At 36.3% G+C, this 72,089-nt stretch overlaps 1 pseudogene; it reads right to left on the bottom strand.

The window, feature by feature from the left end:
* Positions 1-39,806: 39,806 nt before the first annotated feature.
* On the bottom strand, positions 39,807-44,941 carry LOC121308963 (annotated as a pseudogene).
* Between the last annotated feature and the right edge of the window lie 27,148 nt (positions 44,942-72,089).

Raw genomic sequence — 72,089 nt, forward strand, 5'->3', positions numbered from 1 at the left:
GGCTGTGATTTATAGAATTATGGAACTTAATCATCGCAGACGCTGCTCGTGCAGTACATTAGTAAGAATTAATGCCAACATAAGAACAAACTTAAACCCGTTAGATATACTTAGTGACAGAGGAATCAGTAGACGATACTGGCTTTCACTGCATGCAATTCTACCTTTACTGGATTTACTCACATTGGATTTGAGGAGGAGCACTGAGCGCAATTACGCACTAACTCCAGCTGTGCAATTGCTGTGTTCATTACAGCACTATGCCATAGGAAGCTTTCTCCAAACTGCAGGAGATGGGCTGGGACTTAGCAAAATGTCTGTATCACGATGCGTCCAAGCAGTAACGACAATGCTTGTTATGCACCTGAGTACATTATGTTCCCGAGAACACAGGCAGAATTGTGTGACACTCAGTGGATTTCATTCAATTGCAAACATCCCTGAAGTTATAGGGGCAATTGATGGTACACTAATTCCAATAATCATCTGCAGAAAAGGCTACTCAGCGACAAATGTCTAAGTTATATGCAATCTTGAGGCTGTGTAGCAAAGTGGCTGCTGATTGTGTACAGGTGATGGTTGATGTAGTGCAGGAATGATCACAGTCAGACAATTTTAATCCAGTTAGAAAGACTTTACTTTGTAATTCCCGGTCTGGTGACCAAAACAATAAACCTCCTGCAATACACACATATGCGTAAAGCACGCAGGGTATCTACACAAACGGTTCTGCACAACCAAAATAATAACATGGTATTTATCCGCCCCACAATAATAGAAGACAGGCTCACCAGTCCGGGTGCGTGCTGTAGTGCTTGTGGTGGGTGATAATTTATTAAAGACAGTGAGTGAAAAGTGCAGTGATGATCCGGTTTAGTGTTGGCCCAAGGCGAGGGCTTCTGATTCGTGCTTCGCTGTCTGGTGTTTACAAAAAGACACAGACAGTTACTAAACACACAAACAAACAAAATACTCACAAACTATTTTCTTATTTCAAGGGACAATCTCTCGGTCCTTCCTGTTCCTCGTATTTTAAACCAAGCGAAGGAAGAGATTAGTGTTTCTCTGGTCACTTTTATGCTATCCCGCATAACCCCTTGGTAAACGATTATCGCTGCATTTATTGCTTGTAGCTGCTACCTCATTTACCTACCAAGTCAATACATTCCTGCAACAGAGTCTCGCTTCCTTCTAGGACTGCAACGATAAAATTGAAAATCGATAATAAAACTGGATCATCGATAATGGCAAAGTTTATTAAAGTTCGGGAATTTATAAATTAAATGTTGCACCAAACATGCTATCTTGGTATTTAAATTACAGGATGCCACCAAGATGGCTATTTTAAATACCCAACACTAATACCTGGCACTAAGGTTCAAATTTATCTCCTCAAGTGCAGTGCAAAACTGATTTATTTTCTTCTGGTTCATTTTCATAATTGAAATATGTCTGACAAAAGTGATAACACGCGGGTAGAAGTGCTCCTGAGTGGACAATTGTTATATCACCCAGTATGAAAAGCAAATACTGGCATCATTTTGGATTTTGGATGATTGGAGGACAGATTGAAAATAATAATATAAAAAAAAAATGTTGTATGTAAATTATGCAAATGTGAACTCCCCTACAATTCAAATACAATGAACATTAAAAACACAACCCCCTTGAGTGCAGCAAAATACACGGTAAGGAGGAGGGATTAGAAACGGCCTCAACAGGAAACATTGTAAATAAAAAGCGAGCAGACCTGGATCCACAGCAAGTCGACAGGCTTGTGCTCCTTGCAAACAACATTTAAAAAGGAGTTATGGAGGATGAATCTCTTGGTGAAATCTGGTGTGACAAGATTGGGGGCCTGGCAAAGTCTACACTTAATAGTATCAAACGCCCCCTGACAATGACCACTTAATTAAATTTGGAGCACTCTTTTTGGTGAGGTCAACTAACGAGTTAACCATTGTGGCGTACTCAGGGATGAAGCGGCTGCGTCAACCAAAGCCTGGATTTTGGTGACTATGGGTCTCACCCTTCCATTTCCCATTAAAAATCCCAAATATTGAGTTTCTATTTTGGCAAACATACATGTCCTCAAGTTAGCTGTCAGCCGGGCTGCCCTTAGAGACTGAAGGATGACTGCAATCCAAGCCAAATGCTCTCGCCAGGTGTTGTTGATCTCCACTTCATTGACAAGTATTTACTCCTCTGATTTAGCGATATGTGTCTTCTTTTTTTGGTGTCCTTGACCATCATTAAATGTAACTTATTGTTTTTCCCTTATTCTTTGTCTGCTGCAATAAAAGGTGGCGTTTACTAGGGTAATTTATAGGTGTGTTCAATTCTTACATTATTGGGGTGAGAATAAATCAATTATGCAGACAAATGTGGTTGTCACAAACACACATGTCTAAGATGATTCAATTCAGTTTCTATCTATTCTTTTACTCAGTAGTACAATATAAACTCTCGATTCCACTCAAAGCAAGTTTTAAATGTAGGCCTATTCTTGTTAAAATCACAGAGAAAATATTCTTTTTTGATTGATGCCCCATCTTTTTCAGCACCTTTGCTGGGACAGCACCTTCTACGATGCACTTTAAACCTGCGATCCTATGTCAGACCAGGTCCAGCATCATCAAAAAAATGTAAAGCACAGGTCTAGAGGCATTATTTCTCCGGAAAAAGCAGAGAAAACCTTTCAATGGCTGGGTGAGACCGTTAGGAGCCGAATGAAGCCTAAAAAGTGGGGCATGGGGCGTATCTGATAGCCCAATGCACCAGAGAGATAATACGGACATAAACAAAGGAGACATCTGCTTCTGCATCCAGCTTTTTAAGATGTTATAGTAATAAAATAATGACTTGGATCGCATTATTGAGGAGTTTGGTGATGAAATGAGTGATCAGGAGAAGATTTATCAACATGCACGTCTATAAGGAGGTATGTGAAAAATACAGCGAACAAGGGGTGGGGCTTGGCTGGCGATGTAGTACTGTGTGTACTTTTGCGATTCAATGCCTTTTAAACCTCCTTTAGTCTTTTAAACAGCAAATGTAAAATAAATTGGACTTGACGTGCCTAACAAGCGTTGAATAAGTGGACCACTAAGGGTTCAAGTCGTTCTTAAGATGTAGTTTCATGGGCTCCCGAGTGGCACTTCCAAGAAAGGCTCGCCATGCTCCCAATAGCCTGGAGATTGCAAGTTCAAATGCAGGCTATGTCATTGCCGTTCATGGCCGGAGGTTTCTAGGGGGGCAGCGCACAATTGGCCAAGCGCCGTCCGGGTAGGGAGTGATTAGGTCGGCAGGGCACCAGCGACCCCTGTGGCTGATAGGGTGCCTGCTGGGCTGCAGTGGAGCCATTCAGATCTATGTTGTTCTCCGGCACTATAGGTCTGGTGGCTTTGCTGTGGATCCGCAGTGCAAAAAATCATGGCTTGGCAGGAACAAGTTTCAGAGGACCCGTGTTTCAGGCTCCGTTTCCCGAGTCAACGGCAGGTTGCAGCAGTGAACCGGAATAAAAATAATAATTGGGCATTCCAAATTGGGGATTAAACCAGGGTAAAAAAAAAAAAAAAACATTGGCCATGACTAAGTTCAAAAAGAAAAAAAGAAGATGCAGTTTGGAGAAACATACATAAGGATTGATCTGCGGTCAATAGTGAGAATTATCTTGAAAAGTACTACTGTTATCGGGAAACTTGGGGTTTTGAATGGTACCCTGGTTGTAGCATTTTCACATTTTGCCATATCACATTGTTGTGGACCAATACACACGGATGATGTAGTCCACACATTATTAAGTGAATTAAGTGCAATATTGGTTCCAATACATTGAGTTCCAGTGGTTGCTGTGGTTGTTGTTCTAATAGCAATGTATTCATTTCGATTGGGTCATACACTTATAATGGTATCCCAAAGGTATTTTCCTTTTCTGAAAATGAAGGCTGTGAGGCTATTGTTAATCATTTTTTGTCTTCATGTTGTGGTATTGGGTGTCACCCAATCTAGTGTTTGTCCAAGCAAAAAATGTCATATCATGATGGTTGACTGCTGACGGTCATTATAAAGTTTACTTGATAGATATGGCATTCTCTGGGATATAGCAGATTTGGTTTTGCACACATACCATGTTAATTAAGCTTCAATCCTAACAGTCAAGTTTACATTTTTACACATCTTCCCCTTGAGCCCCATTGCGTTTAAAAGCAAGTAATTGTTCCCTTCAAGATATCAAAAATTAGATAATGAGTTTTTGTGGGTCATATTAGGTTTTATGACACCAAAGGTGGCAGGTTCAATTTAAATGCACCCCTCTCCCCCTGTCTATAACTATCCCATAGGGATCTTTATTTTACAAACCACTCTTTCTCTTTCTACAAGCCTGAGAACCAAACCATTAAGAAATCCTTTCCAACTAATCAGGCCGCTCTCAACAACTTCCGCTGCCTGATTACTGAGGAAATCATTAGAAGGAGAAAGCGCCTGGATCTTTCATCGTCCCCAGATTGACTCAGGGGAGGTCAGAAGGGGGTGTGTTTGATAGGCCATTTAGTCTTCCTGGACCTATTATTTCAGCATTTCCTTTATCTTGCTTGTTGTCTGCTTGCCTAATCACTTCCATACTGGTGTCTTTAGCACGGGTTGAAATCTCCTGCAGGCTTTATAGCAGCCTAATGTGGAGACTTCAGACCTGTATTGTGGCTGCACGTAGTGAATTCGAACCCTATTTTTCTATTTTACAGAGACAGTCTACCCCCTGTCTCTCTGTCTTTCCCTGTTCGTTTACCCATGGTCTTATGGGTATAGTCACAGATGGCACTAATGACATATAAATCAGTAGCTGCTACACAAGACTGGTGACATATGCTTGGTCATAGTGCAACTGCTAGTATGTGTAACTGAGGTCCAGAGCCTATAATAGAGAACCAAGACACATTAAAACAAACAGCCACTCTTTCTCAGTTGATTCAGTGCACATCATATATTGCCATGGCAGTTTTCCAAGTGAGCGTTCAGGATGATTGACCCTGGGTTCGGCGTTAAAGCTGCCAGAGGTCTTTGGGGACTACTCATGGTAAATTGTGTATAGTATAGGATGACAAAACAAGTTATATCCCTGGATGCCACAAATTTTTGGATAACCCAAATGTTTTACGTTTGGTATGACACACTGCACCAGCATATTAGGATGCTAAATGTCTTCTTACATTATGATATTATTGATAGCCTATGATATCAATAGAAAATGTCTGTTTTTATATATATAAAACAACTGTCAGCATACACAGACAATGTATAGCTTTACTGTGACCAACCTGGACTGAAAACCAAATACTTGGATATTTGAAGTTTATAATTCTGCTAAATTAATAACCACTGGTAAATGACAGGTGCAGAGTAGACTAACCTTTAGAAACACACTAAACGTATTGTGACGTAATAGGTTAATGCAGATAGGCGCATCATACAGGGCGAGGCAATCCACACACAGGTGGAGGACAGGCATGAACCCAGGACCTCTCACACTAAAGCATTACGCCGATACCGCTGTACAAAAGAGCCGGCTCCTTTGCAAGGAGCATATATCTTATGTCCCTGTAATAAAAGCCATATGTTCTTCTCAAGGTTACCACTCCTGGCAGGTGATGTTATTAAGTGCTTACTGCCTATTGGCTTTAATTAAATGATCATGCACATATACAAGATTGCTTGATTAAACATTTAAATATTGTTGATTTTTTTTAAATTTATTTATTGTTTATTATACACTGCAACATTATTCTGTAACACAAGGATGTCTACAGATTTCAAATCTTCTCTGAAGAATCAACAAAAAGCAAAAAAATATTGTATATCAAATTAAACATGTATGTTAATCTTACATGTAATGCAAGCACAGACATGTCTATTATCAAATCTGTCAGTGATTTTGTACATACAATATACATACTGCATCCATGGCCGTGTTTCCGTGCTGTCAAAACATGGTACAACCTAAAAGGGTGTGTAAATCGTCCTCTCATGTTAAAAAGCTGGGCAAACTGACCAACAACTATGTCTTTTTTGCATACCTTATTTTCACGAGACTTACAGCAGTGAAGATCCTGTTGTGATGTTACCTTGTGCAACGTTCTACTATAACTAACGGCGCCTTTGTCGACCAGTGGACTCTAGGGGGCGTGCTCTGTACCACCTCCCCAATTTTGTTTGAACATTTAGTTTACAGTCTTTTTACTGTTTTTTTTTGTTAAAATTAGTTAACGCCAATCTTTGTCAGCACCCCCTTTTTGTATAAGGGGTGCTGAACTGAATGTTTGTCCGCCTGCCATTGGGCAGCCGGGTCACCTGATTGCCACTGGGTGGGCGGTGTAGTACCCCTATTGGTGTTAAATAGGACTATAACTAATGGCCATACCAAGCAATTCTTAACTGATATCTGGAAGTAGCCCAGGTAAGCTTCTTTGATCAAATAGGAAAACATAAGCTGACAGTATAAAGGGTTTAGAGACCTCTTCATTCAGTATTTTTTTTATGTGACATCAATTGTTCAACATTTCAAATTATTGCCTTTGACTCATAAAATTCTAATGCTTTATCGTTTAGTTATTTTAAAAGCAATGTTATAAAAAATACTCAAACTTCTACAACGAAAAAACATGTAGCACTATGCAATAAATGCATAAATAAATAACAAAGCCCTCTTTTTCATCTTTTACACTTTTGTCATCTTCGTGTTTGGTCATTGTATAGCTGATTGCTTTAAGCCTAGAATTGTCTGTCCCTTAGCAATATGATGCAATGTATTGCAAACTTGCCTTAAGTAGCATCTATTGTGGATACCTAGTACCAAGGACAAAAAACTAATTTTTACCCCAAAATGTATTAAATTAGCATAGCTGGGAATTTGTGCTAGTGGTCTCATATATTATTGCTGTGGGTTAGCCTGTAGCACCAGACTTGAGCAACCACCTATAGAGCTGAAGTAAAATCTATTAAACCTAATTCACTGAGCAAGGTTTGTTTTAGAAGAACGTTAACATGAAAAAGAAACTGAGAAAAGAAACTGCAACGATGCGACAAAATGAATAGAACTTTTGATAAGTACCTTTCACACAACAGGCGTTGCAGTGGTGCCACTGGAACAACGCGAAATCGCGAAATGCAATTTGTCTTATGACAAAGATCTTTGCAATTATAATGAAACAGATTTGAAAGGTAATATATGGGACTCACTGGATAAGTCTGGCATGTATGATTTATTGCCATATATGTTTACATACTGTCAGAGAAGGCACTCATAATTACTACATCATGTTGACGAATATGTACCAGTCTTGATGATAGTTTTGTCAATAGCAATTTTTTTATAGTTTTATTGATCGGGCAGTTTTCCAATCTGTCCTATCTCCTATCTCGCTTCTGGTGTGTGTTGTCATGTCGTTGCGAAAGTATCTTGTATCCAAATGAAAACTCACATTGCATCTGGTATGTGGCGGCCTTTAGAACAAGTTACAAAAATGCCTGGGTGGATTAGCCACTACTAAGAAATTTGGTGAACTCATATGGACTACTGGGAAACTGGATCCCAATAACAAAAAAATAAATAAATAAATATATTAATAACATTCTACTGGCTAGAGGCTTGCACTGTCCCTGATGAATTCAGATTCAGGTATACATTATTATTATTATTATTATTATTATTATTATTATTATTATTATTATTATAGTCGTAGTAGTTGTAGTATATTTTGTAGTAGCAAATGTGGGTGAGTAGGGTAGTCTATTATAGATTTACTACCAGTATTTTGAAAATGTACTGTTCTTGACGAGATAGTTTTTTTTATATCATTAACCTAAAGTGATGGATTTTAGCTCCATTTGTAGATGAGCAAAAGGATCGGAATTGCTGAAGCTACAGTTCTGTAGGAAAACTTGTATATATTACGTATGTACGTGTATAATAAATGTATAATAAATATATATGTGTAGTCACATTTTTTTTAGCAAATAATAAATGGAAAGTACACTCAATGTCTAGTTTGTTTTGTTTCCCTTGCTTTTTTATTAACTTATTTGTATTTTTCCATGGAAACCCTGCCTATGTTTACAGTTAAAATAGAGGTAGCACACTACAATAGTAGTGCTATCATTTCTATCATTTAATTTTAAAAAACTGTGTCTTTTTAATTATGACATGGTTTACAACAAACTTGACTATGCTGCACCAAATAGTAATTAAGGAGAGGCTATGTTAATATTTTGGATGCCACAAATCATAATTAAACACACATTTTATATTTTAGAATAAACAGTCCAATTTATTTACCTAGTTGTGGCCACTGAAATTTACAGCAAATGTAACTAGAGCTTTCTACTTGTCATCTTTTTTTTTCCCCTGTGGTGGTTAAATATAATTATTTGTTAATTGTTTTCTTTAAAATTATCTTGCATCACACATATGCTGTGCTAAAGATGTTCCAGTACTGCTAATTTTGTTGTAGTTTATTTTCTAACTACATAAAAAATAATTCAAAAATTTGGATATGTGTTTTGTTTTATGGCCTCCTGACTCAGCTAATGCGAACATTAATATCGTTGCTTTACTGTAATATGATCTTAAATTTAAAACAAAATGTGTCTGGTTAAAGATGTACGAGTCTTAACTCCAAATCAATACCATTTAAAAAAGTATTTCCACCATCCGAATTCAATGCTGCAGTATGAGCCACAAGACAACAAGTAATGACCTGTACTGATTGAGCTACACAGAGAGTTTGTCTTCCTGATGAGAATTAAATGTTTTTATCAGTGACATATTTCAACCTTATACTGCACTTGTCATTTATGTTTTTAAAATACACATATTCAATGTTTTGAGTTTACTCAGGAAGGTCTATTTTGAAATGAATGTGATATCGACAGTTTGAAGCACTCATGCAGTTCTCTTTGTCATTTTTGTCGGTTTTTAATTGTCCCTTGCGTTATTTGTTCTGATGTTCTGTGCTAGCATTTCTTAACAAAATATTTGCCTCAGGATTACATAAGATTAGAAAGTGTATTGTTCTCCTAGTAAAATTGTTATTCTTCACTTTGTCCCTGGAATTTGACAAATGTTGACCTTTCTGGTTTCTAAGGTATTGGTTTACATTTTATTTAAATTGTTGTTTGCAATAGTCCTGACATTAGTCATAATATTATGAAGGAAATGCCATAGTCTTTACGTGGTCTGGTATTAAATTGGCATTAAAAATGTCCCTGTACACCAGCATGAATTGTTTGTTTCAAGAAAGCCTAAAATCTTGTTTTGAGCAAGGTCTTGCTTTTACTACTTTAAATTACAACTAGTGTGTGTTGACACACAAAGCAGTGGGCCAAGTTTCCTCAGGGCTACATGGTGAGTCAGTTGCTGGTTCAAAACCAGACTTTTCTGTCTCCAAATGCACAGCTGTAAGCAGTAGGCCACACAGCTTCCCTGGTTAGCATGCACTTATACACGAATTGCAATAATTAAACAAATTAAAATGCATATCTTAGGGTTCTTGTTTGTACTTTGCTGTATTTCACTGTAGTTATACAACATCTTAGCGTTCACATGAGGACAGACATTAAAGGAAACGTTCGCATTTGAAAGTCTTTATTAAATATTTTATAACTTTTTTACACTTCTGTAAAACAAACAAGTGGGGTCATGCATTTTAAATTTAAGGTGCAACATGAAAATAAAGTTGGTACTCAATTAACATTTGTAGATTAAGGTTACTACATGTAACAGAAAACATTTTAGTAGGGTAGGGTGGGGCAAGACGCCCAGTTGAGGTAAAAAGCCCATGGCAAAAAAAAATCCCTACACATGCGTATAGTGTTTAGTAACAAACTGTACTAGCAGACACCATCGTGTGGAGTTCTGTGATCGCATGCTTGCGGCAACAGAGGCAAAAGTAAGTTTTCAGTAAAGCTTCTTTTATTTTACCCCATAATTACTAATTCTGCGACATTCTTTTTCTGCAACAGTTTTTTGACCTATATAAAGAAGTTCTGGAAACACTTACCTTCTTACCTGCCCTTGTTTGGAACATGGATGAAACTGGAATTACGAAAAAACTGTTGCTTCTAAGGGTGTACGCCAGGTAGGAAAAATGACCAGTGGTGAATGGGGAACTACAATCACAGTGATCTGTGCGATGAGTGCTGCAGACGTCTACCTGCCCCCAATGTTTATTTTCCCCTGCAAGTGGATGACAGAAGCACTAATGCATGGAGCACCACCCCAGTCAGTTGGTTATTCAATCCCCAGTGGATGGACTGACACAGAATTGTTTTTGAAGTGGTTGCAACACTTTGTAAATTTCACAAATGCATCCACAGAAAGTCCACACATTTTTGTCTTGGATGGTCGTCATAGCCACAAGACACTGGCTGCAGTAAACTATGCTCGTGAACATGGCATTCATCTACTTAGATTGCCACCTCACAGCACACACAAAATGCAACCACTGGATCGCACATACTTCAAGTATTTGAAGAGTGCATGCAATGCAGCTACTGACAACTGGATGGTGTCAAATCCAGGGAGACGTATCACCCTTTATAATGTAGCTGCCATATTTTCCAAGGCTTTCCTACGATCAGCCGCACCAGAAAAAGCAGTTAACGGTTTTCAGGCCTGTGGGTTGTGCCCATATGATGCAAGCATTTTCACTGATGAAGATTTTGTACCAGCATCTGTCACAGAGGAGGGTCAACCCGATGAAGATCCACACCAAACTACTGAAGTTCTACTTGCTCCAGACTCCCCTGCTGTCAACCCACCCATCATGGACATACCTAGCCAGAACACTCCTGTTGAAGTGTGTACTCAAGCTCCACCTGCTGTGATCTCTCAACCTGTAGGCCCATTCAGAAACACCCCTTGTTGAAGTCCCATCTGCTGAAGTGTCACCTCATAGAGAGTCTCATGCTCAGGATCCAGCTGCTATTAATTCACTTGCAGCAGACCAATCAAGCCAGAACCCATCTAGTAAGAACCTCGTTGCTGTGCCATCTGGAAGCAGTGCTAAGCTTGATGAACCTGATTCAGCTAAGGATCTTATCAGGTCTCTTTCCCCAATCCCCAAACTGTCTGCTGCAAGGGCAAGAAAAAGAAAATCAGAGTCTGCATCCCTGTTGACGTCTTCACCATACAAACAAATACGACAACAGAAAGAAACTGTCAAGAAAGGAAAAAAAGGAAGCAATTGGCGAGTGCTCAAAACAAAGAAAACAAACAAACCAAAGGTAAAACAGCTTTCCACGAAAAAAAAATCAAAGGGCCAAAAAGGGTGAAAACAACCTAAGAGGCAAGGCAAGACAAAGAAAGTAGCACAAGCTAAGAAAATTTGAAGAGCAGAAGTGGCCTTGCCTAATATGTGGAGAACCCTTTGCGAACAGTAAGTCATGGGTAGTTTGGTTACAGTGCCAAAAGTGCCAGAAATGGGCACATGAGAAGTGTACCTCAGGCATGCCTTATTTTTGTTGTCCAGAATGCAAGACAGATTTGACTTCAGTTCTTTCTATATTGTTTGCTTATTGCTCTTGTTCTTGTTATTGTACTTGGAAGTGTTTTAGCACTCAATAAAAAAGTTGATTTCATATCAGTTTATCTGTATGTGTGTGTTAATGTGTGTGAATACAAAACTTAATCTTAAAGTAAAGACTGGGGCAAAACACCTACACATGGGCCATTTGCTCCATAATCGAGGCAAAAAGCCCATTTGTGAAAAAAAAAGTTTTTGCCATTTGCATCAAAAGACAAACACCTGACAACTAAAATGTTATGCATTCAGATAGACCATTATTCCCACTATTACTGTGACGTCTTGTATTTCTGTTGTACATAACTAACACATTGCCCCACCCTACCCTACACTACAATTAATAACATATACCAGACCAGATTAAACTGGGATGGTTTGGAAGTATTGTGAATAACTTTCAACTTCCACACTACTGGGAAACTCTAGGGTTTTTACTTTCACTTTGGCAATGTTTGATATCATATTGAAAATGAGTGCAGAGACTCATATTCAGAGTGGAATCTTTTACGTTAATTTTTTTTTTTTTTCAGTGAATACATTATCTTTTTGTCTTTGTAATTACTTTTCTACATAACAAGTATATTTATTACATTACACAGTAGCAATTCAATGATATCAAATTCCGATATATGAAATCATTGTGAACTGCAATGCTTGATATTAATGCAGTTCTGACCAGTATAAGGTAATTACATATCGTGGAAGTAGAGTCTCTACGGCAATGTAAAAGTTCAAAATTCTTTCAGCCAAACTTTCAGTTTAGCTGGCTTACCAAAATAATTTCCGTAGAGACATTCATGGTCGCACTCTCGTTATTTTGCTTCAAAAGGATCAATTGTATAACTCCTGCTTGTTTATTTAGTTAAAAAAAATTCTTTATTAGTTTAAAACATGACTATAGAAACAAACAAACAAACAAACAGCACGTTTCGACACTACTGTGTCTTCATCAGGTTCACCTTAACTGTGAATTGAAAGTAGGCATTACATTTATACCAATTAAATTAATTAGTTACATACCTTATGTCTGTCTCAATTAATTAATTTGAATAATCATTGCTTCTAAAACAATTTAAATCTAAAACATCAATCAACAATTTAAACGTTAACAAATTAATTGTACTTGAACCATCGAACAACAAGTTATCTCTGATCATTTAAGTAATTACAAATTCTACAAATAGACAAGCAAACTTATGTGTATTTTAATTTCATGAAACAATTAAATAACCCATATAAAAAATGTGTGTAATATTAACAGGCTATTTATCCTAAACTTCAAAGAGATAACTTGTCATTTGTATAGTCCATTAAAATAGCCTACAACCATCAATATGAATGGAATAATGCCAATAACAACAGGTTATCAAATACATGAACAGTTCACATTATCAGAAATCGTACACACCAGAATCTTTATTTATATATTAATCAATTACAGATAAGTAACAAATATACCTTGAACATCATCAGCTATATTTACTTGATCATTAATCCAATTCAATTCTTAATTAATAATGACAGAGTATGCAGTATCTATTAGAGATAAAAACTGAGATCCAGGATTTCATTTAACCCTTGTGGTTCCATTGTCTTCAAAGTGAAAATCCAATAAGACTCTCTTCTGAAAAGATGTTTGATTATATTACCTCCTCTTTCAGGGATTGGTACTTTTTCAATCGCTATATATTTGAAGCTTGATAGCGTAATCCATATATAATATGCTTCGGTTTTTCAGATGTTTGTGTCATACGCAATAAAAACACAAATTACATCCTACTGTTTCTCTTTTCGTTATACTATTTACAGTGTCTGGAATACAGCCGTCAGAAAGACTGCTGCAGGGCTTCTATGTATAAGTATATCTCTGGTCCTCCTAGTGTTAAAGTAGCTGGCTTCTGGTCTCGCTTTTCCATTTGTGGTTACCACACAGACTTGCAGACCCAATCTAAAAAAAAAAACCTTTGTTTTCAATTGGTTTAAAATGACTACTCAACCGAGGCAGCTTTTGTTTTCATCTGACTTTCAAAGAAATCCGCCCATCCTGTTTCTCCTCCATCTGACAATGCTGCTGCTTAAACCTCCGTTTAACCAGCTGTGCTCACTCCGTTGCTGTAAACGCATCAAACTTCAGGATGATTCTCCAGTGCAACTTTTATACAAGGATTGGCCCATCGACAAAATTGTAAAAGCTTAAAAAAAAAAAAGAATGAAGCAGGGAGCAATTGGGCTGCTTTATTTGTTTCATATTGCAATTCCAAAAATCTCATCAGTTTCTCCTGTTCATTCTTTAGCTCTGTCTGCTTTTTCAAAAAGCAAAGATTAGCCCTATAGCTTGGACCGTGGACAGGATTTCCCAGGGGGTGGTGCACAATTGACCAAGCGCTGCCCAGGCGGGGTAGGGGTTAGGTTGTCTGGGGAGTCCTTGGCTCAACTCACACCGGCAGCCCCATGTTGCTGGCCGGGTGACTCTAGGCCAGCCTGTACGCAATTCAGAACTGCTTGATTCTCGAACACTGTAAGTTCTGGATATGGTTGCACGGCAGGCTTGCAGTGAAAAAAGTGGACATCTGACGGCACTCGTTTCAAGGACACAAGTGCTCATCTTCGTCTCTCCCGAGTTAATTTGGGGGGTGCAGCGGTGAGCCAGGTTGAATAATAATTGGACATTCCAAAAATTTGGAGAAAATTGGAAAATGAATACAAATAATTGTGAAAAAAAACAAAAACTAAAAAACAGGCAAAGATTCTCATGGAAGCCCCATCAAATATTCTGGTGGTAGACTGCAATAATTTCAATTGCTCATTCTGCAGTTCCAAAGGTTTGCCACTTTTTGCATATGTGCAGTTTGTGTGGCGATTCTCATTTATGTTCCATCTGCACTCTTTCATCTAAATGACATTCATCACTACTAATCACCTCTACCCCTATCAAAATCAATGCTCTATCAAATGCTGTTCAATATCACCTTGATCATTGTTTTGTTAATTATCTAATTTCTGGCCTTATCAATGGTTTCTCCACTGGTTTAAAATAAAACCCTGCAATCTGCTATAAAGGAACCAGAAATTGTCATCAATTCTGAGATAACAAAGGGATTCATGGAGGGCCTGTTTCCACCGCCTCCCTTCTCTCAATTCTCTTAATCAAATTGGAGTAGCTACAAGGAAAATGTCAGGCAAGAAGCACCACATCATCGACCTCTGTGCCCCTAGAGGCACTTCTATCAGCAGAATTAATTCTCTCATGCCCTTGGGTCAGTTTTCTCTTATTACATCACCATACCTGATGCTATCCATTCCATCAAAACATCTAAAACATCTAAGCAGACATTTCTGACGCCTTCAATGTCATGCCTATCCTCCCTTTTCTCTGTTATATTTTTGGTATCTGTTGGAGGGGCAATTTTACATTGCTACTAAACTAATTTTTGGACGCCGAAACAGCCCTAAGATCTTTGATTTCCTCTCTGAAGCCCTCTGCTGCATTCTACCAATACTAATCACATCCCCTTTCTGCTGCACTCATTGGATGACTTTCTCTTTATATCTCCTCCATCAGTCCCTCCAGCTGAAGCACTCTTAGAACTCAAGTCTCCCTTCTCAACAGTCGGCATTCCCATCTCAGAGGAGAAAACCATCGATCCAGTTCACACTCTTGAGTTCCTAGGAATAACTTTGGATACTATTCGATTTGAAGCCATACTGCCTCCCGATAAACGCTCTCTCATTCAGTCCTTTGAAATCAACCATTTCAATTTTGCAATTTGCATCATTCCTCAAGGTATGATCTTTATTTCTCATCTTTTTGCTCTTTACAATAGCTAAAAATCTCAAGTCTCACATTAATTACAGCTGAAGCCCGGAAAGACATTACGATGTGGTCCTCTCTCTACAGCGCGGGAACAGCCTTTCCGTGTCTTATGATGACTTCATTTCCACCCCCCATGACCTCTCACTCCATACAGATGCTTCTTTTGTTGCTTTTGGTGGAATTTTTCTTAATCGCTCAGATCGCTCAAGTCAGACATCTGGTCCCTCAGCTCAAACTTTCCCTCTACCCATTCCTCCATTAAGTGAACTGGTTTTCAACTAGTCATACATTTCCAATCTTCTGAATTTAGCTCAGTCTAAAGCTGTTCTTCCTCGCTAATTGTATTCTCCCATGCATTCTGTATAGGTGCAGCAACATCAGTAGTCAAAGTTAAAATCAACAGGTCCTTCCTCAGCGTTGGAATCTTACATTCACTCTTCTCTTCTTACTATTATTTCTGCTCCATAAAGTATTGCTAGTTTGCCTGGACTGGAGGGCATCTCTCTGGCAGAACCACCAGAGGTTTCTTCCCTAATTGTAATTAAATATTTTTTTTTTGTTCTTTGTATTGGTGGTGCAGTTGCGAAGGGGACCAGACAATTTCAAAGGTGCTGATTATCCCTCTCAGCACTGTGAAGTCCATCATTAAGTGAAAGATGCATCATACCACCCAGACACTACCCAGGTCAGGTTGCCCTCCTAAATTGAGCAGCCGAGCAGGCAAGAAACTGTTCAGAATGTCACTCTGAAGTCAACAATGACCTTGAGAGATCTGCAAAGTTCTGTGTCTGAGATGGGAGTCAGTGTTCACACATCAACAATAAGCCTGTCCCTACACAAAACTGGCCTGTATGGACGGGTGGCAAAAAAGAAGCCATTATTCAATGAGTTTACAAAAAAGCATATAGATGATACTGCTTTTTCCAGAGAAAAAATGACTATTTTAGAGAAAAAAATTCCTTTTTTCATATTTTGTGTTGTAAATTAAACAGGGCATTTCAATATGTGATTCTGTGGTACAAGAAACACCAACAATGTTGAATTAGTATCTGTATATATCCTTCATGCTAATTGTATTGGTGATTATGATATTGGCCTCTGATCTAATATGGCTGCCATATTAAGGTGTATCAGGGCATAAGCCCCACAACTGAAGTGGGTTTTTTTGTGTAAATGTGTATTTATTGTAATTAATTCATTAATTACATGACACTCCTGGTAGAGCCTGTCTGCTGTGTGTGATTGCCAGCTGCGAAATCCTAATCAGTAGATAGGTGTGTTCCAGCGGAGCATAAAAGGTCCCATTTATTCACCTCAGGACTACCGCAAAGCCAACAAACTAAACATCATCCACGTTACCCGGACAAAGAAATTCGCAGAAACCTGGCTCTTCTTGCCTTCCTCGCTCTCGGGACGGCAGTTCCTCCTTCTCTTGGGCCTTAGCTCTGGATACTCAGACAGGCAGGTAGCCACCCCTCCTCTGACTTTTGTATTTACAGTATAATCATAAATCTCGAAAAACTACTCACTTCTAAATCTTTTGCAGTCATTTTTGTATTACTTTAGTATAAATACATGTTAATTTGGATTCATATGTTGTTTTTTTCTGACTTTATGTGAACGAAAAGACACACATTTGCCCCTTTTCCCATTGGAAATAGTGATATTTTGAAATATCACTGTCCTGGTCACAAAAGCAAAGTCTGTGGGGAATAATAGCCATTTTCTATACTTTTGAGGCATAAGCAATTAGGAAATAACACTTACTACCCAGGAACAAAACTTGTGTTACATAGTGTTTTCAATACTGTTCCATTACTGGTAGTTTTCCCTGAATACTTACTGTTTCAGTAGCACATTAGTTTAACCTCTGGTTATTTTAATAAGACTAATTGCTTTCAGACATTGTTTTTACAGTTGGTACACTCATGAATTTCCATTACAGGTGGCATCCAATTAAAGTTAACCATTTTACTGCAATTTGTATATATAAATGATATAAAGCTTTTACACATACATTTTAATAAACCATTAGATTATACTTTGTTTTTTCTACTTTTAGAGTTGTGTCTCTTTAGTTTAAATTAATATGCTGCGACATCTGAATATCAACGGTATCATTCAGAATAAACTTGGTCATCCGCTGTTTATTGCTGCCAAGGATGTTTTTGACAATTTAAAACAACAAAGTTCGGTGTTTTCTCCACTTTGTCAAAATCTTCTGCTTGATTCTGGTTAGACTATCATGTCACAGAAAAGAACAAAAGATTTTGGAAGGGATTCTCCCTTCATTGTTTAATGCGTGTCCTACTGTGTCTAAAAACCATTTGCCTTATTATGAGATGTGTGGGAACTGCCTCCCAAGGAAATGATCTGTTCCTTGATCCAATTTCCAGTGTCTGCATGGTCAGTTTTTTTCCAAACCACAGCCTCTATTTATAGTCTAGGTGTCTGAACTGCACACCTGGAGAGACAGTAAAACAGTCTTATGAGCCAAGTTAATTTATGGTTGACTGACTGATGATGTAACGTCATGTGCTGGTTCAGGTCTGAGAGAGAAACAAAAAAGCATGTGTCTGTGTGTAACCTAATGTAACATTGCAGCCTAATGCTGCCAACATAAGTATTGAAAAGGGTCATAGCAAACTTGGATTCACAAAACCAACTTTGCATTCTGTTACATTCACATCAAACCTGAAATATCCTCTGTAACCTGTACCATATCCCCCTCCCCACACTTTTAAAGGTAAAATTAAGAAAAGTAATTTGCGGGCCAGGGAGGAATATTATAATGATAATATGTGAAAAAAAAGTCTTATGTGGCACTCATGTAAATCTACTTTTCTTAACGGTTCATATTTGTTTTTTACTTTATCAGTTTAATTACAATACAGTATGTACTTCCCCCCCACCATCCGTTTACGTTTTCTAGTTCCCTATAGAATATAGTCAAACCTTTGATATTTTTGTTATTTTAAGACAATCCTTACCATGCTTGTCATTTTAATATTTCTATTGCAGCATTTTACCCTTTTTTTATCTCCACATAGGGATATTTTAGGGATAAACTATTTACTCAAATTGTCATCATTACATGTTTTGTCTATAATGAAAAAAAAAAAAAAAAAAAAACACTGCTTACAGTTGTAAGACTACCAAATTGTTCATTGCCATGCCATTTTAAACAACATGCTTTATTTTTTAATGTACTACTGAATGGGGGCACAAAATACAAACTGCATAAGTAAGCATTTCTAACTACCTGTACTGAATTCTTTATCATGTAGTACATTAATATCTTAATACATAAAAAGAAAAAAGGTGAGTCTCTTCTACAATTATCATATTTTGTTGTGTTTTTAATAGATGGGTATATGTAGTGCTCAAAGATTACTAAAAATATAAAAAAACAAAACCATGTTTGAACATCACAGCAGCTACCTGACTAAGCCTATGCAAATAAAACTTTGAAACTGTTTACTCAAAAATGTTGGAAAAAAAAATCCCTTAAGTAAGCATATGTATTTGTATATTCCTTCTTTTTATGAAATATATGGTGATGACTCCCATCAGTCTCATGACTGGCACAATGAAGGAAGCACAGTGTTGATTAGCCTTTTCTTTATTGATTTTGGTGTTGTAACCTGAATGCAACAGATTTAACTTTTAGGCAGTGTTTTGTGGGATAGCTAAAAATGTTCAAATATGCACAGATATTGTTGCATTACCATAGTGTTGCACTGAAACATGCTTTATATAACGTATTAGCATGTCCTTTGGAATAAGGATAAGTAATTAAGGCAACAGCACTATATTTAAATTGAAACCACATAGTCTGACATATTCAAGTGATATCCATAAATACCCAAACCTTTTTAAATCTGTGTGCTTTTGAAGAAGCAGTGTCCTGCAGTTCTGTTCAATTTGACATTAAAAAGGTGTATATTAATTTGTAGTGCATCTAGTTAAGAGAATTGAGACACTTTTAGACTTCAGTTTGTTGTTTACATGTTCCAAACATAGTTTTAGCAGTAGGGATACAATAACCCTCCTCCCTTTTAAACCTGCTTTCCACTGCATCATTCTGTGCCAAATATGCATGCTCCTGCTATGACTTGCAGAAGAAAAAAAAGGATGGGTTTTATTCAGATTTTAAAAGAAACATCTAGCTGTTATTTGCACGATGGTTTTATAAAGCAATAACATGCTGAAATGTCAGCAAAAATAGACACATTTTAAAATGGTACAGGACCCTACAAATGGTAGGCTGCCTACAGCATGTAGCTATATCAGTAACCAGAACTGAATGTACCCCCTAAGGCCTCATTGTTAGTAAAATATCTTAAAGAAAAAGGTGTGACCCCAACTTCTTCCTATCTGATTAATGTCCTTCAATCATACAGATTTATATTGTTAAACATTCCATCTGCGCTTGCTTCATAGCCACCTGTGGTTATGTGAGCTGTTGATGCCTCATACCTCATTTGAAAGAACAAAGTACAACAGAGAGCAGTGAGCTCATCACCCACCAAACTTGTTCCAAGTGTAAATGATAGTTCCTTCCTGATCTGTTGCACAACCCTCCCTGGAACAGACGTGCCTTGAATATTGAACAAATTGTGGTTTGGTAACAGCTGGGCACACTGTCGTCTAAGTCTTGTGTTTTAGATGCTGTTTTACTGCTTTCTGAAATTGTTGTGTGTTTTTAATTACAGCCTTTACAGTACCTTGTGTTTTACCTTCCTAAAGTACCTGCTTTTCTAAAGTAAGAAGAAAATATACCTAACTGGTGTTGATTGTAGTATTTTCCATCATTACTTTCAACATTTACCTTCTGTGCCACTAACTCTTTAAAGACCAGCCCTTTTTTCATAGTGCTAAAATAAAATAATGTAGCAGACTGACTGTCACTTTTCACACTTCTTCAGTCAGGTGCATGTCTGAACTGGTGATAGTCAGAGAACACTTGACAGTCAGCAAAGATGTTTAACAAAACAAGCTTGCCCCTATACAAAGTGTTTAAGAGAAAACATAACATTTATATTTAAATACTCACTGCTACAATCAAATGCAAACCCTCAAAAACACATTCAGTGATGAATGCTGAGATCTTTACTGAGCAAGATGCACACTTGAAATGAAAGGTAGTGTATGTGTTAAAGATGTCAGACTGAATACGACATCACTGTATAATAGACTTGTGAGTAGGCCAAATATTTCTCAGTATTTTAAAATGCAGTGTTGGTATTATGCACTTTTCTGTAATCACTATAATATTTCTATGGATGTGGCACTCAATGTACATGATGCCAAACAGCAACAAGTCTAAACAGTGAATAGGAATTGCAGTAATTTGTAACTAACCTGAAATTCATATAATTCTCACTGTAGAGTGGGTCGTAATTGTATTAACTTTTTTATTTTCTTGTACATACACACTATCTTGATTGAAAAAAGACTCACAAACAAACCCCACGTACATATAGATGAAGATGCACACACTACCACAAACAAAAGATTTCTCTTAATACTATTGTCGGTATGACTTTATCTTGCAAAATTACAGGTCAGTTGGTCATTATGAAAAACACGATACATGGCAATATACCATGTCAAAAATGCAAAAAAAAAAAAAAAAATAATGGTTTAAAATTTAAGAGGTATAACCATAATGTTTATTACTCCTTTGAACCAACATGAAGGGGAAAGTAAATTATATTACACTGTGGCAGGCTGGTGAGTGGATAGAGGCCCAGAGACAGACTGCAGTTCAAAAAAAATAACTATTTTATTATAAATAAACAAAAATAAAGTGCACAAGGGCAAAATAACAGATACTCAAACACAAATAAAGCAAAAACAAAACTCACAAAAATAAAGGTTTCCAGGCTGGGCAATGCCTTGGATTTAGAAAATTCAAAAACCACAAAACAAACACCAACCTGCTTCCTCAGCTCCCTCTCTCCAAATGAGAAGCTGAGGCCTCCTTTTATATCAGGTGGCTGGGCGCTGATTGATCGTTAATCAACCTAATCAACTAATCAACCCCAGCCACCTGAACATAATAAACCCAGGCAGGCAGGGGAAGTTAACCCCATCCCTGCCAATTTAAAAGGGCAGAGCTTTGCTCTGCCACATACACTCATTTATGGAATATGGATGGCTTTAAGAAAATACACATGTAATTTCCCTTGAATTACGTTTAATTATTTAAAGTTAAAAAATTTTTAAGTAAAATTCATGTTGAAAGTCTGTAGAAGTCTCCTTGAGAGGAACTCGTTATAGTATATTTTTAAAATTTGTTTTAACATTGAACTTACATAAGCTCGAGGGAAGCACGTGTGTGAGTGAACACCTTTGACAGCTCTAAACTGAGCCGAGATATCAGTGTGTTCATACAGGACATTGTATGCAATACAACGGTAACCAAAACAATACCGACGGGAAAATTTTTGCAGCTGAAAAACAATGACATTCCGAAAAAGGAAAAACAATAAAAACGTCGACTTGCGAAACGTTAAATTAAGTGGGACGACCGCAAGTGACACACCCCACCGACAGTTGCTTTATTGTTTGTAAGCTTTTCTGTTGCTGTAAACCCATCAATGTCCAGAGAGCAGAAAAAAAAGAGCACGGGAGAGAGCCTTTTGCCTGTAGCCGATAAGAGCAGAGAGAAGCCGAAAAAAAAAGGGACAGATCTGTGCAATAACCCTAACCCTAACCACAGACCTAACACGGACTTAAAAAAAAAAGATAGCTGCTTCCGCATCCAGCGCTCAAAGACTATCACAGACATTTCCAGAACTTTTTAAGATGTTGTAGTAATAAAATAATGACTTGGATCGCATTATTGAGGAGTTTGGTGATAAAACGAGTGATCAGGAGACGATTTCTCAGTATGCACGTCTATAAAGAGGTATGTGAAAAATACAGCGCACAAGGAGTGGGGCTTGGCTGTAGATACAGTACAGTGTTTTTTTTTTTTGCGATTCAATGCCTTTTGAACCTGTTTTACTCTGAAAAAAATATTTTAAACAGCACGTGTGAAAATACATTGGACCTGACTAGCGCTGAATAAACGGACCGCAAAGGGTTAAAGTGTTCTTATGTTACAAATCGTTCCTTCCACCCTAAAAAGGCCATACCATAAATAGGACCTTGTGTTTTAGATGACTTGTCTTTTAACCTGTGAGTCCTACAGCCACAAGATGTCGATATAGCTTCCAAAGTAAGCTACGTAACGAGAAATGATTAAACAATCATCCCATTATGTTACGTTAACTATTTGAATTGCTCACTCCATTGCTACAAAGTACGTGTTAGCAGATTAATAAACAGAATGATGTAGATGGTTACTGACACTTATTTAAACCTTACATAGGATTTTAAAAGAAGGTTTTTTTGTTTTTTGGTTTTTGGTTTTTATTCTGCCATCTATGCTGTGCAACTCTGATGCCAGTGCTGCAACTTTACTATACGTTTGATGAATTCTAATATTACGGCTTTCCAAATAAGTTATACCCATCAGTGTGGCGCACACCAGGTGGATATTGCTGCGTGCAATCTCCCAAATACATGGTTTTTGAGTTTGTTGGTGCATCTCTTTGTTCTAAAGCAGCAAGACTTGAGGTAAGCTTTTTCTTTAACACTTAGCAGTCCATTTATTCAGTGCTTATCAGATTTGTCAGGTCCAATTTATTTGCACACACGCTGTTTATTTTACACGCGCTGTTTAAAGTTTAGAGTAAAACAGGTTTAAAAGGCATTGAATCGCAAAAGGACACTCAGTACTGTATTTCCAGCCAAGCCCCACCCCTTGTTCGCTGTATTTTTGACATAACTCTTTCTAGACATGCATACTGATAAATCCTCTCCTGATCACTCATTTTATCACCAAACTCCTCAATAGTGCGATCCAAGTCATTATTTTATTACTATAACATCTCAAAAAGCTCTGCAAATATCAGTGATAGTCTTTGAGCACTGGCTGCAGAAGCAGATGTCTCCTTTGTTATATCCATCTTATCTCTGTAATGCATGGGGCTATGAGATACACTCTCTTTATCGGTTTCATTCGGCTCCCATCAGTCTCACTCGGCCATTGAAAGGTTTTCTCGTCTTTTTCCGGACAAAAAACGACTAGAGACCTGTGCTTTATGTCTTCTTGATGATGTCGGACAAGGTTTGACATTGGACTGGAAAGGGAAAATTAACTGCAGCGGGTTAAACACATCAATTTCTAGAATGGCAACAATTGTCCTTCGTAATTAGGGGGTGTTTTTCTATTAGCCAGAATTTAATTGGTTGATTACTTAATTATTCTTTTGATTGGTTTAGCTGGAGTGGCTATACGGACGTCTTGAGGTTTAGGACTGAATTGTAGGTTAGTCATGTCATTCTAATTCTCCTGTGAATTTCACAGGGCCCTAATCATAACCAGTGATACATTCAGGAATAATTTATTGTCTTTTTTTGTTCACTTATGCATACGAATCACATGTTAGCACTGCTATTTTAATTCATCCACATTAATACTGAAGGGAATTCAGTGATAAAGGAGTGAACATGACTGCAAGATGAAGAGATGATAGCTTTCACCTGGGACTGACTATGTGCTGGAAATTACTCCTTTTTGACAAGGAATTTAGATTAAAAAGTACATCTGATACAAACAGATTTATTTGTGACATTCTTAAAGGTGTAGGGCTGTATGCTGTATGAGCTGCTAAATATCTATTAATCTTAGTAGAGCTAATACAGTAGTGCTAGTGCGAGCTGCTAAGGTAATATAACTACAAATAGCAATTGCAACCATTATAAGAAGAATTCCTGGATTTCAGAGTTAATTTATTTTAGGTCAATTCTTTATTCATTGATTTCAATATTTCCCTAATTCATTAGTGCAGAGCAGTGACTATAATTTTTACTTTTTGAAGTGTACAATATGCCGATAGTACAAATACTGTACATTTATATAATGACAGTGCAAATCAAATTTTACTAACTCATCTATTGTTGGCATTAATGTTGGGTTTCACATGTGTTATATATTTATATTTTAAATGTGCATACAGCTTTTTACACAGAAGTTTATTGCGTAAAGTTTATTTTATTACACTTTGTCATGTTTGTATATGTGCTCTTTTTGAAAAAAAATTAGAAAAAAGTTACATTTTCAATGTAAATACAGAGTTTGTACTGTGAAAATGTTATGTATGATGTTTATAAATAAAAATATTAAGTTGTATTCGAGTGTTTGTTTGTTTTTCATTTTCATATCGAAGCCATTTTAAAATAGAGCCGCACATTTTGCGGGTGTGGCAGTTGTATGTAGTCCGAAGTCTCGGACCATTTGCCATTTTGGTTTGTCTTGGGCTACTTGCTCCCATGTCTCTAAAACAATGCCACATTTCTTCAAGTTAGCTTTTATATTGCTTCCTTTATATTGCTTCCTTCCCTTGGCTCAATTGTGATGACAGGTGGTATATATGGCTGACCTGGGGCAAGTTGATACATCACTCCAGTCATCTTTAGGGTGATGGTCAGGCCAACATTTTTACAGGCATCTGAAAGTGGTTTGTGTTAACGTAGATCCTCTTGTATGTGAGCTGCAAAGGCACATTTATCGACAAACAACAGCTCCCGAACAAATTCTTCAAAGACTTTTGTCTTGGCTTTCAGGCGACGAAGATTGAAAAGTTTACCTTCAACTCTGAAGCGTATATAGACTCAGATGTCACAGCCTCTAAATGCATATATTTGCATGGCATCAAACAGGGTGCTGAACTGGGTGGGTGCTTGAACACAGCCTTGCTTGACACCGTTGGAAACAGGGAACGGGATGGAGAGCTCACCGTTTTCCATAACTCTGCCCATCATGCCAACGTGAAACTGGCAGACCATCTGGATGTATTTTTCTGGGCAACCTACATGGCTACATCTTCCAGAGACCACCTCTGCTGTCTGTGTCAAAAGCCTTTGTGAGGTCAACAAACAATAAATAGAGGTCCATGTTTTGCCTTGATGCCACATCTGTTGAATGAGTTCAGTCAGGGCCTGGGCTAGATAGTCGCCTCCAGCTTTGTAGATCGCAGCAGGTAGGCATTGGATCCAGGGGCTTTGCCACTTTCACAGCATCTTTCAATTTGCAACATTTAGCTTAGTTGGGGGGTTGCATCCTTTAGATATTTTAGGTGGAACAATGTGTAGGTCCAGCTTGGCTCTGATGAGATGATGGTCTGTCCAGCACTCAGCTCCTCTCATGGCCCTTGTGATCTTAACGTCCTTGACTTCTGACTGACGAACCAGAATGTAGTCAGCCAAGTACTGCAAAGCATAAGTGAGGCTTTTTTATTTTATTTTATTATTTTTTAGATTTAGATATTTGCTGTTATGTCAGTTTCAGTGTCTATAGAACAGTTTACTTTGTTCCACATTGACTACCAAATTTCAGGCTTATACTATAAAATAAATTGAAATGCATGTTTGTGATGAGTAATAATGTTGCAATTGGTTTTTAGTGGCTGTAAAGGGAGGCTATTTGAGGTATCGCTGCACTTATGGGACCAATTGCATATATTTGAAGACAATTGGACAATTATCATTTCAAGGAGTTAAGATATCTACTGAGGAAATGACTTGAGTGAGTTAAACTGTACAATAAATTCCCCAGTCATTTTGAATGAATTCTTTGTACAGTCCTCATACAGCAGATTTATAGAATAGCAGTCCTTTTACATTGATGTTTACTTTAACACAGGATTGACAATAATGCAAATCATGAAAATTGAATGTAAAAGCTCAGAATTCACAAAATGAATACAAATGTTTGGCTACCACTGGTATATTTCTTTTGAAGCTTACTGCTCACTATCTGTCCGGATGTTACTACATTAATGGTTTCCACTATAATTAAAAACACAGATTCCAAAGCATAGAGATGTTTTTGTATGTGTTTGAGCTGTTGAATACGCCGCACATTAGGCAAAAGTTGCTGCTATAGAAACAGGATGTTATTTTCTCTCTTGTATTTAATTCTGCAAAGAGAACTTTTTCAACCCATTATGGAAAGAAAACCAAGCAAAGTAAATATTTACGTTACACACTGTAAATTTAATTTCTTGTGTATTCTGAACCTAAAGAATAAAATTCAGAGGGGGCTTGTCAAGCAAAGTTTGTTATGTAATTACCTGACTTGTTTAATTATATTTATTTTTAAAGGTCAGCCATTCTAGATCATTTCTGACACAATCCTCCACATTCAGTGCATATGTGCAGTCATTATCTGTGATTGCTGATCTAAGGGTAGAAGTGGAATAAGATGACGGCATAGTGTTCAGAAAAAAAACCCAAAGGAGTCAGGCTAACAAAAGGAATGAGTCTTTCAACATGGCATATCTATATACAGGCCTAGGAAAGATAACTCCACTCTTGTAGAATAGGAAAGATACATAAAAACAGTAAACTAATAATGCATACTCTGTATATCTATGCCCATTTTTTCCACTATACTAAATCTATTTAATTATTTATCCAAACGTATTATTTTACCTAGTGCTGAAAGAGTGATATAGATTTGTTTCCTGTGTGGTATGGCTTATCCATTAAAAAATAGTAACTTATTTGAATAGCTAAGCTGTCAGATACAATGTGATGCACAGATTTAAAATCAACACCTACTGCATCTAATCCTGGAGACAAAAAGTGAAACTAGTTTAAAACAAGTGCTACACAATATAGTCTGAACAATACAAGGAATTCTATCAAATGTCCCTGCAATGTCAATTACTGTTCTCTCCAGAACAAATAAAAACCAATAACATAATAACATTGGGAATGTAATATATATTGCATTATAAAACATTGAAGAGCTGCCTTAAATGGTATCTCCACTGTATGTGTTCTGAGCACCAGCAATATTTCTTGACTTCACCTCAAGAGCATGTTTCAACTCCTGGTGCTCGGGATGACAACATACAGTAGATACCACACAATAAGGCATATTCATATTATATTAAGATAAAGTACTGATATATCACAGTAACTGTTTCTGTTTTTTCTCGTTCCTAAGAATTGGAAGGAAACAAAATCTGTTTGCTAACCCTTAAGGGCAACTCTTTGGTGGACAGAGTTTAATTCCCATAGAGTTAATGCTTTAGTTTTAAGTTCAGTGATAACATTGTACTTATGTAGTAGCTATTAGATAATTAAATTTGCATTCATATGAAGTAAAATGGATTCATGCTACATACCAGAGACACAGTATACTGTATGTATTCAACATAGCCCTATTGTTAGTTCATAATAAGCTGTGACATAAGAACCACACTTCATATGAATAAAAATACAAATAAAGGGGCAAATGTGCTAATGCATGTGTAATTACACTGTTATTATATGGTTATAAAGTGAGCAAAGTGAGCAGTCTTTCGGTTTTGCAATTAACAAGTTGGTGAAAAGTATATCTTTTTTTTTTAAAGCAGCAAACTTTAACCACTTCGATACTGAGAAGAAAGCATGGTAGAAGCACATTATGGTACGGTTGATGTCATGAACAGGGCTTGCTTGATGTGCTGTGGCATACAGCAGGTGAAAGTGGCAGTCCTCAGGAGTCTACATGTATAATGCTCTACATAGTGCAAACATACCCCAAAATATTAAAAAAACAATAAGTCTGTGCATTCAATGTGTACTTTCTACAAAGTGGGGGTAAGTGAATAGGATCTCTCTCAATCCTTTCCCAGTATCATTGGCTGGCTCTAACAAGGACAACCAGGTCGATTTACACTGGTAGAACAACATTTTTTCCTGTTTGTTGTAGTCATGGGAGTCAGAGCTTGAATATATATGACATTGAAAAACATACCTGTAGACTTGACTAATAAATAATTTTGTGCATTCAATGTGCACTTGCTACAAAGAACCAACAGTTTAACACTTTACAAAAAATGAACATTACATGAATGACCTACAATTTGTAATTTTAGAAGAAATAGTTAGATAATGTACAATACAGAAAAAAATAAAGGAAAATACATGGATACATAGACTCAATATCATGATGCTGAAGGTTTAAATAGAAAGGAATAGTAGATTGTTACATCATTAACTATGGAGTAGTTCCCCTTTAACAAAGGTATACTAAAGGGGAACTGTAATGCAAATGAATATATAACCATTTCAGTAGAAAACATGTTAACTAAAGGTTTTGATGCATTTTCAGCCTCTCCTTGAGCCTTTGAAATAATTTAACATTGAGTGTATTGGAGCTCTCTTCCGTCGCGCTTTGTGTGACGTCCTGTCGTTGACTCGCTCTATACTCACACATAGTATTCTATTGCGCATATGTCCCATTCCTATATTATGTAGCTATTGTTTTGTTGTGGCCACCTTTTGTTGGTTTAAAGGCTTAGGCACACAAAAATACTTTTTTGTTGATGATTTTCCTTTTGTTATTTTTGTACTCGAACGCTTTGCATTCTGACATAATTCACCCTGCTGGCGTTCACTGGTGTGGGTGTCTGTCAACAATATGACGTAACAGCGGCGACAGAAAGGTTCCAATATGGCGGTGGCCTACATTTCCAGCTGACCCAGAAAGCTGACAAAAAAACTGAAATACTGGTCAAACCCTTGACTTTTTAACAAAATTGGCGCAGCAAGACGCATTTGTTATGTGTACAGAGCATTTAGATAGCCTTGTTATTTTGAGTACAGTTCCCCTTTAAACATACCAAAACATTAGGAAGTTGGCTCTTTTGAGCAAAAACTTATATAAAAAAGATCATTACAATTTGCTCCAAAAATAAATTATGTGACTGAGTTCTTAAGGATTTTAGATTTTCAAAAGATCTTGGGACTGAATTCAATGTCCCTTTGCTGGATCTTTGCTAATTGTTTTATTTACAGTTACGATACAGATGACTCTTAATGGCTTCACAAAATAATAGTCAGCTGAGGAATAATCGGAACAGTCCTAAGCACACTGCAATTTTCACATTAGGCTAATCGACAAAAGGAAGGAAATAAAGACATCAGTGGATAAAATGAGTGTAATTGGAGAATAATGTAGTTAGTTTGCTCTAATCTTCTGCATAATATAAAAATGTTCTAAATGCACCCCAGCTGCAAGCAATCACAACCACTGGAGGGAATGTCTGAGGAGGCTAGGATTTCAAAGAGAGAAGCAGAGATGTAGTCTTCTAAGAAAAATAACTTAGAATCTAATTATTATTATTATTATTATTATTTATTATTATTATTATTATTATTATTGAATAGATAAATAATATATAATACTGGGTTAACTTTTATTTTCTTATAAACTTCCGAGATAATGGCCCTTATTTTGAAGGTACATTTTCACTAAAGTTTACAGCAGTACTACAATGAAGCAAGAACTTGTGACTTTGTATTTAAAGAAGTCTGCAAAACAGAAGAAAGATGGACTGCTACAGTACATCTCTTCTCTTTGGCTGCTCTTGACTGCTCTGTCAAGCTGTTGAAAAGATGTTCTTTTGTAAGCCCGCCAATGAAGTGTCAGAAATGAAAAAGAGAAAGATGAATTAATCTTTAAAAAAAGAAGTGAAATGAATTAATCCAGAAATTAGAAACGTCACACATTGGAAAACAGAAGCGTAGTCATGCTGCTTTAATAGCACAACATGATCAATTACATAGGCTTACACATGCACCCATCAATTGTTAAGAAAACTGCAAAAGAGTAAATGTCTCACTTTTAAATGTCCACATACAGTATTTTGAATATATACTAAGTTTAAGAATTATTGTTACTTTTATGGCTGTATTTATGCATCATGTGACCCACACAGTGGCTGAGGAAGAGAAAGAGTGACCTGACTTTTATGTAATACTTTTATAAACATAAAACATTTCAAGTCGTGTTCAATGTTTAACAATATTTTATTCTCAGAATGTTAGTATGTATGAAATAGAGCTATAGGGTTGCTACAATTAAATCGAAAATCGATTTTTCAATCAATTCCATTCCTCATTATGTAAATCGATATATATATATATATATATATATATATATATATATATATATATATATATATATATATATATATACACACACACACACACACACACACACAATCTCAAGCATCTGAAGAAACGTATCACTATTATAACACATTAATTTTCGGGAAAAAAATAGGGTATATAAATGATGGACATTGACAAAATGTTTTTGGTTTCTTTTTAATCACTCAATCATTCATCCTTGACCATGACACGCTTGAGTGACTATGACTGAAGCATATGCACTTAATCACCTAATTAGTGAGACAGTTAATTGGACACTGGATATGGAGTGATTTCAGCTGCTGAATTGCAAGCTTGAATAAAAGCAATAAAGAAAATCACAGAAAAAAAAAAAAAAAAACAATATGCCACGTCTGTCAACAGAGCAGCACCTTCGTGCAATCGGCATGTTGGAGGCCAGACTAGAGCAGTGTACTGTGGCTCTCCATCTTGAGTGCTCACAGCCAGCAATTTCAAACAGATCCAAGATCCAAGATCATTTTGCAGCATCTTCGTGATGTCAATTGTTAATCAGCACATTAAAAAGTCACTGCACTGCTCTTAAACAGAGTCTGTCATTTTTCAATCACATCTAGTGAATTTTATCCAAATATAAGCGACACTTTTTTGTGCTCTATATATATATAGATACACACACACACACACACACACACACACACACACACACACACACAATGGATAATCGATTAAATAATTGCATTTGTTGCACCGAACTGCCTTGCTATTTACAGTATTTCTGCCAAAGAAAAGCAGTGGAAGTGCTCTTCTTTTCCTGCTTAAGTGTTCTAACATCTGATTGGCTGGTCCCATCGTGACTACCAGCGAATCAGTTTTGAAAATGCTATGCAAGTACGCGCCCTCTGTGTATTTTCGATGTAAACAATAAGTGCGGTGCCTTGGATCCAGAGCAGGTCGACATGCTTGCAGTTGCCCTGGCTGCACGACTACTCCTTCGCCATGGACTAACAGACTTGCCATCAGTTAAAAGTTCAGCATTTACCAAAAAAAACAGCATGTGCTTTACCTGAGGATGAATCCCATAAACACCAAGGAATTCTATTTTAGTGTGCAATAAATTACTGCAGGATGCTGCGGGTTTAGGTGAATCAAAACTTAAATAAATAGAATAATATACCTATACACAGTAAAATGAGCGATTACTCTGTTCTATAAACTTTACACTGTGTGGTTTTTTTTTCCGGATCTATAATATGATCCTGGGGCCCGCTTTGTACTGTGGCTTTAACTAAAAAATTCAAAGCTCCGAAGTGCAGCAGTTTCGGCAAGTGCCATATGCCTTGACAAAACATACCAGCAGCAGCCATGAGCGCAGGGAGCTGTTTTGTCATTAGCCCCTTACACAGCAGAGGTGGAAACTCATTTAGCCCCATGCTGGACCTTCATTATGATACACTTGTATCAGATGGTACTTCTGGCCTGGCGCTGGCTTTTAGCAAAAAGGAAAAGCTGCGGCTGCTGTCTTACCACCACAGCAGGAAATTCACATTGGGCCACTTTCCTCTGGCAGATGCTGTGGCAGGTTTTATGAAAGACCACCTTGGATGCTGTTGTGTTGCCTGGTGCTGAGCTCTGACAGACCACTACCTCCTCCTCCTCTTTCTACCTCCCCCACGAAAATAGAAATGTCAAAGATTCAAATGTTTTGAAGCAAATGGCTGAACCAAATCTATCTGTGTTTGCTGACAGTCATTTTACCTCGGGACTGTAATAAAAAGTCAATGAAGCAAGAGAAGTCAATATATTCCAATAACAAAGGCACAAGAGTAATCTTTCAGCTGTTTGGCTTTCATGAAAATGTGTCTGCTGTACTATAGATGTCTGCCTTGTATGGAGAACAATGGAAATATAACAACTACAAACTATAAACCCTTTGCAGCCTAACTAAATGTTGCTTATGTAATGTAAATAGGTCACATTTTGATTCTTAAATGAATGCAAGCCAAAAAAAATATCCTATAAACAAAGACTACATTGACTCTTTGGATTGATTTGTCAAAGGAACCCATTTAATTCCAAACTGAATTAGTAATGTCAATGAATTATTATGAATTTCATAAGAGTATTAGATAACATTGTAGACATACCAGTATTGCTAGTGATTCACATATTGTACAGTATTTGCACTGAAAAAGGAGTTGTAAAATAAATTAAAAAAATATTTTTTTTTTATTTAAAGTGCATGGCTCGCTCGCTTATTTCACAATGTTATAATTCATGAATATGGTTAATTTAAAGTTAGGGCATAGTCACAGTGAGTTGTACATGTATACTGTTGGGGACAAGGATCCTTCCATAATTCACTAACCTCTATATTTTTTCATGTGTAAATCAGAAAGTGAAATTAATACATCTTTTAATGTTTTCCCATGTAGATAACGCCTTTCTCATGCAAGCTTTGCTTGAAATCTTAAGATACCCTTGACAGATAATAAGATACATCCTGTTCCCCTCCTGACCAAAAAGGTATAAAGTTCCCCTAGTCACCAAAAATTTCCATTATATATATATTATATATATATATATATATATATATATATCCTAATATATATATATATATATATATATATATATATATATATATATATATATATAATATATATATATATGCACTTTAATAACTTTTTGCGTGGTTTATCAGAATTCCCCACAGATTTGCACGTTCCATTAACTTGCAATGTTGTGAAAGCATGAAGAGTTTCGTGACGCTGCCTTTAGCGATTTCTGAGATCTGGATATCCACTTTTTGGTACTGATATCCACATGTTTTTTTGCACCAATCCGTTACGTCTGAAAATGGTCCAATGCTGTCATTGGCCGTTGCTCTTGGGCTCTGACAACAGTGCCCGGTCAAAGATGCTAATAGCCACTAATTTTGGGCTGTGTTGTTTTCTTAACATAAGTGTAGAGTTACATTAGCCAGCTATTGTCAACAAATCCCAGTGAATCTAGGACAATGGTGTGTGTAACTATGCCAAGTTGTAGCAAATGCCTCCTAACTGGATGATAAGTGTTCCACCTGCTGTCTTATTTTTATTGTTTCTCTCTGGCCCATTGTTTGGTTTTCTATTAGGAGTGTATCCCTTTAAATATGACCTTCTGGGTCATGAGTGCACTTTTTGAAATTATATATATTGGTGGAGTTGCTTGTAAAATTTGTAATCCATTGTAGTTCAGTCAGTATAGCCTTTGGAAAGATATAAAAAAAAAATCTATAAATAACAGCCAAAACATTATAACGGAGCTGTGTTATTACTGTGTATGCCTTGCCCTGCTGTGGATCCTCATTTTTCCAAAGCCCCCCCCCCCCCCCCCCCCCAGTTATTTTTTGGGATTAAAAAAAAAAAAAAAAAAAAAAATTGGGGGGACTGGGTATTTCAGGATGATTAAACAAAGACAGTATACAGCATTTAGAATTCTGGGACTTTTTTCAATCTGCTATTATCCTGTTTGTTGTTACCATTTTTACTGGTTTTGTGTTTCAAAGCATATACATGTTTGTATATGGCATCTGAGCTGTTGTTAATTTAAATCTGTATAGTTGGTTCTCTTAAATATTGAATACATGTTGTTGAATAAAGCAATGGAGTATTCTAAAATATACAGGGGTTACTTATCACCAATGCAAAAGTTCAAAATTATTTCAGCCAAACTTTCAGTTTAGATGGCTTACCAAAAGCGTTTCCGTAGAGACATTCATGGTCTTGCTCGTTTATTTTCTTCAAAAAAATCTCTTTATTAGTTTAAAACATGACTATAAAAACAAACATTATATATAATATAATGCATGGATGAAGGCTATATTTGCACCCTGAGCCATTTGAAAAAAAGGCATAATACCACAGTAGTGACAGTCAAAAGGTAGGTGAATGCTACACCACATTAAATGCTATACTGTAGCATAGGCACATGTGATACAAAATGATGATTGGCAAAAGAGTTGAAGGAATAGAAAAACAGCCTGGATAAAACAGTGAACAAAGCAAGGAGAAAGCTTTCACCATCAGCGCAAAACTTGCAAGCAGAGCTGTACTCCAGTACAATTTGGAAACACAATGACTACTATGCTAACTGTTTACAAGTACAAGCCGAGAAAGAATGTAATTATTCTCATACATCAGTTGCCATCGGGACTGTTGACAAGAAAAAAAAATGGACACTAGATTTCTACAATGACACAAAGTACAGAGTGGACATTTTAGACCAGATGGCACAGTTTTGTATGTACCTTTACCTATTTACACACTGTTTATTTTATTATAGTTTTTCATTTTTTGAAAAGTGCTTTATATGTGGGAAGTTAGAAAAAAAACCCTTTAATGTTTAATTGTTCATTTAAATAAGGTATTCAGCTGTGTACGTGTTTGATATGATGAGCTTTTGAGTTGTATCCGATAGTTTGTCTTTCATTTTAATATTGATGTTGTTTAAAATGTAACCATTATAATAACTGCGGGCAGCAGTTTTAGGTATGAGTAGAACCGCGGCGGTTCTGCTGTTAACATGTATTTGAACAGAAAAATATGCTACAAAGAACAATGGTGACACAGAGTGGTACATCTCCCAACGTGATCACTGCAGGACAAATCCTTTTTTTGGATTTCAAGCTGAGGGAATCACTAAAGTGATTTGAGGCCAGTTAGCTTTTAGCTGAAAGTAAGCGCTAAACTCACCGACGCCTTCCAAGTAAGGACAGGAGTGAGACAAGGATGTTTGCTGTCGCCTTTCCTGTTCCTGCTCACGATAGACTGGGTTATGAAATCATCAACAACCCAAAAGCGGAATGGCATCCAATGGACTCTCTGGACACAGTTGGGCGATCTTGATTTCGCAGATGATCTGGCCCTTCTCTCCCACACCCAGCAACAGATGCAGGAAAAGACCAGCACCATTGCGGAAACCTCAGCTTGCTTGGGCCTCAACATCCACAGGGGTAAGAGCAAGATCCTCAAGGTCAACACAGCAAATATCACACCCAAGGTGTGGCGCCCGAAGAGGTGGAGAGCTTCACCTACCTTGGCAGCATTATTGACAAACAGGGTGGGACAGATGCTGATGTTAGAATCCGAATTGGCAAGGCAAGGGCAGCTTTCCAACAACTGAAGAACATCTGGAGATCCACAGACCTGACAGTCAATATCAAGATCAGGATCTTTAACACCATCATGGAGCCTGTCTTACTTTACGGAGCCGAGACCTGGAGAACCACCGTCACCACCATGAAGAGAATCCACACTTTCATCAACACCTGCCTCAGAAGGATTCTGCGAATTTGCTGGCCAGACAGAATTAGTAATGAACAACTGTGGCAGCGGACAAGACAGCAGCCTGCAGAAGAAGACATCCTCCAAAGACGCTGGAGATGGATCGGCCATACACTCCACAAGCCTGCATCCAGCACCACAAGGTAACCCCTCACCTGGAACCCGCAGGGGAAAAGGAAAAAAGGTCGCCCAAGGAATACATGGCGCCGTGACCTGGAGGCAGACATGAAGAGGACAGGCTACACCTGGGGACAGCTAGAGGGATTGGCTCAGGACCGGGATGGCTGGAGAGCGTTTGTTGGCGGCCTATGTCCCAGGCGGGGCAACAGGCATAAGTAAGTAAGCGCTAAAATGTTCACTATTAAATCCGTATTTTAAAAACCATGTGCAAATAATGTGAGGGGAAATATCGCGGCTCACGTGAATAGAAGAAAATGCCTAGAAGTAGTTGCGCTGTACATTAGTGATTCATATTGCTTGCATCATCAATGACGAAGGTTCAGATGGTGGTTTCAGATCATATGATACAGACTCTGAAGTCTGGTTATTACGCTTTACTGTTGTTGTGCTACAATCCATATTTTGCATTTGTTTTGTTTTTTTAGACCCTGCAAGAGCTGGTAACAGGCTTTGTTTTTGTACTAAACATTTTAATGTTATAGTACTACTTTGGATTCTACATTAAGTTACTATTTTGTGTTCTGTTTTCACACTGGACACTCCCATTTCTTACTTACAGAGACCTGCAAATGTGCTTTTGCACTGCACACTGTAGCTTTAAAGTTTAATGTTTGTTTTGTGAACATATAGATATACTGCAGCAACTTTGAATTGTATTTCACCAGTAAATAAACATGTTAACTGCATTTCATAATTATTTAGCAAGACTGTGTGCTGTACTCTACCTTTGAATTTTAATCATGCCTAATTGTGAATGAAATCTATCTAACTAATGTTAATAATCCCTGTAACCCTGTGGCATTCTGGGGAATGTAGTCTTGCAGCTATCTCTTGCAGGACCTCCTATGTCTATAATTTTAGAGAGTCTGCCACACACTATATATATATATATATATATATATATATATATATATATATATATATATATATATATATATATATATATTATATAATTTTTTAAATTTAAATTAATATTTTTTAATTAACTTGAGATTAAAACAGTCACACAAACGTGTTTTTGCAGGAAGACCTCGGAACTGTTGATCATCACTATATGTTATTAACTTTTAACTTTATCTGATGAATATAAAATACAAAAAAATATATATATACATTTTAAGGAATATAGTTATAACTTGTATGTGGTGATTGAGACAGACAAAACTAGTTTCTTTTAAAAACAATATTTACTTGCACAAGTAAATGGCATCATAAACTGTGATGCAATCCCCAATAGTCTTTTAAATGGCTTGTAAATGATTGGACCAGTGCACGAATATCATGCTGCCAGCTGTACATTTATAAACGGAAACTAATTTGGGAATCCAGTAAAACGACTGTGTATCAGCTTGTTAAAGACTTCCATGAAACATATGCTCGTTTTCGGACAATGCTTTCTAGAACAACAAGGAACTTTTTTTTTTTTTTTTTTTACATGAAAGAGGCTTGAAATGTTACAAACAGACCTACATTCAAAGACCAAAATTCTTCTAATGTACTAATATACTGTGCATATTCTATATTTTTAATACTGTACTTTATTTTTATTCTAATTTTTAACTGTACTTTATTTTAAATGTACTTTTAAAAGTTTTTTTTTTTTTTTTTTTTTTTTAAACAAATAAATAGCTAAAAGTTGTTTTCAATTGCCACCCATTTATATCCAAATAATAATTAATACACTATTAGGTAACGTTAAAAACATCAATTTTGTAGAGAGTAGTACTAGAGGTCTAATTTATAGAAGCTGGGGTGCAGGGAACTTATATAACTTAAATACTTAAAACGTGTGAGTTATAAACACACATAGACTGGATTAGGCATAAAAAGAGTACAGACGATCCAATGATAATAGGTGATTGTCAGGGAAAGAGATTAGTCAATCTTCGGACAATAAAACAGTGAGTTATTACTTGTTTTCAACATGGGTACATGGATTTGAGAGCAGTTGTAGAAACTGCAGTATCCATTTATTATGACACAGTATACTGTTGAAATAGATTGTTAGCTACATGTTGACCAGTACTATAGAATACCTCAAAGTATAATTGATTATTTATGTTGTGGTTTTACTTTAATCAACTGATAGATATTGTGTGCAAATGTATGGAATAGAATATCTTATCTAGGGAATAATACAGTCAGGAGATAATGGTTTCATTTTCAGCTCCCTTTTAATTAATGTGTCTTAAATACTTGAAATATACTGACAGTGCCTTACAATTTAATTTTTGTAAAGTAAATGAAGCATAGAAAAAGATAGTTAGAGGGCCTAATATATTAATCAGTGTGATATTTTATCATATCCAAAAATATCTCCATTACAGATGAGTCCCAACTGAAGAGGTGGCTGTTTAATGCAATAGGCAGGGTAGCTTAGTCAATCGCAACACATTTCTTGGGAGTGATGATGTCACTTTGTGCTTCAGTGAACTGAATCTCAAACTCTTTAATTAGAAGCCGACATTTAAACAAGAAATTAGTCATAGTTATTTTCTAGATTGAATGGAATATCCGATAGAATCTTGCAAAATGTGTCAAATATGGGATTCACAAATTGTTTGGTTAAATATGACAGTTAGCTGGCTGTTTCAGCACAAACGATTGGCCTGTATTTGAATATTTGTTTGTTGTATTTAGTAAGTTATTTTATTAACCGCGTGTCAACGTAACACCATTTGTAGGGCAAGATTGATGTACCGTACAGTGCATTAGAAGTAAGCATCAAAAACTGCAGTATATACTGAACAATCAATTGTAAAAATAAAAAATAACAGTCTATTTTCAAAGTTAAAGGGGTACACATATGATTTAAAAGTGTATTTGAAATGAGAACTGTACTAAAGCGCCACCTACTGACTGATTTACTCTTTTTTTCTTTACAGTTTGCAGAGCAAAAGAATATAAATGTATCTGAATCTTCAAATTGAACAGAAAAAGACAGTGCTTTAACAGAATGTATGGGTATTGCAGGTAACAAATAATTAATAAACATACATTCAGTAGCTACAGCTATAATACTTTGAGCATAATGCAAATTATTATAATTTTATACATATATATTTTTTTTTAATAATTATGTATTTATGCCCTTAGATTTTTGTATAAAAAGTGAAATCCATGTGGTAATAATTCCACAAATCACTGGAAAATATATGGAATATATAGATTTATACAGGGTCAATAGTGTTTAATGCACAAGCAAGTATACCTTTTTAAGGAGAAATATATCTATTAAATTTACAAAACTTGAATCAAACAACAAACACATAAAGCCCTAAACCTAAAGCACCCTGTTTTATTCTTACATTGTAACACAGATTTGAAAAATAAAATAAAATAAAATATGCCTCATAATGGTAAACGCATAGCAAAGTATACTCATGCATGGTGAAAGCATATGTAAGCACTGTAAAGCCCAGGGAGATATGGTAAAGCGCATTAAAATACATGACAAAACATGGTAAACTATGGTATATATGCAAAATATATGTACCCTGGTAAAAATTTATAAGAGCAATTGATTTATCTTAGTTGTAGATCTACATAGAAAATCATTGTGTGTGTTCATTGAAGAGGCTTTAAAGATGGCTCTCCAAATGTTTTGTTCGCTGTGTAAAACAATAATACGTTTGAGATTTCATAGAGATGTGTCGGCATTATCTCAACAACATTGCTCCCTCTATTTTGCTGTCTGACTGTCTGAAAAATGATTTTTACAATTTACTATTAAAAAGGTCTCTTTTTTTTTAATCAGAGTCATTTATTGTCAAATGCCAAAGATATTGTACAGTAGAGTAGTAAACAGTCGACCAGGTATTTCACTTCTCAAAGAAGTCAGTACATCTGTCTGGGGTGCGTCTCTTCCATCTTTATAAAGAACTCCTAACACAGCCTCCTGGCTTCTCTTTGAGACTCCAGCAGGGTGAGAACCACCCTTTCCCTCACTGGCCCCTTCACATTCCTGACAATGGAGCCGTTATCATTGTCCATGAATTCTATTCGCACCTGGGTACGCTGTCCCTGGGAACCGGCTCTCAGAGAACCTTGGTTACTCTGGCAAGCTTGGTGGGCTGCACACGGCTGGCATCCAATAATGAATTAACCAAATTAGTCAATTATCAAATGGTGAAATATCGAGGGAGCATTGTATGTTGTTTTTAATTTTTTTTGTCTTCGTATTATTCTTTTATTATTGTATTAAGCACATTACAGAGAAAGCAAGATATGTACTCAATTGACTGTTTTTTTTTTTTATAATGAAAATGAAAACAATCAACCAACTCAAGAAATACAGAACCTTACAAATGCTGCTCTACCATAAAGCTTGCACCAATCTATAGAATTATGTGAAATCCTCATACTGTAGATGCAGAAGAATTGTTGATGAAATGTTTGTGAAAGACTTTTACTAGTTTCTTTTTAGTATTTCTATATATTTGTAAATAAAATAAAATAAGTCCTTTATAGAACTATATGTATTAATATGCTAATTGATACTGTTCAAATTGATTCAATTTTTCCCAATTCACAATGCATCATAGGCCCAAGCTTATTCTGATTTAATAGTGACATAAAAGTTTATCATTTCACAGTTTTTTTATAGTATTTATTTTAATTGGTGGTTTTAAAGCATACCCATTCAATGTGCCCTTCAATAGTTTTATGTCAAAAGCAATATATCTGTAACATTTGCTTGAAGTTATAGCCATCCAACAAAACAAACAGACTGGTGACAGTGACATGACACTGTCACAATGCATAAAGGTAATGTTCACTGATAACTCTGTCATTTATGACTTTGGCCCAGGGGTTTGAAACATGTGATGTATTTTTATCACAACATTACAAATTGGCATTATATAGAAATTACATGGACAAAAACAGATATATCTCCAAGGATTTCTGTTAAGGCATAATAAATCACCTTGTAATTTTGAATTAATAAAATGTGATAAAGAAATACATAAATAAACAAATAAATAAATATATAAATAAAATCTTTAATTAAGAAAGTCTTGTGTTTGGCAAAAATGCAATACCCAAATAAGAAATAATATCAAGTATACACATATTGCAGTTTTACACTTTTCATCTCCAGTCTGGCACCTTAAACCGCTTACTGTACCTCATGCTGTAAGATTGTGCAGCAGTTCACAAATCAAGTAAAGGCAAGGTACAGCAATTTCACACATCGTTCATTACTTGATAATGCTACTGGATGTAACATTATCAAAGATGATCATTATATTCGTTTGGGTAAGTAAGCACAGTACCCACCAACCTAATACCACGTGGAATATTTAACAACTTAGAGTGGCGCTTATCAGAAAAACAGGGCACATATAATTAAAAGAATAACCATTATTTTTTTGTAAAAACTTGGTAGGCACTGTACCAATGGTATAATGATGAGATTGATTCAATGGTCAATTATATGCAGTGTTATTTCAGGATTTATGCTTTGTATACTTGTTTTTGCATAAATTAGAAATACAATAAAAAAAAGATATATAAATAAAGATGTATGGTTCACAACCTGACTAAATTCAACAATTTTGTGTTATTGTGTCCCTGTAGTCCATGTTATATAATAGACACTGAAATGTTATGTAAACTACATATTTTTAAGCACAACATTTTTTTAAAATGCATATTTGTTCCTTCTTTTATTTTATTAATAGTAGATATAAGAGAAATAATAAGCAGTCAAGTTTGTATTAAAAATGAAAGATACAGATAATGCACGTCCTCTGTTTACAGACGCACAGCAGTCTTGTAATGGGTGTTTATTACTGGTATATTGCTTTGCTGTGCTAGCTTCATTCCTTAATTATGACGACACGGTAGCACCATTATAGGTAAGAGCGTCTGGCAGAGCCTTGTTTAAACTCGATTTTGAGGGGAATGTTTTCTCGGCCATTTCAAAACGGATCGGGACGGCATTTAATATTTCATATGCTCCATGTCAGTGTGACTGAGAATTATTTTGTCCAATTTTTTTTTTTTTTTGAGCTAAAATAACATGTTTAAACACCACATCTGGCAGACGGATAGTACTCTTTGACTAGGGGTGCCTTTTTTTGTAACTGAAAAAATTGATAAAGTATTTAGCAAGTTATTTTCTTTTTTCTTTGCGCAGTTAGAAGTAACTACCTTACCAGTTAAGTAGTGTGTGCTGGAAAGCTTTGTCAGAACTTGAGTCGGGTAAAGGCGCAGTGGCAGCCTTACCTGACAATTTCACGTCTTTTTCGGAATTGACACCTCTTACCGTCAAGTAAAACATGTTTTTTTTTGTGTTTAATATATCTTACATCCCATTCATGCAGTATGGTAACTAGTTACTCCATGTACCACACATCATTTTATGAATTACCTTTTTTAATAAAGGTTTCTTATGTTTGTTGTATGAATACAAAAAACTACCAAAGGCACGAAATACATTCTGATAACTATATGAAAACCTGCTACCTACCATTAAAGACGTGGTACCTTTAAATCTAAATTACACCAGCCCTTGCCTGTTGCTAGGTTTCCTCCACTGTATACAGACAAATGATGTAGTTATGTTATTTCAACAGCTAAAAAAGATATAGTGTATTGTTTTGTATTTTGAAACACGTTTTGGAACTTGAAATAGTTTTTGTTTTACTTGTCGCAATGTTCAGTGGGAATCACTTTCTATCCATACTGATTTTGAAATGCAAATGTAACAGTATTGTCATGGCCCAGAAGTTTGCTCCCACCTGCAATCTTAGAGATTTTTTTTTCCTCCTGGCAAGCCCTCTTGATTAAATATTAAGAAATATATTGCCCAGTTGTCAATCTGTTTCTTGAAAACTTTACCAGGTATTCTTTAATCTTGTTATCAAAACTTAACGAAAAAACATTAATTTCTTGTACAAAGCGAATATTATAAAAATGTGATTCAACACTATGTAACACTATACATACTTGCATTAATGCCTCTAGTGTGTTGTCAGCCTCTCATGTGAATGGAAAATACTGTAGAAACACTCAGTTTTCAGTTATCGGTTTTCATTGCATGTTAGCATTTCATTTTGGTATAACATAATTAGATTTGCTAACATAAAAGTAAAATGTCTGTTCCAAAGCACTCCTTTTAGCAGTTTAAATCAATTAGATACTCAACTGTGAACAGGGTCTGTATAAAATGTTATTTTCAAAGAAGCATTTAAAGTGAATTAGAGAAAGCACAGTGCTGTCAGAACCATTAACCCAACAATTTTTGAACTCTGTTTGACTTCTGTAGTGTATTTGCTTGATTTTTCTGTTATCTGAATGCATTCACAGTGGCAGGGATAAAAAGACTGTGTTTTGTTGAGGAAAGGGGTTGGCATTTTTCTTTTTATTCACAACATTTTAACTTACTGCAATATGACCCCATGAGACAAAGGCTTTCTCCCTCACTAAAGTTTTTAACTGGGAAAATGATTTTTTTTTACATTTTAATGAGGTGTTTTGTTGTATAAATAGTGGTTTCGTTTTCATGAAACTTTCTTGTGTTTGATGCTCTACAACAATAAAGAACATTTAAAAACATTAAAAAACACTAATTAAAATAAGTAATCAATTAATAAATAAGATTAAAAATGGAGCTCAATATCAAACATTGCAAAAGCATAATTATTAAATACAAGAATAAAATTTGGAGCTTTTGCAGTTAGTTTTACGGTTAGAGACTAATTTTTGCAAGGCAGATTAGTGTGTATATAGCCCACATATTCACTATTGGATTTGTGCCCAGAAGCAATCTCGAACTGTACACAGCAACTCTGATTTTGAGGTATACTCTGTACCCAGTTCCCTTTTTACTTTCTGTCTGGTGCAAAATCTAGAGCTGTGCACAATGTCTTTTATGCATCTCACTTGAAGTGGAAGGCAGTCTGAATTCATTCCACTGTGGCTGCATATCATAAAAATTGTATATATTCAGGACTGTCATTGCAATAATTTGTTAATTAGAAAATATACTAGGTAACGCATTTATTGTGATGTCTATATCATTTTTTTGAAATGGAACATTTGCCAGCAATTTTTTTTTTTTTAAATATAATATAAACATAAAACCCAGGTCTGGCATGCATGGGATTTGAAACTATAAACTTCAGTTTGCAAGAGTGTTGTGTTATACTGTCAACAGTGCTACACGATTACTTGAGAAAACAAGCAGTACTTTGAAAGATTAAGTCAGCCAGCTGAAAATTCTCAGGACTCTTGTTTTTTACATTTTGGCTTTTTTTTTTTTTTTTTTACTTGGCATCAACTGATTATCATCATCATCATTCTAAGATTCTGATCTTGATCTCTGAAAATGTTTGGTTTATGGTTTACGGAAGTACGATTCCCCTCGACACTGGCTGATGAGAGTAACGCTATTTGTGGTTCCCACTGGACAAAAAGGAATGTTCATTTCTGATAATTAGCTATGCTGAAGGATAGCCTATATATTTGGTAAATAAAAACATAAACAAATAAATACATTAATAAATATTGAAATAAATGAATACATAAATCTATACGTGCCCAGATGAACAGCTGAAAGGCTATGCTGTGTAACCCTGGGGACCGAAGCCCACCCTGTATGGCATTCATGCACTTCAAAAAGGTGCGGGGGGCTAAGTAGAGGTCAAATGGCAGCATGGAAAACTTGAATATGCTCCCCTGAGTGAAACTAAATATTTTCTGTGTGCTGGATGGATAGGAACGTGAAAATATGTGTCCTTCGAGTCCACTGTTGTAAACCAATCGCTTGGCTGGATAAATTGGAGAATATGACGGTGTGCCTAGCCAGTGTGTATGGTGGCTAGCACCCAAGTTTCTGAGGTGCAAGCACGCCTGAGCCGCAAGCCTTCAGGGACCATGCTGAAGCTGTTGTAGAATCCCACGTCCGGCTGCCTCCCATCGTTGCAGGTAGACCCAGCTGTTAGCTGTCGCAGAAGCCAGAGGTTGTCACGCTGGGCAGTGGAGAGTGCGGCGATCAGCTGGTTCTGGACCATGTGCTGTCACACAATGGGGAAGTGCGTAGCATATATCGGAGTGGAGCACGTAAAAAGAAAAAGTGCAGTTTTTTTTTTTTTAACATAAAAGGCAGTAATAAAAAAAATACAGGCTCACACATACAGCAGGTTAGCTAAGGGGTTGCACTGTAAAAATGTATTATTATTGTTATTACCAAGCACGTCAAGTAAGCCGGCTGAAACATGCCAGCGGATTCAACTCAACAGCGGGGCTCAGCAGATCTGGGACCCAGCAGAGGAGAAGGCACTATGAGCACAGAAGCACCGAAGCACTGTGTGCATCAAGCACCATGTGCACCGAGTGCACCAAGCACTGTGCGCACTGAAGCACCAAAATACTAAGGGCTGAGCATGCACCAAGGTACCGAAACACCGGCGGGGCATCTAATGCAGCGGTGCCTACCCTAATAGTTTGAAGTCAGCCACCTGGTCAGTGCGCAGCATGTACCAGGGGAGACACACAGGCAAAGAGAAAAAAGGAGGAGGGAAAGTACACTTTTTATTTTATTGTTTTTGAAGGCCCTACGCACCGAGGTGGACAGGCCGAGGCAGTCAGCGAGGTCTACTTGACAGCAGGGCGGGTTAGAACACAGCCCCGGTGATGGAACACATGGCTGACTGGCTGTTATTTCTTTTTTTTTTACAGTGCAGCAAAAACTCAAGCACAGACACAGGCAACATGGGGTTGTGCTAGAGGATCAACACACAGATGTAATCACAACAACAGCACACAATTTATTTATTTCGCCCAAGCTGTGCAGAGTCACTCAACGGCGGGGGTGGCAAGACGAGCCCCGGCGGAGGAATGGTGTTCTCCCTGAAGGGGTAGATTGAAAGACAAAACACGACAGTCAAAATGGAGCCGCTGATTCCACGAGAGCGACAAGCCAGCTCTCAGCATGAATGCAAGGGAACTGCAGTCGAATCAGGGGAGCTCTTTTAAAAACACTCAGGTTAGCGACACAGATGCTTACCTTACCGTCGGCATGCTGGACCGAGGACGTCACTCCACGTTGGGGTCTATCGGCAACTCTGACATTAAATGCTCAGTGAATACCTACCTATGGCAGGCATATCCCAGAAGAATTGGTTGGTGGTCATCTTCGAATTGAAAAGTAACTGTTCGTTATCCTGAACGTCCTCCCAGCTCTCTTCCTCATTCTTCTTAATGAATCTTTACAAAGTAATCAGCTACAAACAGTTGGACTAATTGATTAATTACACTGTGATTACCTTACACACATTCACACGTGCTTTAAAAAAATATAAATATAAAATAATCAAAGTGCAATAAAAATGACACATCTTTAACCATTATAACTACTAAATAAATTGCAAAGAAAGCTTACCCCTGTTACACAAGCAGGCGAATACGGAATTTGCGAACTCTGCCAAGGAAGTATTTCATTCAAAGGAGGAAGCATAAGTGCTTTGCTAAAAAATCTTCAAAACAAACATCCTATCCAACTAGCCTACATTAAAATAAGTAATTTATTCATTCATTGATTTATTAGTTTCTTTTAAAGCATGGTTAATATAGATATTTGTAAATTATTTTTCTTCACACCAGTTTAGCTTATACTGTAGTGTGTTAATTTACATGATTAGTATGAGAAAGACATTACTAGCACACTTACTTAAGGTGCTCCACAAATATAGTGTGTGTGTGTGTGTGAGTAATGTTTTTCTCATACTGATTTAATTTTGTACTTTGCACCTACACATTTTGGAGTGTGTATGCTTTTTCTTAGTTAATTTATTAAAATGAAAGTTTACAGTTTTCAGTGTGTTTTCTGGGGTACACTGCTCACAATACATATTTGTTTGTTTATTTTTAAATAAAGGCTGTTTTTGATCTTTTTGGTAAGAAACTATAGCTGCACAATAACTGTAGATAAAGCATTCCGTATTGGAAGCTGCAATATTATTATTAATGGATCACAGAGTTATCACTGACATAAGCCCAACAGGATGTTGTTATGTTGTTTGCTTTCCGACTTTGGTCCTGAGAAGAATAGTTGCTGCAGTTATTATTATTATTATTATTATTATTATTATTATTATTATTATTATTATTATTATTATTATTGAGGTGTACTTGCTGCTCACTGTGTGTTACTGTTTTCTGTAAAATGTTGATATCCTGTCAGTTAAGAAAAGGCTTAGTGCAAAGCTTGTCTCAACGTTGACTTTATTACGTTGGCCGGAGACTCAAGCTTACAACTGCACTGTCATATTTTCTACATCTTCTTTGAATCCTCAAATTAATAATTGATACCTGGGTAGTAAAAAGGTACCCGTGTCAACCTCCAAAGCCTACCCAGGTTCGGACGTGGGTTCTGGCTAACCGGGTCACAATTGCACATAGTGTGAAACCATGTAACCTGGGTCCCAGCAACCCACCTCAGGACACACGCTTTGACCTGGGTTGAGCGAGACAAAATGCATGATGTCAAAAGAAATAACAAACAGCCATGCCTGCGTGAAGGTTTCATTTCCGTGTGGAACGTTTTTGTTTATTCAGTTTAACATTATTAACAATATTTTTGTTGCTTGAGACACACCATGAGCCATATTGCAGCATGGATGAATAAACTTTGCTCTAATCATTTGGGCTAATGGTTTAATCCAGAGAAGCTTGGATTGAAGCATCTGTAACAGGCTGCTTCTGGGACATTGATACATGCATTGTTTACTTGCGTCTGTCACCATGGCCAACCCTGCTTTATCAAAAGCAGTGTGAAATCGCGTACCCGTCCATCATGACACCGGGTCCTGACCCAGGTAGAGCATACCAGTGTGAAAGGGGCTTTATATATACACACACATATATATATATATATATATATATATATATATATATATATATATATATATATATATATATATATATACAGTATATAACCATGAAGACATTCTTGCACAGCAAAGCTTTTTCCAAGAAGAGGTGCCGACCATAAGGCACTTCATAGATTAATGTCTCTACAGAATTAAAACAACATGACAAACCAACCATGTATACCCTGCTCGATGACACACTTAAAAATGGTCTCTTGGTCGCACACTTAAAAATCTCTTCTTCTTTAAGACTTGATTGCTAATATTATACATCAGATTCATCTTACAGTTTGTTTAAAATACTTTGTATTATTATTGAAACAAAATAGCATGTCTTCATTAAGTATTGCAGTAATTGTCAATAAAAAAAAACAGCTTTATTATATATTATAATTAGGCTTCTGATTTTCGAGTTTTATTAATTGCATTTTTCGGTGCTTATTTTTAGTTTTTTTCAAGTTTTATGTAAATCAATGTTTTTCGGGGCTTTCGTTTTTGATATACCGTATGAAATTGGTGTTTTCGGGTTACTTTCCAAAAATGCTTGAGCGTTTTTTTTTTTTGTGTGTCAAAATATGTATAGTAACTCGACAGTACTTCTACCTTCTTTCCTTTGCTGTCTTCCACAATGAAATTTCTATGGTCATGGGCACATTCTTCAGGGGTTTTTGTGTGTAGGCATTTTTGCACTCTTTGCCACAATTCTTTTTAAATCCTTTATATCTTAACTGTAATACAGCTTGAAATCCTGTTAATGAGCCTCCATCCTGACTGTAATCTCATTCTAAATATTGCAAGTTGAGTCTCCAATAGAAGTGTAGAAATGTGCTGTCCCTCAGTATTTGGGGCGGGTTTAAAGTATTCATAATGAATCAATGATAGATACATGTCAGGAAGGAGGGACATTGCCCAATAGCACTGGGAAATGTATTTATTATTATTTTTATAGATTTCATTTTTTTAATGTGAAAAGGGTAAAATCAATGTGAACAGATTAAGCATTTCCACAGTTTTTCTGGTGTTTTCCGGTGTTTATTGGCTATCCACCAATTTCATTATTTTTTGTATTTGGGGTGTCTTATCGGATAAAATTGAAAATCAGAAACCCTAATTGTAATAGACACCAATCAATCCTATAATTAAACCATTAATTGGATAATGGCCATAGACTGTGTAAATTTACAGATAACAATGTTCACCTATCATAGCATTAATTAACTGAAAATGGTTTTAGAATCAATCGTTAATCCATACATAATATAATTATACAATAATTCAAGTCAAAAACACTTTAGAATGCAGCCATATATTCTGGTATATGTTACAGGTCATATTACACAGTTACCGTAAACACAGTTATTCAATGCTAAAGATTGGAAGACATTGGAACGTGATTCTCAACCACATTTTGGATGAGTTTTTTTTTTTTTTTTTATACGATTAGTATGTTCTCTACTGAGGAAAATACCATCATTCACCAGCCCCAGGAATTCAACATGCAAGCAGAGGGTATGTGTATGTCCATTTAGTACTGGTGGTAATGCCAGTGATGGCCAGATAGCAAGGGAAACTTAAGTCACTATTCCAGCTTGAATCAATCATAATAGTTTTACTTCGGAGCTTGTGATTGAATGTTTGCTCCACTGTACCTCCACTGCAGCTGCTGTGTATCCCTCAGCACATTGAGTTTGCACATATCAAGATGAACATATCATCTAAGATTGTCCCAATCATTTGATTGAGGACAGATTGTGAGTTTGTGTTGGCAAAGCCAATATGTTGATGTTTAGCTGGAAGAAGTGCTGTGTATCTGGCAGACTGTATTCTATCGTAACCAAATAGACTGCAGCAGGAATGAAACTGTGGCATGGGTGATCCATTTTGACTAAATTAATTTCAACTGTCCTTACAGTACTACAATAAGTAGTGTTGCAAAAATCAAAATGGTTCAAAACAGTGACGTGTATTACTAGTAAACATATGTTTTTTGCATTCATGTTTTTGTGTAGGAGGTAAAACACATGTTTGTTTTATTTTGTTTTCATGAGGTTGTCAATACTTTTGAGCGTCATTTGAGATATATTTACCTCTAGGCTTAAAATGTGGTTTAATTATCCTTGGGAAGCATGTTAAATATGTGAAAATGATAACTGTGTGATTATGGACGAGATTCAATTTCAATGTATGTTTACTATTTAGAAAAATTGGGACTTGGATGTTATGCTTCCGGTGTAAGGCTGTGCTCCGTAGGGGTGTGGAAATCGACTATAGATTCCTACTTTTAAGTGCCATATAAAAGTCAGTTACAGCTTATAAAAAAGAAAGAAACCACAAAATTATAACTGGCAGTCTCAGTCTTGAATCATATCAAGGTAGCGAGTCTTTGAAGCTCGCAGAAAGCCAGTGGCCACTCTCTGATGAGTTGCCAACTTGGCAGCTTTACAGCAGCCTCCAAGCCATGAATCAAGCATGGAGCTGCAATGTTACAGCTCTGGTAGGAATGCACAAAGCAGTCTCCCGGCAGCTGTGAGCTTGGCTCTTTCCACTATGTATGTGTGTCTCCCACTTTGGCTTCAGAAGGCAAGAGGTTGTAATGCTGCCCAGCAATTACTGGGTTGGCATGCACTGCATTGTTTACTCACAGTCATATTCCTACTAGACGTTATTAAAACACCATCTGTTGTCAGTTCAAATACAGAGGGGAGATAGGCCTATTTTCATGGTAGAGATATGGCTTGATTCAGAACTAGTCTACTGTAGATATACCTTCATGTTCTCCCAAAACCACTGAACCTCACCTGGAAAACTCTTCAAAGATCCAGACCGGAGTGGTACCCTGCTTTCACAATTATGCCAGAAACATAACTGACATGGATTCAAGGATATTTCAATTTTACTAGGATACCCTGACATTATTAAGCTTTGGTTCCTATAGTTTTAATAAGGAGAGATGCTGTTAAATATCATAGTTATCCTTATTAATATGTTCTTCATGATTTTTAGATTCACTTTGTATCATTTTCTGTTTGTACATCAAATCCTGGTCAGAAGTATAAAGCAGACATGTGGCCTCAATGGAGTTTTCAGAATCATGTCTAAACTGTAACCAAAAATGTGTACACTACAACGTTATTCCTCTTGTATATTTAAGAACTAAATCAATAAGAAACATCACATAGAACAAATATGATATTTCTGTAGTTTTTTTTTATTATTATTTATTGCTCTATCATGTAAACCTTTTTACTAGAGTACCACTTGTATTTGCACTAATGTGACATTAGAAAAGAAAACATTTCTGAGAGATGTGCTGTAGATCATGCAGTAGTATATATTTAACGTGCATGATATAAATGCTTGTAAAAAATGTAAAAGCATCCACCCTGCTATTTTTTCTTCATCTAGCTATCCACGTCTTATAAATCCAAAAGAAAAGAGCTGTGATTATGAAAATAATGTGGTGTCGAAACTGCATACCTCTAGATAACTATGCTGGTGTGAGGATTATAAACTCTGAGGCACTGCGTCCTAAGTACACAATTTCATAGCTGGAAGGATGGAAGCTCAAGGCGGTGAAGGTAGAATTCACAACAGGGTCTCTTGTGAATTCTCATTTTGTAACATCTACTGTTGCTTGTAATAAGTTCCTTTCACATGAAGTAATTGAAGGGCCTGCATATTCCTTGCAACTTAGATATAGTGGTAGTCCATATTGTGAGCTAGGTTGCTTTTTTTGGGGAAAGCTGGCTGAATGAAGGTGCTTTTAAAAACAGAGTTTTTATATAGAGTTCAGCTAAACCGAAGACACAAAAAAATGTATACAAATAAAAAATGGAGACACCTCCATCTGCCACGTCAAATTGTGAATGTGCAGTCTTATCCATTGATTCCTCACCCACCGATTCTCCTTCCTCTGTTCCCTCATCCATGGAATCTGAATCGATGTGTTTGCTCACCTGTTGAGCTTGCAGTTATATACTGCATGAGGAGGATGTGGATGCTAACTGTGTAGCACTGGTGGAGCGATCTTAAAGTAAGAAAATAGAAAGTATCACAATTACTTTCAAGTAACAGTAGTGCAAGTTATTGAATGTACATGTACACACAATAAATGTTACCTTCTTCAGATACAGCTCGCTGGGTGGTGTCAATTAAGTGGGCAGCTGCAACTGACACGGGACACTGCCCCAATAAACAGTCCAAGTCTTCCCAGAATTGAAACCGAGACCATCCTGCTTCTCCCGAACAGCACCTCCTTGTTCGGTCCTGCAGGTAAGGCTGTTTCAATGTTATTAATTTGTCCCTAGCTTGTGGGACTGTGCGCTCTATTTTCTTTCTGAGAGGTCATCAACCATTTGTTGGTACACATGCTTGTTACACTGTTTCGTGTGATCGAGCTAGCTCAGCACATCCAAGTCATTAACTATACTTATTAATGCCCTGGTTTCCTCCTTGCTTCAGTGATTTTAAGTGGAGGGTGGACACGCATTGTCTTTGGACATATCTGGGATCAAAAGCAAGGGAATTCAGTTAAAGACATTTACTAAGCAGCTCACTTGCTCTTCGTGTTTAACTTTAGCATAGTTTTTACAACAAGGGCATTCTCAAACAGCTACTTTAATGCTATAACAAATGCATAATGCAGTTCATGGTAAGTGGTTTTATACAGAACTATAAACCAGCAAGAGATATACAACATGACAGATCAGAAACAATAACAAAAAAAGCAGTACGCATTATCATTGATGTGAATTACAGCACTGCAAACCATAAAACAACCCATCAGCCACTTACTTTTTGCCGTCTTGGAATCCACAGTAACAACTGACCTGCTCCATTGCAATATTTACAGTGATGTCACTTGAGGATAAACAAGCTCATTAATATTTACATGTGAAATGCAGGTTTCCATGCGAAACTCGGCATGGATTTTCAGGTGATTTTCGTCATTTAAACAATTAAACGAGAGCCAACTTATCCCTCTCTTTGGCCGTTTTTTCAGCCACAAACCTGATTTACATGAGTGATTCTCCCAACCGTGGATGCGCATCGCCATTTCACGTGTAAATTGCCCTGCATGGAAACACCATGAATGTCTGTGACAAGAATGAGACTTGCACATTTCAAGTGTAGTTCATTTGCAATGTATACTTTATTGAGAGGAATGCTAGTTCCTCGCACCAAGTTATCAGCGAGAACTGCCAGAGACTATACAGCAAGTTGTCAAGAAAATTGAGGGTTAAATTAATTTTTATATAAGCATTTCCCAGGTATTTAATTCAGACTATTGTCTGTGTGACATGCTGTGGTGATTGGGTTGTTAACACCGATTCCAGAACATTCTTAACCAGATGTACTTCAAAGCTTGTTGATTAGACCAAGGCCAAACGTAGTGTTAACTCTTTGAAGTTCACCTTCCAAAATGCTATCTGATTGTCTGGTCTCTTAAGGTGTCATAAAACTTACCAATCCAAGCTATAGTGACTATGCAGTTGTACCATTATTGTGTTAAAAGTTAAAGTTATTTAAGAATTGTTTTTAATTACATAACTTGTTGACACAAGTTTAATAGTTATTTTAAGTAAGTTTTTCAATAAATCTGAAGTGTTTATTGTGTTTTAAATGAATATTATCTTTTGATTGTATTATGATGTGGTTTATATGCTTGTAATCATAATTTTGTATAGAGAATGCAATTTAAATTTATATTCTTCTCTAATAAATGTAACCAAAGTTATATTGAATAGGAAGTTTAAATGATAAATGTAAAATCCTTTGATAATGAAACAGGTGGATGCATTCCATTTCTAACACTCCCTTTTTGTGTGACACTCAACTGTCTATCAAATACAGTGAACCAATGGAAGGACCTACAAGGATTTGTTTACAATACAAGGGAATGCCTATATATTGTGTTAATTAAACTAAAAACAAGGATTTTTGTTCCTCTCTGGATTTGTTCTTTCTTCAAAACATCTCATCGCTCTCAACTCATCAAACTCCAAAGTTCTTCAATGAAGATGCAGATGAGCTCCCTGCAGAATGACGAAAGCTTTTGCCTACGGCCTTCACAGAGGTACTGCACTGCGTTGCTGCACGACTAACTTCTCCAGAGGACAGCCATGTTAAGAAGACTTTGTTTTAAACATCGCACCAACAGAATAAGTGTTAAACTTATATTGTGTGTTCATAAGTAATTGAACTGAAAAAAATGCTATTGATATTGTCACAATACGTAATGTGCGTCTGTTCAACTAGATGCTGGAACATTGTACATGCGTACTTGGCCACTTGGAAGCTGGCGCATGTATATGTAATGTGTGACTGAACTGAACAATGCGTGATGAACTATTAAAGACTGCTTCACTAATGCAGAACTCTATGACCAGAAAACACACCAAGTATTCAAATTATGAACATTTAACAATGCATTACTTTTCATTGAATGTTTCATTTTGTTTCTTCTTGATACATATGTTTTTAACTATGAAGCCTAACCTTTATTCTTCATCCTTTGAAAATATGAATAAATGTAATAATAATTTGGATTGTTAGGTTTCTTTTTGTCTTATAACAAATACACTATCTATGATTGATTTGAAGTACTTAAACATACATAATATTACTTGTTAATCTCTTTTCATCATGAATCTAGGGATAATTAAGCCAGTTCTTATTGAGGTATTATGTTTATTATGGTTAATAATTACATTATGAGCTATAATGGGTATTTTCTTTAATGGTAATTGACGAGGACACAGTTGTGACATATATCCTAGATATACAATGTAAATATGCATAACAAAGTAGTTTACATGTTTTCAAGGTATTGGTGCAGCAAAACTAAAATGGCCAAAAGCACCATTTCACTTTTAATTTGTAGTTCCCAACACTCTTAGGTGAAATCTAGAAAAAAAAGTAAATACCTGTCATACAGTAAGTCGCCAAAGTATAAGGTAAAAATGTCCTTCTCCTTTTTCTCCCATTTTTTTGCAGATTTTTTCAGACCCCAGGCACTTTTATTGATGCATATGTGTATTACAGGACTTCCGAGTTTAATGACAATTCACTTGCTTTGTCAACATGGAAATTACAGCCATTTAAGGTGAAGATATCAAAAACACAAGACAAGTTTCAAGAAACCATTGGGACAACTTTGCCCAACACAAAGCAAATAGGCACAACTGTAAAACCGATGGGGGCAAAGGTTGACCCAATTGTTTCTACTAACATAAGAACATAAGAACATAAGAAAGTTTACAAACGAGAGGAGGCCATTCGGCCCATCTTGCTCGTTTGGTTGTTAGTAGCTTATTGATCCCAAAATCTCATCAAGCAGCTTCTTGAAGGATCCCAGGGTGTCAGCTTCAACAACATTACTGGGGAGTTGATTCCAGACCCTCACAATTCTCTGTGTAAAAAAGTGTCTCCTATTTTCTGTTCTGAATGCCCCTTTTTCTAAACTCCATTTGTGACCCCTGGTCCTTGTTTCTTTTTTCAGGCTGAAAAAGTCCCTTGGGTCGACACTGTCAATACCTTTTAGAATTTTGAATGCTTGAATTAGGTCGCCACGTAGTCTTCTTTGTTCAAGACTGAACAGATTCAATTCTTTTAGCCTGTTTGCATATGACATGCCTTTTAAGCCCGGAATAATTCTGGTCGCTCTTCTTTGCACTCTTTCTAGAGCAGCAATATCTTTTTTATAGCGAGGTGACCAGAACTGAACACAATATTCAAGATGAGGTCTTACTAGTGCATTGTACAGTTTTAACATTACTTCCCTTGATTTAAATTCAACACTTTTCACAATGTATCCGAGCATCTTGTTAGCCTTTTTTATAGCTTCCCCACATTGTCTAGATGAAGACATTTCTGAGTCAACAAAAACTCCTAGGTCTTTTTCATAGATTCCTTCTCCAATTTCAATATCTCCCATATGATATTTATAATGTACATTTTTATTTCCTGCGTGCAGTACCTTACACTTTTCTCTATTAAATGTCATTTGCCATGTGTCTGCCCAGTTCTGAATCTTGTCTAGATCATTTTGAATGACCTTTGCTGCTGCAACAGTGTTTGCCACTCCTCCTACTTTTGTGTCGTCTGCAAATTTAACAAGTTTGCTTACTATACCAGAATCTAAATCATTAATGTAGATTAGGAATAGCAGAGGACCTAATACTGATCCCTGTGGTACACCGCTGGTTACCACACTCCATTCTGAGGTTTTTCCTCTAATCAGTACTTTCTGTTTTTTTACATTTTGTTACAAAAATGGTCCTTGTGCGGTAACTAAAAACGTAGTTGTCCTGTTCGGTTCCCCTGTTGACTATTTAGCTTTGTGGTTTTACAGTTGTGCTTATTTGCTTTGTGTTGGGCAAAGTTGTCCCAATGGTTTCTTGAAACTTGGCTTGTGTTTTTGATATCTCCACTTTAAATGACTGGACACTTTTGATAACTTGCCATTTCTTCACTTTTCCAATGTGCTTTTGTTTCAGATAAAAGTTCACTTACAACAATATTTTCAATCAAATGCACTATACTTTTAAATGTATAATACTTTTTGTCAGAAATTGATTTCAGTGTTTCTGTAACTTTAATGAAAACTGCCAGTGTGCAGTTAACTTAGACTCCTGATAATAAGAATTACTGATAAGACGATTTTTTTGGCTGGTCCCTTCAAATTTGACTGTAACTACAGGTAAATTACTGGTTAATTTCCCCTACCTGCCTGGGTTTATTATGTTCAGGTGGCTGGGGTTGATTAGTTGATTAGGTTAATTAATGATCAATCAGCGCCCAGCCACCTGACATAAAAGGAGGCCTCTGCTTCTCATTTGGGAGGAGGGAGCTGAGGAAGCAGGTTGGTGTTTTGTTGGTTGTGATTTTTCAATTTTCTAAATCCAGTGAAGGCATTGCCCAGCCTGGAAACCTTTATTTTGTACATTTTGCTTTTTGTCTTTGTTTTTGTGTTTCAATCCCTTTGTTTTGGCCCTTGTGGCTTTTTATTTTTGTATCTATTTATAATAAAAGTATATTTTTTTTGAACTGCAGTCTGTCTCTGGGCCTCTATCCACTCGCCAGCCTGCCACATCCACCTTGAATCAAGTATACTTCTTTTAAATCTTCAACTGTAAAAGACCTTGAAAAAATATTAAACATGTCCACCTGAACAAATAATTAGCTCAATTAAGTTATTGAGAGCTTGAGTTGGAATGAAAACCAGAAGACCATCCGGCCCTCGAGGACTGGAGTTTGACACCCATGAGTTAAAGAGTTTGAGACAAACTCATATTGAAAACAGGCACTTTTTAGTGGTCTAAGGGATAATTATGTAACTTTCTATAGTTATTTTTATTGGAGTGTTTGTGAATTATATTACTTGTGTATTGAGTCTTAGGCCATATGCTACTGTTCTACACAGCACTGGTCACAATGCACTTATAATTAAAAAACAAATAAGTACTGACATATGATGTAAGAAAGCTTTTTAACTTAACCTCTCAAATAGTTGCTTTAATTGCCAACTCTAGACTAGCTTTTTGCAACTAGCAGTGATTTTAATACTGCATGGGGCTATGCTGCTAGTTCTTATATCCATACTCTGATCCTGCAGTTCTATAATCTTCAGAAGACCTTTTGGCAGATTTCAGGTTGGCCATTACAAGCAATAATATACTGAACCTGTAAATCTCCTATGTCAGAATTGTACAGAAAATTACAACATTTTCCATCATGCTCTCCAGAAAAGCATTTTTTTTCGATACCCAAACATTTTCTGTAAATAGCACTAAATTCTATTTAATACTTTGCATGGAACAAATGAAGACTTTTATAACCAAGATTTTGAGACAAGAAGGTAAGCTATAGACTATACTGTACTAGCACATTTGCTTTTAATTTAGAAAAGCAGACAGGGAACTCAACTTTTAAGCTAGATAGCAAAAATAGTAAACATCAAGCATATTAAGCATCCTCATTTTCAACACGTTCAGTTGTCAAATGTTAAGTATCTCATTCAATAAACAACTCGTCCGTATATTACATCAGAGTTCATCTCCTCCTCCCCATGTTCCACCTGTTTCTCGGCTTTGTTTAAGGGGGGGGGGGGGGGGGGGGTTATCCGGCCCCCCTGCCCATGGCTTCCCTACATTCAGCCCCTCCACTATCAGCAAACTAAATTATGGGCAGTGGTACCTCTAAGAGATAAAGGCCAACGATATAATGAAAATATGTATAGCGTAGTATTTGTTGTTTAAGCTTTAATAAATATTGTTCTCTGTTGCATGAGTTTTCCTGACAGGAAATTAAGGTACATACTATATAGGTTAGATTAGCCTTCAAAAAAAAAAAGCATTGCAAATATTATAGACTTGAATGGAAACAAAAACCTGGTTTTAAATTTGAATGCTTATGTACCAAGTTCTAATTGGAATCATATGTTGAAAAAGGCTACATGATTAATTAGCTTTGATTCTGAAGCAGAGTACATTTGGGAACAGGCTTCTAAAGCAGTAGACTCAGCTGTGAAAGCCCAACAGACAGAATAAATAAGGCACTGGAATCAAATAAAGTGCATCAGTGTTGCTGCAGAGATGTGTGGGTTAAAATTAATTTGTTGAATAGTTAAGAGTAATGTTGCACTGTCACTGTACATTACACCTAACCCGGACAAAATATGAATCAATACATAAATACTTATTTATTACTTGTCATGACACACGTGCATCAACATATGAAATGAACAGAATAGTAAGAGAAAAGCAATAGGCAAGTATATGATTTCCAGTACATGAGATTAGGTGTTAAAACTTCATGCTGATATTCGACTCAGCTCTCGCCAAGATAAGCGCCAACTAAGACATAGCTTATTTTACTGTAAACTAATGTGATCCATCTGCGTTTCCTTCCATCTGATGATGTAGATATCCTTCTGCCTGGTGTTGATGGCTGAAGTGTAATGTTGGCTCCAGGGATCATCATATTTTGCCTCCCTGGGGCATCAGCACACACAACAGCTGTAATGCTGGCTCCAGATATCAACCACAGTGCGGCCTCCCTAGCGCATCAACATGACAACTGTCTGGACTGAGCTGAGTAGAGTACTTCTCTGGGGTCTTCAAGTGGGCACCTTACTCCATTCTTGGTGTTTCGTCGATTAGCCCATGAAACTTTAAAAGGGCTTGACAGTGATTCTGGTGTCCCAGCACCAACCCCCTCCAACCCCCACTCAGCTAAGCCCAGCTTACTTATATCAATGGTTTCTTTTGGGTTTTTTTCTACTGTGCTTGAGTTCCCCAACCAGAATCTTTTCGTCTCAGCCACAGCCAGTTGCTGCTATTCTCTGCTGCTTCACATAAGTTCTTCACTATGCGTCGTAACTCTTGACCACTGAATCTGATGTCTCTGAGAAACCAGGTTGTGGAGTGTGCCACAAATCCTCGACAACCCACCTCCACTGGGTAAACTCAGACTCTCCATCCTCGCTGTTCTGCTTCAGCAGCTAGTTGAGAATACTGAAGTTTCTTCTTTTCACAAGCCTCATCCTCAGCATCCTCCCATGTTAATAAACTATAATAATAAAGTAAAAGACGAACTAACTTTAATAAACTAACTGTCAAACTAAATTAACACAGCACCCCTACACATATAAAAAAATGCTACAACTGTTCTAGATTAATTATGAATACATGTACAGGAGCAATATTCAAAACATGCACAAAATTATTTAACAGAATGGTGAAGCAACTCAGCAGAACAGAAAACACCAAATTGCTCAGCAACTTGCGTCTGATTCAGTTTTTTTTTTTCAGGAGCTCGAACAATTTGCAGCTTTTAGTAGCAAGAGAAACAGTGACGCGCTTTGCTGTTTGTTTACATGCCATTTTGTAGCGATCAGGTTCACTCGCAGAAATCAGAATATAAAATGTGGCAATGATATGACCGCGGTGCTGGAAAGAGTGAATAAACCAATCAGCGTGTCTCAAGAAAGTCACATTTGAAAAGATTGAATAAACATTTGAATTTAAACCTTTGCGGTCCATTTATTCAGCGCTTGTCAGGCGTGTCGGGTCCAATTTATTTTCACACTCGCTGTTTATTTTACACATGCTGTTTAATTTTTTTTTTCCCCCAAAGTAAAACAGGTTTAAAGGCATTGAATCGCAAAAGGACATCAGTACTGCATCTCCAGCCAAGCCCCACCCCTTGTTCACTGTATTTTTCACATACCTCTTTATAGACATGCATACTGATAAATCCTCTCCTGATCATTCGTTTTACCACCAAACTCCTCAATAATACGATCCAAGTCATTATTTTATTACTATAACATCTCAAAAAGCTCTACAAATGTCTGTGATATTCTTTGATCTCCTTTGTGTATTTCCATGTTATTTATGTGATGCATGGGGCTATGAGATACACACTTTAAAAAAAAAAAAAAATTGACTTCATTCGGCTCCTATCGGTCTCACTCGACCATTGAAAGGTTATCTCTGCTTTTTCCAGAGAAAAAAAACGACTAGAGACCTGTGCTTTACGGACTGGAAAGAGAAAATTATAATGTCAGACCTGGTCCAGCATAGGACCGCAGTGGGTTAAGTTTGATGATGATGATTATCAGGTTAAAAAACAGTACTCTATCAGTAGTGAACGAACTGCTATCAGGGCCAAAAAGGTGTTCTTTAAGCAAAGTTCCTGTTCCTTTAGGTCGGAACATTTACAACTGGAAAAATCTGTTTCACTACAAGGGTGTTCTCTTAGGCGAAGTGTTCTCTTAGGAGGTGTTCCTATATGCGGAGACTACTGTACATATATATATATATATATATATATATATATATATATATATATATATATATATATATATATATATATATAGATATATATATCATGTGCTTTCATAAGATGAACAGCCAATGGCTATTCTCGCCCTTCAAAATACGTTTGTGTTATTTTGCTTATTTCTTTTTATCAATACAGTCATAGCAGTTTCAAAGAGCTTTGTGCTCTGAACCCAGCTGTGGTGTAGTGCCGTGCAATCAAGACTGGCAGAAATAGTTAAAATACTTAAATTCTAAACATATAGGGCTCTATGTATCATCATTTTTTAGGTCATTTCTGTACATTTCTTAGTTTTTTGTTTTGTTAGTTTTTTTACTTCATAGACCTACCCGGGATATATTAAAGCTGTATTAAAGCCGGTGTAGCTGCCACTATGACTTGTATACACTATGCCACTATATATTGTTGAGCTACACCATTGAATTTTGAAATGCACCCTATATATTGCGGGATTCCCAAATGTCATAGGTGCAATTGACCGTACACACGTGGCCCTGAAGGTAGCTTGGCTTTATTAATAGACATACCTTTCACAGTGTAAACATTCAAGTCACATGTGATGCTCAAGGAATAATAAATTATGTCATTGCAAAATACCCAGGATCCAGTCACGACACCTTCATAACTAGCACTCTGGATTATGAGAGTATATGGAGAATGCGTATGTTGCCAATGGATTAATTTTAGGCACATAGTTTAAAAAATATTATTATTATTATTATTATTATTATTATTATTATTATTATTATTATTATTATTATTATTATTGTTGTTGTTCTTTGTTCTATTTAGGTGTGTGATGGAGAAATGTAATTCTCTCTCTGACTGCAGTAAGAGACGCTGCTTTTCCATCACTCAGCCAGAATGCAGTTCTTCACTCACTAGTTTTAAAAATGAAACTGCAAACTAAAACATGATTAACTTTCTTTTTGTAAATTGACAGATAAAACCACCCCATAAATGAATGTTTATTCAATCTGTATGTATCTGCTTGTCAGGAATCGGGGAATGCCATAAGAATCTGTATTTTAATAGATACATTTGTTGTTTTTTCAAGTGCGATGTTTCATTTTGGGTAGCAGGGTGCACATTGCTAGTAAAGTGAACTTGTATCTTTAAATTATTCTTTGCTAATGAAAATGGGTTGTACGTTTTAACTCACTAGTTATAGACATGGTCTTTACCATTGTATTTAAGAAGTGCAGGTAATGCATGTCTGCTTGTCCTCTGTGGCAGGCCGTTGTCAATGTGGGGGAGTGCATGCCTGGGGCTCGTGCTTGATGTCCGGGATTCTTTTGGGGTCACACTTATCTTTTCTATAGAGGTGACATTTAATCTTGCTTAACCCTATTATTTTAATATTGGTAGATTTAATAAGGGTAAGATTGAGTTTATATTAAAATGAATGTGAAGTGAAGCATTATTATTGGGTAAATAGTAATAATAATAATCTGGATTCATGTATTTAATTATTATGGATATTTGCCTAGTAATGGTTTTGCTGGGGGAGGGACCTACCTGAGAAAAGGTATAAAAGAGGTCAGTATGAGGAGCTCTGGGTGTGGGCAGGAGGTTAGTACCTGACCTCTGTGGTAGCCTAGGTATAGAAGGATTGTGTTTTCTGGCCAATTTTGTGTACATAGTTATTTGTTGAAAGAACAAGTCTACTTTTGTTCAGAAATAAAGTAATTGTTTCTTTTAACTGAATTTTTAGTTGTGCGTCCTCCTTTTAACTTTTTAACATCACACCCTCACAAGATGACTCTGGCTACCATTTGCATACATGATTAATGACTCCAATAATTAATCCAGAACGTGAAGCAGCACTAAAATACAATGATGCTCATTGCAGAACAAGAAATGTGATAGAGCACACCTTTGGAACTTTAATTCAGGTGTTTGGATAAATCAAGTCTTGCAATGCTCTCCTCAAAAAGTCTGTCACATTTGTGTGGTGTGCTGCAGCTTCACAGCATAGCTTTAAGAAAGGGAATCGTTGATGTGGAGGGGCTGCTTCGGGGGGGGGGGGGGGGTGAAAATGAAGATCACACTCTGTCAAACCAATATAATGAAAATTATGTCTACCTTTTTTTTTTTTTACTTTCACCCTGTCCACAGTCTTTCTGCACCACTATGTTTAACACACCACAATCCGTTTGACAGAATACATTTTTACACAGTATTGTTTCTGTATTGCATTGTAAATATGGCTCATTTGAAATCATTTGAATGACTCTGGGACATATGTCAGTTAATTGTCTACAACAGAAGTAAATCATTGTATTGCATCTCAAATGTCTTAAATAATCATATTTTTTTAATGATTTCATGTAAACCGCTTTGTCTTTATTAGTTGCAAAGTCAGCAACTGATTAATTTGGCAATAGTGGTTTTTGGTGGCTTATTTGTGCTTCCATTTACTTCAGGAGTGGTTGTGGTTGCATCATTACATTCATTCATAGTCATTCTGCACTTCTCCAACTAGATTGTAGGGTCTGAAAATTCACCAGGGGGTTAACACAATTACATCAATGAAAGGGAATTCAGTTATGGTACACTTAACTCACACACACAATAATAGAACATTCTGCCAAATGTGTTGTCCTTTTGCTTTAATAGGTCATATTAAGAAAAATAAAGTGAGGAAAATAGAGAAATTATAAAGATATTTATGAAATATGTCAAAATATTACTAATGGTTATCAATATACAGTCTAACTTCATTATAACGAACCCCCCTGGGATGTGGAGAAATGTTAGTTATATCACTATAATAGGGTTTGGCAATTTGCTGTATCAGAATAATGAAGAAATGCCCAAATTGAATTGAACATCTTTATACAGTATACCGTAGTTCTTTGAAGACAACACATTGATCTACATTTAAACTGTATATTTACAAGAACACAGTAAAGAAATGAAAAAAATAAAAAGAACACTTACATGCTGAATACAGTAATTACATACCCTTTCTCTTGAAAAACATACCCAGCGTAGATTGCTTCATATTTTTCGTGCTTTTCTCAATACACACTGTTTCAATCATGTTACCTCGTTACGCCTGTTGCCATGGTTGCAGTTTGTGTGAAGATGGCAACGGTTGCATGCGTCACACATGATTCACACTACAATAGGTTATCTATGAATCAGCCTTATCTTCGAGTTAGCTTACCAAGGTCTTTGTTTTCACTGAGAGAATAACACATTCACACTGGAGAAAGTTCAGTGTCAGTCACTACCAAGATTGTTTTATCCGGGTTGATTTTTTCTAAAAGTGATCGTTCTAATAGGGCTAATTTTAATTGAAAAAAATGGTTCTTGCTGCTTGGATCGTTAAAAAAGGGGGGTTGTTATAAGAAGGGTTAGTTATAATGAAGTTAGACTGTAGTTTCACTTACTGAAACATTGTAGATCCATTTTTAAAATTGCTTTTATTTAAATTAGTAAGTCTGTCACACTGTCCACTTGAATTTATTTTGTTAGTTATTTCTTGTTTCTTTTCTTAATCTTTTTTTGCTCTGGGCAATTAAGTAATACTTTATTATTTTTTCTATTTCAGAAACTAATGTCAATTTTGTCATTCTGGAAATTTGTTTTCCTTTTTTTGGGGCTGGAGACATGTTTGTATCAGCCCCGGATTTTGCAGAAGGCATAACTTTAACTTGGAAATGATATTACTTTTTTTGTTCTGTATACAGAACTCATTTAACTTTGCAGGGAGTTTCAAACTTTTATGTACGTCGTAGCGAATCTATTTATAATCAGATGTAAATACCACCCTCTCCTGTATAATGAGCAGTCATTGATACTGTTCGTACACCTGCGCTGACAGATACGGCAGTTGTCCACGAAAAAAAAGATGTTTAGTACATTGCCCGCATCAATTCTACGACAGAGTGAGGCTATGAATTCGCAACATATATGAACACGTAAGCCTTAATTGTACATAGAGCCCTTAATCTTTACTTACAAAACAAAACACACTATCTACACGTGGAGGGCCTCTGTCGTGTCACGCCAACTTAAAAACTATCCAAAGGCTTGTGCTTGTTCATTAACAGAGTTGCCTCGATAGATTATTAGTATCACTTGGCTAGCATCTCTGTGGACCTGCCATCCCTTAATTTAGATGATATTCCAGTGGACTGAACACAAATGTGAACTCCCATTTGTTGCTGGCTCACTCACAGAATACCCGAATAGCATTGACAGACATATTCAACATCAGCTGCTAAATCAATGTGACAACCAGGAAGCCTGATTTTTAGAGCCCCTAAAAACAGTGTGTCATCATTTTTTTACATGTGTTTTTTTATATGTGTTATAACTTAACAGCAACTTGAGGTTGTTCGGCCTGAAAACAGCACAGAAAAATTTAATTTATAAAACCTGAGAAAAAAACAGAAGCCCTAACTATATGTAACAACCACCAATTGTGATTGACCTTGACTTTGACCTTATATCCAGTATGGCTGTCTGGAAACCATTTTGTAAGGTTTTCTTGATTTCCCCAAGTGTTTGAATGAATTTCTTTCAAAACAGATACATTTTTATATAGAGTGTACTGATTGGATTTTAAGGTGAACTGCTGAAAGAGTGTGTTCATTTTATAAAAGGTACAGACAATGGCATGAACCAATACATACTATATAGTTCCAATGTGATTTTTATGCATGTAATGGTGATCATGAAGTTGGGCATTGCTGTTGAGTTTCACCGAGTACAAATCAGCAAAATGATTTAATGTTCATAGCTGTGATTGATTGAAAATAATATTTGGTTCTCTTTCACAGTTAATCAGTAATAGGTTAAGACAGTGGTTTACTACATTACACTTACTTAAACCTTCCACTAATGTTCTGAACAGTAATTTAACACTGCAATTTGGTAAAGCAACCACAGATTTCAAATACAAAATAACCACAAAATGGCCCCTTATCTTGTAATAAAGTCCTTCACTTTCACTGTAATATGTGTGCATACAGGGGAGCTGGAACCAGGGGTGCTGGAGGTGTGGAAGCACTCCTTGGCTTTGCATGGCTTCCAACTTGCAAACTAAACTTTAGAATAAAATGTTTCAGATCACTGAAAATGTAAAATTGCTGTCATTTAAATATATTAATATGGGATGGGGTTTTTGTGTAAAAAGCATAAATACAGAGTTGTCCTTATGGTAATGTGTCACAGTATAGCATACTTCATTGTGGTGTTATGTTTTCACTATGGTTTTTCAAAGCTTTATTACAATGTTTTACCATGGTACATTTTTATAAGGGTGGGCAACAGCATGCCCAAAAGTGAATGACAAATACAATCTATTCAGCATGTCTTGTACAAAAATTACCGATGAGGCCTGTTTAACTTTTAGTGGGACTGTTTAACTGTTTACAAACGCACAACACATTTTTTTAGAAGGAATGCACACATGTTAAAGACTGGATAAAATTAGGGTTTGGAGGAGATCCAAATGTTCATCAATTCAATCCAGAATTCATGGGTAATCCTAGAAATATATTTAAAAGCTTGGACAATGAGACTTGATGAATGGTATGCCTGCACATGGACAACTGTGTTTTGTATATTCTTTTTTGCCCACTCTGCTGTAGTTCATAGGCTTTTGCATGCACCCCTTATGCCTATTGAAGTGGTAGCACAATGCAAGCAAAGCACAGATGGCGTCACCCTCTCCATTATGGGCAGACAATAAGGACTGAGAATCAAAGCAAGGGGGTGTGTCTGACCAGCTTTTGCAACACAAAAGAAACTTGTAGGAGGCAGGCTTATGGGAGGGGAAGATTGAAGAGTGGAACATGTCACAAGCAATAAACATCAGTCAATGATCGGTCATCAAGCACTGCATTTGTAGTTTTACCAAAAGCAACAACATTTTTTTTTTTTTTTTTTTTTTTTTTTTAAATAGACCCTTTTTAAAAACAAGCTAGCAATGATGCCAAACAATGTGAAGTCAAGCATTCAAAGTATACCTGACATCAAATACGTGTTTGCTTAATATCTTTGTTGAATGAACAAGTTCTTCTGGGTATTAAAATTTCAATTAACATTTTTGGGATGCTTTTCTTTAATACATTATAACTTGAATCCAATTGTCAGGAATTTGGACTGCTTTCTACAGTCTGCCTTGATGAGGTCAAGTGGACATTGTTTTGGTTAATACCTTCATCAGATTAAATAGAGTGCTTACTTTTTGACATTTTTTTTTTGTAAATGCATTTTAAATTAATCTAAATACATTTTCCCCAGGGAAATCACAACAAGAATAAAAAAGTATAATACAAACATTATAACTTTGTACGTTATGTGATTTTATTAATTAGAAAAATAAAAGAGATCATTCACACTAGCATTTAACTAAACGCAAGCATTTAACTAAATGCGAGTAACACGATGGCTGCTTTACAGATGGTTTATAGTATTCTAAAAGACGGATAAACCCAGCAGGCTATTCTACAATTTCGTCTAATATTCAGCTGCTCAAAACAGGTGAAAACAGTCACAGAAAGTCGCCTAGTTCCATCTGTCTTCATAAAAAAGCACTAATGAACAAAAGGAAATCCTGGTTTAAATATTCATGAGACAAGCTTAGTCTCTGGAAGTTTGTCTACACTTGTAACCCAATAGAAGTACATTTTGTCAGCTTTTAGCCAAAAACATTGATGTGAAACCCATGTTTTATCCCACCAATAAAAAAGAGAAAATTATGCGAAATGAAGCTTTTAATGTCCTACTGTCTTAACCAAACCATAGCTCCTCTTGTAAATAAACTCTTGTAAATAGTTTAAAAGATAAAACATAGTCATCTTTCTTTGAGGTGATATGGCAGGCCTCTATGACCTTCTTATATGTTTTAGTTTTTTGTTTTTTAGAAACATATTAAAAGGTGTGCAGTGAGTGAGGAAATTGTAGTGTTTCCCTGGCCTGTCTCACTCCTTTCTTCAGCACATACTGCTGTGGCAACCCACCATTACCATTTTGCACTAAGCAGGAGGCTCATCGATTACAAGGGTGCAGAACAAAAGCAACCTAATGAAGGGTCAGTATTAATGAGAAAAGCGGCTGCTTGTGATGTGGTGTGGCTCGAGCCCGCTCCCTGCCGAGAGCTGCCATGTAGCACTTAGCCATCCTTTTGGAAAGCAAGGGCATGAATCAACAGTGAGCAGTCTGGTGCCTCAGCACAGAATGGGCCATGTGCGTGAGTATTTATTGCTGTGAAAGGAGGAGCATTAACTCAAATGGGAGTGAAAATTAAGCCCTCCTGGGAAGAATGGAGGCCTTGGTCCATATAGACTCCCCTGAATGCAAGTGATTACAGATCATTATCCAATTGAGGCAGATTGATGGGCTGGGGTCAAAGTAATAAAACACAATGTGGTAAAGGGGTGGGGACAAATGCACAATGGCTGGATTGTCAGTAGGGGGTGGGTGGCAAAAACTAAAATAGAAGAAATGAAAGGTTTAGCTTACCGTGCAAGCGGTTAAAATGGTACAACATGCCGTGCTTGAGAGCATGGATTAATTTATATTAGATTTATAAAACAGCACAGTTAGAAAGGATAAACTTAGTGATGATAGATCACTAAACAGTTAAAAAAAAACAGACAGAGACTGAATTTAAGCCAAATAAATGGCTGTGGTATGGATGCAACGGCCTATACCTAGAAAACTAAACACAAATTGTTAATTAATTTACAGTATGGCATTAGCCATTGGTGAACACTTAATCCTGTTGACAGTCTCTGTTTTTACTCAGAAATGTAACTTGTGAAGCTGGCATTACATGCTAACCTTTTGTCTTTAACATCTATTTAAAAGTTTCTTCATTCTAACACGCATGGCATAGACTGTGGATAATCTTTTCCCACAGTCCTTAGACCTATGGTGCAAACCCTTAAATATGTATGAATTTAGTGGAAATGGTAGCACAAGGGCAACAGTAGTAGAAGCCAATAATAGAATGGTATCATGGAACCAGAGTGGCAACATTTTTAAATTTGACACATTAACACTATCATAATAGTGTTAAACCATAAATACTGATAATCCATTGCAGTACATGGAACCATATAAGTAACACTGTGCCGCATTTGTTCCAAATACACTGAATTGCAATGAGGCAGTTAAAAAAGCGGCAGATATTATATGCTAGTTAGCAATACATACCCTGAATTGATGTTTGGAGTTTGGAGTAAAACAGGATGGAAATGAAATTAGTAACACATTTCCATCAAACTTTCACAGTGAAAACTGCTGCTATGCAGAATGCAAGACATTAACTTTAGCTTGAGCAACAAAATATAAATGATAGGTTTCTTCTAAATGCAAATAGTAAGTTAAGAATGTGTTTTTAAATTGTATTCTGAGGGAGCTGCCTATACAAATATATAATTGAGTCTAATTGTAAAGCCCCATAATACAGTAATATATGTTCTGTACATTATAGTTTACAGTATTGTCAATATAACAAAAAGGGTCACACATAGTTTTTGTTTTACTCTGTAACTTAAGTCTGTTGCAGACCTAAAACTAGAGTACAGTTTCTCAGAATGTTTTATTCTAGACAAACATGGATTTCCTTTCCTTTTTAATACTTTATTCCATTGTGTTGCTTCTTGGCAACCTACATAATCAGAAAGCGAGCTGTAGGCAATCCAGGACAAAATACATTACCAGAAGGATTTTCTTAGCAATAGGGACACATGTTTCTTCACCTCTTTGTCGATATGTCACTCTGTGAGCTAAATGCATTACACTATTGCTACTGTAGTATATGTAGCTGTGGGGAGTTATAATTGAAATCTTCAAGCTCAGTCCTGCCTCATGAAGCAAATCTGGATAAGATGATTGCCTTTTTTTTCTACTTTTCTTTTACTGATTAACATGATATTTTCAATATGACCCCTTAGGGCAACACCATTATTTTCTTTAAACCGTATAGGTCACTACATGTTTTAGGACTCCATCTGAAGGTGAAATGACCCAAGAAGTGCAAGACAATTTAAAAGGATGGTTTGCAAACAGAGATTTCAATAACTTAGATTAGTACCAGATATCATGCTTTAAAAATGAAATACACTTTTTTTTTTTTTTTTTTAATGTATGGAACAATTTTGTTAGCTACAATTACTTTACCATTTACAAGAGCTTTACAAATAATTAAAACATCATGTTTTTTTTTTTTTTTTTTTTTTTTTTTACAACTTAATTGTGTGTTTTCTTTGGACCACACACTCTCCTAATAAAAATGCTTCTTCAGTTTAACTGAGTTAAAAAAGAATAGTGTGCAAGTCCAATTTAATAAAGTTTATATGTTTGCCTTAGTCTATCACATTTCCAGGACTGCACATGTACTACTAAGCACATTGAAATATCTATTTGTCCATGTCAGCGGTGCATTTTGCAAACGTATTAATATACCACCTTGTGGGATAACTACAGCTTTATTCACACCTTAAAATGACCTTTTTATGATTTGCCAGTACTTTGGGGGCAATACAGATTTAATTACTGGTATAACATGTCTTATAACACTAATTAAATAATTAATTTCTAAAGGAATTTGTACAACTAGACTTTTACAAAATTATCTTGATAGATTAGAAAAGATGTGAGAAGTCGAAAACATTTTAAAAATATATGTTTTCCTGTCACTGCAGTGTTAGCTGTTCTCTGCAAATGCTTATCAACTTTTTAATCTCCAACTTTTCATCTTTTACTGTGATGTCAGCCATGGTAAAGTTAGTTAATTGGACGAAACAGAATATTTACCAGTTAGTTAAATCATTATGATAAAATTGTCAACACTGCTACAACGGCCAACTGCTGTTGCCTTACCAGTAATTAGGTTTTGAATGGACTTGGGACATCAATTGTTAAACGGTAGCTTAAAATTTTACCAATAAGCAATAAATTTGACATCTCTGTAATGATTACCTCATGTTGTGGCAATCCAACATTTTGAGTCAGCTCATACCAAATGTTTCGCTGGATGACACAACGATATCCTGCTGTTTTAGATAAATGTGATGTGTTTGGACACACCAAACTGGACAAAATGGGAGATAAAACTATTCAGTCTTTTAGCAATGAGGTATTATAAGAGAAACATAATAGATACTGATCTGCTAGCGCAAGTGTAAAGTACAGTGCAGCACCCTGTGTGTTGTTCAGTTGTCAGTATGAATGGGGCTTTATCCTCGAACCCTAGATAGTGAAGTAGCCAGTTTGTCATCACAGTAAATAAACATTTTGACAAATCTGTCAACTAGGTGGAAAATAAATAGTGTCTGCAAGGGCTTTGTTTCAAAGTTGTACTTATCAATCACAGTACATCAGGGCAACATACAGAGAAAACATGCTTAACTTCAGAAATTACCGAACTTAAAAGTCCCACTTCCCACATGTGCATTAAAATATGAAACAAACACACAGAGACTTGCATCTAGTAATATTTTTTAATTTATTTTTACTATAAATGCTACATTAGGCATATTGATTAGCTAAAACATTGAAGGTTAGCTAATTTGGCATGTGAATCTTTAGTTTTCAAGAAGGCAGTTTTGTCATAACAACTGTTGCCTAAATGTAGTTTATTTTAGTACTGTATCACCAAATAGCTTATTACTGTACTTTCTCTTGTTATAGTTATGAAGCAACATAGATACAATACTAATTTTAATTATGCATTCCAAAACACTCAATAAAGACCCCTGCTTTACTTGACAGTTGAAGAAATGGAAATTACCAGCTTTTACTTGCTTTGAGTGTAAATATAAATATCAAATTGTAATTATATTCCAATGGATTCAGTTGGCACTTAACAACCCCATGAACAAATCTGTTTACATATGGTTTGTCTCCAAAAATTATGAAATTATAGAATTTATGATTTAAACTGAAGCGCATGACCCATTAAAAGCAACGCACTAAGGAAATGTTTCATGTTTCTAACCAACGTGAATATTTGAGACAATCAGCCCAGACAGAGAGACACATGCATCACATGTACCCAAGCCCATTAGCTGCCTGTTTCTGAAATCATTGTGTCATCCCAAAGGAATCCATCCAATGAATGACTGGCTTATGCAATGGTTGCGGTTTAACTAACGTTTTCATTCCCCTTCCTCTTTCCCTTCATTTTAATATTGATGCTCATTTTATATATTTTAATAATCAGTAAAAACCTTTGAGTATTGCCAAAAATACAGTAATTCCAGCTGGCCAAGTATTTAATTAACCTCATAATCATTTCAATTTTATGTTAATTATAGGCTTTGTTTTTTATGCCCTCCACCTCCATTTCTTTTCTGTTGCCTGTTGTTTTCTTCAGTACACTTCCTATTGTAAGATGGTTCCCAAATGTTCATACAACACCAGCAATGCCTCTGAACATCAGTCAGTGGAAGCCACACATGATGGTAAAGGTTCT

The sequence above is a fragment of the Polyodon spathula genome, chromosome 3 (genome assembly GCF_017654505.1).
Source record: "Polyodon spathula isolate WHYD16114869_AA chromosome 3, ASM1765450v1, whole genome shotgun sequence".
In the NCBI taxonomy this organism is placed as follows: domain Eukaryota; kingdom Metazoa; phylum Chordata; class Actinopteri; order Acipenseriformes; family Polyodontidae; genus Polyodon; species Polyodon spathula.